Source organism: Rhinolophus ferrumequinum, chromosome 3 (genome assembly GCF_004115265.2).
Source record: "Rhinolophus ferrumequinum isolate MPI-CBG mRhiFer1 chromosome 3, mRhiFer1_v1.p, whole genome shotgun sequence".
Classification (NCBI taxonomy): Eukaryota; Metazoa; Chordata; class Mammalia; order Chiroptera; family Rhinolophidae; genus Rhinolophus; species Rhinolophus ferrumequinum.
In genome coordinates this window covers 80,021,147-80,093,235 of record NC_046286.1, presented here as the reverse complement: position 1 = coordinate 80,093,235, position 72,089 = coordinate 80,021,147, and positions in this window count along the sequence as shown.

The window sequence follows — 72,089 nt, the reverse complement described above, 5'->3', positions numbered from 1 at the left end:
AAGTTACTCTTCCCATCCATCTCCTTTTCACAGTGTACTCTTTGGAGAGAAGTCATTATGCACAGACCATACTTGAAGAGTGGGGAGTTACGCTCCCCCTCCTTGAGGGTGGAGAATCTACATAAGTTATTTGAAATGCTTCTACACAGGAGATTTGTCTCTTCTCTCGCATTTATTAATTTATTCAATTATTTATTTATATAAGTATGGATAATCATTGCATACTTTGGGTCATAACCAGTGTTACTTTATTACTCAAATTGTTCCACTTTGCCATTGGGAGCGCTTTCAGTTGGTTTCTATACTTCTTTGACATGCCTCCATCAGTGTATTTTATTTTGTTTTTGAGTAGTTCCTTCCTTTTTGGCATTACAAGATGCTCCAGGCTTACGTTGTATATTTCCTTCCCCAGCCCTATAGTCAGCCATTTCTCAAAGGAGCCCTGGTTCCTTTTATTGGGGAATGATATTAGAAACCACGATCTAGGCACTAGGTGTGATCTTTGATTCTGACATATTACTTCTAGGCTCTCTCAGCTGAGCAAAGCAATATGTGTATATATACTAACCCCTATAATACACAAATATCTATAACTATGTCTATATGTTACATTTTGTATCTATATAAAGCTAAATATGAGTTCATACTGATTGTCTCCAGTTCTAAACCATTACCACATGCAACACTCTAGCCTCTTTCCCTAGTTTAACTGTAGATTCCACTCAGAGATAAATCTGACTCCCATCATCAGCCACCCACTTACTTAAAATTTTAATTCTAATATACATGTATCAGCATCAGAATTGTTTACCTGTACCCCCATGAGAAGCAACTTTATTAACTAGAGTATAGTACTTATGTGCAGTTCCTTTTAAGTTCAGTCTTTTTTTTTTTTTAATTAAAATGTATTGGGGTGACAATGGTTAGTAAAGTTACATAGGTTTCAAGTGTACAATTCTGTAACACATCATCTATATATCACATTGTGTGTTTGGCACCCAGAGTCAGTTCTCCTTCCATCTCCATATATTTGATCCCTTTTACTCTCATCTCCCACCCCCTTCATCCCTTATGCTCTGGTAACCACTAAACTATTGTTTATGTCTATGAGTTTTTATTCCTTTATTTTTTTTCATCTTGTTCTTTTGTTGCTTTCAGTTTTTTATTCCCACATATCACTGAGATCATATGATTCTTGACTTTTTCTGTCTGACTTATTTCTCTTAGCATAATAATCTCAAGATCCATCCATGTTGTCACAAATGGCACTATTTCATCTTTTATTATGGCAGAAGAGTATTCCATTGTGTGTATATACCACATCTTCGTTACCCAATCATCTATTAAAGGACATTTTGGTTGTTTCCATGTCTTGGCCACAGTAAATAAAGCTGTACTGATCATAAGAGCACATATATCTTTACAGATAAATGTTTTCAGTTTTTGGTATAGATACCCAGGAGAGTGATTGCTGGGTCATATGGTCATTCTATTCTTACTTTTTTGAGGAGCCTCCACACTGCCTTCCATAGCGGCTGCATGTTTTACCTTTAGTCTTACAGACTCTGCTCATTTCCAAAGTTATCTAAGTCAGCATCTTTTACCTCATCTACGTCAGTGAGATTATTTCATACATAATATGAAATTATTTCATACAGATGAAATAATATAATATATGAGATATAATACGGATATATTGTCTTGCTACAATCTGCATTCCTTCTTCAGATCCCCCAACCTCCTAAATATTTTTTCATTTGCATACATTAAGTTTCACTCTTTGTGCCGTAAAGTGGTGTGGGTTTTGTTAAAGCATAATGTCATGTACCTACCATTACAGTATAGTTTTACTGCCCTAAAAATTCACTTTGTGTCACCTATTTATCCCTTTCCCTTTCCCCTGAACCCTTGTCAACCACTGATCATTTTGCTGTCTCTGTAGTTTTTGCTTTTTCCAGAATGTCATGTAGTTGAAATCATGCAATATATAGCCTTTTTAGGCTGGTTCATTTTATTTAGAAAAGAAACCTAAAGCAAGTAATTAGAATATAATTGATTTAGAAGTACAGAAAAAAGGAATATAAATATCTGGTGTGGATTAAAATGTATAAACACCAAATATGTAAAATACATAGTATTTGTAGCACTTGGAGGCATTAAGAAACACTCAGCAACCACCCTTCATAAAAAAAATCCTTAATTCCAAAGCCTGTAAATCAGTGCAGGAACTGTCAGCACGAGTGCACTGGCAGTCTAATTACTGGGGATGGCTGGTCTAAGGGGGAGAGGTACAGGAACTGGGATTTATCCACAGCTAGAATTCTAACCATTTCAGGGATATGGTTAGAAGAGTAATTTTACTCTAAATTTGTTTTTGCAATACCAGACCTTTTAAGAAACCATATTATGTTTGAAAACCAAATACCCATAGGTATGATATAGTCAAAAATATCCTCCACATGTCTTAATAGTGTACTATTTAAAGTGCAAAAATTATACCACACAGAAGCATGAAAGAGAAATGTAATGATCAAGCGGTGAAAGGATATGTCTTCTACGTCAGGACAAACAATTGTTTCTCGAAAAATGGCATTTCGACAAACTGCAAGTAAAAGTATATGTAAACCATTAAATATTTGTTGTTACTCCTAAATTAAAATCATTAGGAGGGAAAGTGTTATTTAAATCTGATGCTGTTGTAGAAATAGATAAAAATAAATCCTTATGAGTTATTCAGATAGAAGATGCAAATAGTATTTCTATTTTAGACTCCTAGGTATTGCTCATAATCCATTCTGAGTCAACTACTTGTAGTATTGTGGTGTCCTTGTTTCATGCCAAACTCAGGAAGTCCTGAACCAGAAATCTTTCAAGAAAGCCTATTCTTATGTGATATTTAATCTGATCTTTTGGCAAGTAAAACTAAGAATAATTTTGGATTGGGCTTCTGAATTTTTTGGCTGCTTATCTAAACTGAATAGAATGAAACTACTGAAGTCTTTTGTACTTTCCAAACACATTCTGTAATGAAAGAAGATCCTTATATTGTTTCTTTAAAAACCAAATCAAATAAGTATATAGATTTGAGTTACAATGCAAAACCTATATCCACAGTATCCTGGGAATGGGATATAACTTGAAACATCTGTGCTTCCATAAGTGTGCACGAAGCATGTGGACCTCACCTAGCACATACATAGCAGTTTCACGAAGCAATGCTTGTCTGTCCTATGTTTTCTTTCTTACCAGGAAGAGCAGATGAAAGTTACAAAACACTAGGAACTGAGGAATTGTTAAATCTTTGACATTGAATTTCCAGAAAATACCAATGCTTTTCTACAAAAAAAAAAAAAAGTGTGGGAGGTAGATAACCCCTGATTCGAATTGAGAAGCATAACTAATGAGAATAATGTACACTCTTTATAACTATTCTTAACCCAAAAAATGCAAACCTATCACTTATTAGAAAACTGAGAGGCAAATATGTTCTGTATCCCCACCTCAACAGCTTCCTTTTGTAACTCTGACTCCAGTGGAGGTTTTGAGTCCCTCCCTTCAGTTTCTTCCTGTTCTGTACTAATTGCGTGTGAGTCATGGTAAGACTGAAGAATCAGGGTTACCAGTGTGTGGCTGGCATATGTGGTCATTCTTGAAGTGCCACTGGGCATGATGTGCAGATCATTCCAGACTATTACTTGCCTTCACAACTTTCTGTAACAGGTGCAGCAAATGAACTTCTGCCCCTGCCTGCTTTCCTTAAATGCACACAAATAAAGCGTTACCATGTCCTGGATATGAAGTCATGCCTACTTCCATGAATCATAATTTGTGTTCATGACTCTGCAACTGGGAATTAGTCATTTTGACCTAATTAGTTTGTTCAAAATAGGAAATGTTTGCACCAATGATTTCATTTCCAGATATAACTTATGTAGTCAGACAACATCTAGAAATATGTCAATTAAGATTTTCAACCAACAACAAACATATATATATTTTTTGCACACTGCCATCAAAACCCCAAATGAACCCCAAGAATCATGTGTTGAAACTGGCTGCTCTCCTACACTTGTGCAGGGCAGTCATAATCAAGGGCAAACTTTCAGCAATGATGAACCCAACCAAGTGCTTGACAAGGCCCCATTCAAGGAAAATGCAACAACTAAATCTTGCTTCATGCACCTTTTAAAAATTGAATTTAAATTTGACAACTTTGTCGTTTTAGAAAACTACATGACAGACCTGCAGTTATTCAGATATTCAAATCACAGCTATTGAAAAAGCAAGCATGCTACCAAATATATAACTAAGTCTTTGAATCTGATACTTGTTCTTTCACAACAAACACATATACTCAATGTATAGAAATGTGCTCAGCCTTTAATTCTACTTCTGTATGCATTTAATATTCATGAAGACAAAATTAATGTGTGAACTGTCACGAAGATATTTTTAAAATTATTTGCAATCCTGCTAGAGAATAAGAATCTATTTTGTTAGGGATGAGCACAGCACATTTGTATTTCCAAGTCAATTGACAACACTTTCTGCATTTCTACTTTGGTTTAGGTATATATAACATCTCCAGAAGCGACTGGAGAATATTTTCTAGACAGAATTATTTGGTGCTAGTTTAATAAGCATTTCTTTAACATCCACTAATATGTTTTGTAATTTTCAGTGTAGATATTTTATATATCTTTCACTAAACATAAATAGTTAATTTTTGGTGCTAATATTAATGGAATTGTTTTATTTTGTAATTTCCCCATTGTTTATTGCTAGTAGGTTAAAATAATTGACTTTCATACATTTACCTAGTATCTAGCAACTTTGTTAAGTTTACTTATTAATTCTATTACATTATTTGCAGATACCTCTAGATTATATTTGCATCATTATGTTATCTACCTTTTCCTTCTTTTTCAATTATTTTAACTTTGTATTTCTTTTTTTTAATGTTACTGAACTAGTTAGGATCATGGAGGGATTCTGAAGACAAAAAAAAAAAACCCTGGTTGTATTAGCATTTTTAAAAGATATTCTGGTAAGGCTGTGTAATATCACTGAAATGAGAGAAGTTAGGTCTAAAGAAATCTAACCAAGGAAGCATACTAGTACATGGGAATTCAGAGAAAGACACACTTTCAAGAGATGTTTCAGAAATAGAATTGACCAAGGGATGGCCATGATTTAGAGACACTAAGATCTCTAGCCAGATTGGCTAGCCATTACATGAGATAAGGGACATTTAAAAGGAAAGAGAATTAACTAGAAGTAGGTTGAGAAAGAGTAATATAGATCAACACATTTTGAAAACCTTTGATATCCAACTAAAACCACATTTCCATCTTATAAAACTAAATAAAAAATTTTAACACCTGGATATATTAGGTATCTGCCTCACTCAAAAGAGGGAAGACAGATAGCTCTGGGTAATCATCTTTTGAATCCTGAGCCACAGCTCAAGGGTCTAAGTGTAGGATCCAAAGAAAGTTGATTTACAAGCTGACCAGTGGTCATGTGCAGAATAAATTAAAAAATAAATTTAAAAGTGCCTCAATAGGAATTAGTAACAGAAATTGGTCTGTTATAGCAATTAAAGCTATGAAATATGAAGGGATTCAGGTTGTAAGAAGCAGAAGCAAATCTAAAGAGAAGCCTAGAGAAAGTTTCTAGAAAGAGTAGACTCCATGAACAAATTATAGTTATGGATTAACCTCAGTATTAAGGTAACAGCTAAGAGGCATGATCTTGCAACAAAGAAAGATAGATAACAAGTAGTATTTAAATGAAAATTTAACAAATATTTGAGCACTTATATGTTCTAGGCACTTTTCTTGGAATACGACCATGAATAAAACAGACACACACAAAAATACTTGCCCTCATGAGAGGATTACATTTTAGTATGTGAAGACCAATACAATAAATGAGTGAAATATGTAGCATATCAGAAGGTGATATGTGCTATGGCAAAAATAAAGAAAGAGAAATAATGTATGTTGAAAAAATGAAGGAAACTATAAGTTGAAAATAGGGTCGTCAGGGAAAGCATCACTCAAATGAGAACATGTGCAAAGACCTTAAAGAGGTGACAGAAGCAACATTGCGTGTATCTGAGAGAAGTATGTGCCAGGCAAAGAAAGGGGCCCAGGACAGCCATGTAGGGGTGTGCCTTGAGAAAGGGACACTTTTTTCTAATCCACACAAAGGCAATCGTTAAGCTAATGGTGATCCTGAGAAGAGCCAGTGCAAATACCCTGAGTTGGCCGCACACTTGGGAAGTTCAGAGAACACTAAAAAAAACTGTGTGGTGGTAATGGACTAAGCCAAAAGGAGTGTAGGAGGAAAAGAAGTCATATCTAATAGAAGCCATGAAAATGCAATCTTCCCGTTGTGTGTGAGGGTGCATTATAAAGGAATCGACTATTGCCACATTTACAGTATCATTTCTAGACTGACATGACATATTCCCTTGATCTGCCCCACACATTAAATTAACCAACCTATGACGTTAGCATCTGCCAGACTCAAGTCCAAGTTCACTCTTATTGTTTTGTAACATATGCATTTATGTACTTGCTAGTCACTTTGGGGATCCAGTCCCTTTAGCCAAGTCAGTGTCTTCCTCCATTATCCCTTTTTAGACTCTATTCATCTACCACCCCAACCAGACTGTCGCTGAGGTTCTGGTATGAAACAGAAGTTCACCTCAGTTATGACAGTAGCACTATGGACTTTCTTGCTGTAGAGGTTATAAGTTTTGTAGAAACCCCTCTCAGGGTAGTACGCTCTTGTTTTTAAATAATATTCCCAGATGAGAAACTCACTTCCATTGAAAACACTCACAGGAGGTCAAAGGTTATTAGAAGTCCCTCCTGGCCTAAGAGCTTGCTTTGGGAAGTTGGTCAGCTCACCTTTCTTCAGGACTGCCATGGGAATTGGCAGAATTATAATGATGCTGTGGGTCTGGGTGAATTTGACGTGTGTGTGTGTGTGTGTGTGTGTGTGTGTGTGTGTGTGTGTGTGTGTTTGTGTGTGTGTGTGTGTGTGTGTGTGTTACTTTAGTCTATTTCTTGCAGTTTGTCTTTCTTTCCATTTGCTCTAGTCGTAGAACATCAACTCTACCTCTCTGATCAAACTACTCCTCTCAATCATACAATGATATAGAAAGCAGCATTTCTTAGGGATCTGATGCCCTGGTTTTTTTCCTTTGCATTATTCTTTTCTAGTTCCTTTGCATAAATGAAAAAATATGAGAAGCGGCTGTGTTCATCAGAACTCAGAAGTCGCAGTCCAAGGAAGTAGTCAGAAATAAAATATGCTGATGCATTTTAAGTTAAACCAACTCTCTTCTTTTTACTAATATAATAGACATCTCCCAAAGAAATGATAGCAGAATTACAGCTGGAAAACAAAAGTTGCAATGTAAACCAAGTTTAGAAAATGAGCAGCTGGAATACTCAAGTTTTCTTGCCTTCAGTAAACATTAAACTGTAATTTTAACAGAGTAAAAATATATTGCAGAAAACAAATATTTTAAAATTTGGAATGACCCTTTCTCTGCCCCTCCTCCAAAACTTTAACAGATCCACAATTTTCTAAGTGTCATAAAATTCAGAAAATATAAACAAGATTCTCTCAAAGTTTATAACATTTTTAAAGCTGAAAAGGAAATTATTAGTTCCACATAAAATTGGCCAAAATCAAAATATCTTAAAAAGTCTGTAAAGATTCAGAAAACTGAAATAATCTGTATTATTAAAGCCCAACTCTGCTTCTCTCTTTACTGACATTTAGGTGAGCGGTGGGGTAGATGACTATGGTGAATAAAAGCTATTCGACTTGTCTGGGTGTCCTTGCTTTGCAAAACTGACATCAAATGTTGGATGCCACAGTGAAATGGGTTCTGCACAAACAAGAGCAAGATATTGAGATGTTCAGAGGTTTCCAAAGACAGAGTAAGTTTGCCGGTCGAGCAGTGAATTTTCCATCTCTGGGTTTCAAGAACAGACGCCACGTGACCACTATTCTTCACAGATGGGTATAGAAAAGTATTTCCCAAACTTTAGTCATTTAAAATATATCATTAATTCACTGTATTTATGTATTGTCTTAATTTTTTATATTAAAATGATGACTTCTTGCTTAAACAATATTGTTGAAAACAATATCCGTCACATTAAAGGTTTGATGTCTCGTTGCTTTGTTTTTTTTTTTTCTAAAATACATTGAAATAAGCACATAACTTAAAAATGTCCACTGAGATATCATCTGAGGTCACTGCAGGTACCACCAGTGGGATACATTTCAACTTTAGGAAACCTGTGTGAAAGACACTTAAGACACATAGGGACCGTCACTGTCCTTTCCCCTGACACCTATGATTTTAAATAGAGGATGGTTGCTGAAGCCCGAGCTTTTTTTCCTATTGCTAAGCATGAAGAAGTCTACATAGTCACCACTACAATCTTCTATAAGTAGACTTATCATTTCAAAAATGCTTCTACTTTTATTATCTTATTTTACCCACTGAACTCTGCAAAGAAATAGTAGGGATGAGAAAAATGAAAGCTCATACAGTTGCATGAAGGTCAACAGCACACAGCTACTTCATGAGAGACTAAGTCTACCACTCAACTCTGAGACTGATGCTCTTCCTATTATTTTAAAGGCATCCTTGGTGAAGAGAATTATGTAGACCTTTATCTGTTTTATGCCCCTTTAAAAATTTGTCCAAATTAGTTGCCTTTCATTTTCCTTCATTTATTCAAATGGGCAAACCATAGCTCAAGTAGCAAACAAAACTTTGGGTAAATGTTTTCTCATATAACTTGTCTTTACACACTCATGTAAATGCAGTTCTGAATATAAAAGGTAATTTTACTTAAAATAATTATTGTAATGATATTTAAATGTCGGAAGGAGGGACTTGGATAATATTAATATCACAATTTTTATAATACTTTGTATTTTTCTTGATATTGTTTTAGTAGCATGCTGATATTCCAATAACTCAATTAATCAACCTATATTGTTTGAGGGGGACACTTGTGCTCAGTACTTGGATAGATGCTGTAGAAGTTTAGGTAGAAGTATAAATCAATGCATCAACAATAAGCTTACAATGTAATTAACAGAACAAATTTAATACAAATGAAAGAAATGGCAAATAGCTCATTTATGGAAAAACTATATTCTACTGGATTTCCTATGTCTTTGGATAAGACATTTATCCTCTCTGAGTTTTTTCATTTATAAAATAAGAAGCTTGATTTTGTTCTTTTCAATTTCTGAAATTGAAAGACGATAGCTTAGATCTTTGATAAGATTAAATAAAAGAAAAAAAATGACTGAAGAACTTGTATATTCTTTCCTTCCAAAGATAGAAAAAGAGATCAATTTAATAGTGATTAAATAAATTTTGCAAACACTGCTAAAGTGATACCAATATTTCAGACTTAAATCACACATAAAGATAGATAAAGTAGTAGTAAGTTAGTTAACAAATATTTCTTGAGCAACTATTCATGCCACGCACTGCTGTAATTACTGCTGATGACACAGGCAAGCGTTCCTGTCTATAATGGAGGTTACATTCTAGATTTGGGTGGGGTACACCAAAGAATAAACATTAAGGTCAAATATCATCATGATTTGGGATTGTATTGAAAACATTTAAGCAAGAATTGAGGTCATTTTTTAAAACTTTTGTCTTTCTTCCCATGTGCTCCAATCACAAGGCATCATCAACTCTGCCTCTCTAATCAAGATGCTCCTCCCAACTGGACAGTGAAAAAGGCAGAAAGTAGGATCTGACTCTCGCTACTAGGAACTTTCATCAGTTCTTGGGAGAACTATCCCTAAAAAACCACCGCACATCAATGGCTTCAGATCTCTCTTTCAAGTTCTATTATCAAGGGCAAATCCATCTGTACTTTGCTCAGTCTCTTGCTGCTTTTTCTTCCCGTAAGTATCCAGTGTCTTCCTTCTCGTAGTCTTCTTGTTAGAATCTTAACTAATCCCATGGCACTCTTTCCCACTTATGGTCCATAAAATAATCTCACACATCCTCTAGACTGAGAAACTTCAGGAGTGCAAATCTCAACAGTCAGCTCTCCTTGGCTCCACATCAAAGAAGCTAGTCCTTCCATTACCAACCTTTTAGATTTTTTTTAGGCAGAATTCAAATACTGACTAAATGCAGCTCTCAGAGTGGTCTCATTAAAGCCCTTTCTCTTGATTTGAGGTGAAAAAGAACTCAAAACATACCAACTCCTCCCTTCAACCATCCACTCCGATTTCTAACCCTTACTCTTTCTACTCTCTTTGTGAGTGAAGGGTTAAGAGGATTAGTTTGGGGCCATCTTCTTTGAAAATGTGGTATTATTCAAGCATTTAAACCTTATTGTCAGTTTACAGGAGAGCAGCAGAACTTATTAAATAGGAAAGTAATCAACAAAATCCAGAATATGGGAAACCATAGGACAAACATCCCTGTTTTTTCAACAAATAATTACAAGGGGAAAAAGTAAGGAGAAGGAAAAATGTATAAATTAAAACAGACTGAAGAGACACATCAACTAAACATGATTCATGGACTTTGTTTGGATCCTAATTCAAACATGTTATATCCATAAAAAAATAGTCACAAGGAATCAGGAAAATGTAAATATTAGTTGACAATATTAAGGAAATACAGTTAATTCTTTTAGAAGGATAGTAGTATTGTGGCTATGTTAAACATTGCAGAATCTTTATCTATTAGTGGTACCTACCAAGGTATTTATAGATGAAGTGATATGATGTCTGGAATTTGTTTCAAAATAATACACTAATAGAGGACGTGAGAATAGAGATGAAACAGCACTGGCCATATGTTGAAGCCAAGTGTTCAATACTAGGGATTCATTTTACACTTCTATTTACTTCTGTAAATGTTTAGAATTCTCCATGAAACTAAAAAGGGAAATGCTGCTTCATGGTCTTATAGCTCTATTTGAATTGTGACATCGATTGTCTTGATGCCTCATTTGAAGTATTCATTTAATATTTTTATATAAAGCGTTATAGATGTCAATATGTCCAACTCATTGGTTGTCTGATATCCAGCTCACTTTCTCCCATACTGTATTTTCCCTCCTTGAAAGTTCGACCTGGGCAACTGTTCCACTCTTTGACCCAATCACTTCAAAATGGTGTTGGATGTTCATAATATGCAGGATTGGCATGGTAAGAGAAGTAACTCACTAGATTTTTAAGTTTACAAGTCACTGATAGAACACTTCAAACTTTCTTCTACTATGGTAATTCTGAGATTAAACAAGTTCTATGATGAAGCTTTGTATGGCAGATAGCTAGATTTCTTATCAGTCTCAAGGGAGTGACTTAGTTTTAAAGCCAAGCACTTTAAATGACATGCATTGATGCCTCAATTTTTATAACCCTTCAACATAATATTTTAATGTAGATGATTTATGAAATATCAGTTGCCCCTCTGGAGTACATTGGAATTGAATGCCATTTAGAGTCTTTTCCTACGATGACATTATGCCATTCTAGATCCTTTCTCTGTAAAATCACTTCTCTTTTTAGTATCTGTTGTAAATTTCATGATTGATTGCAGATATTTGTCCACAGGGCCCAAAGCCCTTATACTTATTTCTTGTGTTGCATTCTTTATTAGGTCACCCAAAAATAACAGTGCCAAAAGCTGTTATGAAGACAGACATTTAGAGGAATTTTAGGGTAAAGCTCATGGAAAGCAAATAAAAAGAAGGAGCCACATAATATTCCCTGCTTAGTGTTTCACTTTCTCTAAACTCAAATATTCCTTTTTTTATAACATGGTTTATAAAAAAAAGAGAGGGCAAATTAAGCTTTCGCACTACTATTAAACATTGCAAGTTACAGATGTATTTCAACTAGGCATCATTAATATATCATAAATTATCTAAAGTCTCTTTCCCTTCTTAGGAATGGCAAGGAAATCTCAAACACACACACAGTCCCAGGATAATACTAAATTTATATTACTAAGTAGAAGTCCCCCATTTCCTCGTTTCATTTCCTTGCACACTAAAATAATGGGTTTGTAGACATGCGAAAATTAAAAAGCTATAATCTCATCAACTAGAATATTTAGATAACTATAACTTAATCTTTTAATAGCAATTAGAAAAAGACCAAAGGTTGGCACTGACATATTCTCCAGTTAAAGGAGAATGGACATGGAATAATCATTACCATTAAAATTATAGACAAAAGTTGGAAATATATTAAAACTCATCACCCAAAATCTATTTATGAGGATCAAAATCATCGGATTAAGTAAAATCTTAATATGATGAGTGAGACCAATAAACCAAATTAGCCTGATAATGTTCTTCATAGAACTGCAAATTTAACAAATCAGAAAAAGAAAATAAGTATGACGAGTTGATTCTGAAAGGCAATTATATAAGTACGCCCTATAAATGCATTGAAATAATTGAGATAATGTAGTTTTGTAAATGATGAAGGAGCATATACCTGAGAGGATGCCTGACCAAGGAAAACTGCTTGTGGTAGAATATCAGCCAGAAGGGGAGAAAAAGAGGAGCACATATGACAGATACAACTGAGCAAAAACACAGAAATTATCTTTAAAGAATTCTGTATTTTTATTGGTTGCTTGGATTTTTGATTGCTATTGCTACAACATTAAATGGATGGTTAGCTCACTGCATATGATTTATAATAATAGAAATTGTCCTAAGCACTGCATCAATCCTTGTAATTTTCATAAATATCCTATGAGAAAGTACTGTTATTATGCCTGGTTCTACTTGTGATAAATTGAGGCACTGAGAGGTTACATAACTTCCTACTACCTCTTTCCTTTGAAAAGACAAGACTAACTTACATTAAGTAATTAGAAAATAATTATAAATGTATTACAAAAGCTGTATGTGCATACTAAAGAAATGTAGAAAATGAAGATGCTCCTATTACAGACAGAGCATGGTCAAAGAATAAAAAAAAATTACAATATTTAATTGGGATAAAACCAAAATAAAATACTTTCACATCTTACATCACCTGATTCAAGGGAGAAATAAAAAATGATAAATAATCTGCACAAAGATGGTAAAGAACAGAGATATGATAGATCACAGTCTCAACCTGACTTAGCAAAATACATTAAAATAAATCCCAAAATAAAGAGGACCTGAAGAATGTCCTACCAACACAATCAGATTGTTCTTTGCCATCATACCATCTCAGGATATAGTATGTGGAGCTACAAAATACAGGTAAATATCATCCAAATAGCCAGTCAACTTATATTTCCTATTCTCTAGAAACTGTGCTTTATTAGTAGTATTATTGTTATTTTCATTATCATTATTAACTAATGAGAAAAAAAAATCGTTTTCCTTGTTGTGGTCCAAAATCAGTATCAAAGCAAATAAAGTAAACTCAGCAAGAATGACAAGGACAGACGTTAGATAATAAACACTGTGTTGAAACACAAAGACCAGAAAGCCTGTGGAGATAATCATAACTTTTACCAGGTTGATCCCATAGTGGAAAGTTGTGAAGAGATAGTGGATGGCTGATAGTAAAGACTTGCTTTTCTTTTCTTTTGTTTTTGTTTTTGTTTTATTTTAATGAAGAGCAGAATGAAATGCTGCTTTAAAAATGGTAGAATTTAGTTTAGACTTAGGAGAAATGTCTTGGCTGTAACAACCTACCATCATGACAGTGGAATAGCAAAGTAAATCATGAACTCTCCTTCTCCTAGTATTTTTATGACTGAGGGAGAGAGAGAGAGATTGCTGACCTGCCTGGAAACAGGGGGATGGACTAAATGACTTCAGGGATTCCGTCCTGCCAGTTAGTTTTGAGATAACTCCAGGGAAGAACAAAAACAGACTACTGTTATGTCTTTGGTTTACCGTCAAGTAATGAAATAGGTTTTAAAATGTCTGACTAAAAACATTAGAGTACATGAACTCATTATGATATCTTAAATACGCTTACATCAAAATCCTTGCGGATGTGAAAACATGTTCCTCCTGCCTTCTTGTATCTAGTATTTGCCGTCCTCGGCAAATTTAGCCCTGGTGTATCCCTAGCACTGAGGCAGGGGTTTTGAATTACTGATGAGGTCTTCTGCCTCTTTAAAGGTGGTATTAAGAGTACCAAGGAGTTCTGAGCAATATCATCCCTTTTTAGATCTGTCCATTCATCATGATCCCGTGCCAGAATTTGTTAGGTAAACATGATTGACAGACAGCCATCTTTATCCTTTATATGGCTGGAGGTCAGCCCTGGTGGAAAGTAATGCTTTTTTAATTAGCTGTTAGAGGATCCAGTTTCTTTTGTGTGGCTTGCATGCTGCTCTCTCTCTGAGCCAGTATCCAAAGTGGATATCTCTTATGCCTTTCGTGCTTAGTATAACTCAGATGACTGAAGAACAGTCATAAAAGATTCATATTGAAGCTGTTTTATAAAAATTTGCACAGCTGGCAAAAAATGGAGAGAGAAAACATACTTGAAATAGCAGAGTCTTCAGAAAGGAAAATGAGCAACATTTTTAAGGCTCTCTTGGCAAATAGTGACTGCAAAGAAAAAAAACTGTTTTGTCACAATACCTCTGCTGCAAAAATAAAATAAAATAAATATAATTTTAAGCTGTAATGTGCAAAATATAATTTCCCTCCAAGGAATTGGTCCTTCCATTTAAAGGTAAAATAAACCCCTGAAACACTTTTGGTTTGGCAGAGTTTGCAAGAAAAACAAAGCAAGCATTCGTGACTAATTCAATGGCACTGTACTTCTTCCGCATCTTTTGTGAGGCAGGATGATCACTTCAGAAAGAGCTGATGATTTTCATGCCCAAAACAATTAATTCAACAATACGTGAAACCAGTGTGAAATGAAGAATGAAAATGCTTATACATATTCAAAACACATGCTTTTTTATTTAAATGTAAAATTGTTGGACTACACAAGAAATGCTCTCAAGCTTATAAACTTCTAAGTAGTTTATAAATACAGTGACTAGATATGATGGTTTAGTAAAGGGTTAATTTATATTAAGATCTTAAAATATTTTTTTACTTTATGAATTAAAAATAAAATCAATTAGTTGAATACAATGCATATAGACCCAAATTCTCTTTTGTCTAATTTTTCATGAAAGCTGGTCTATTGATTTTCTCTATTGTTTTTTCCCCTATTTCATTGATTTCTGATATTTACTTTTAATTATTTTATTCTTCTTGGGTACACTATACTCTTTATTTCATTATACTCTTTTATTCCTAGTTTCTTAAAGTGAAAGCTTAGATAGTTCATTTGAGATTGTTCTTCTGAGAATTTTCTTCCATCATGAGTCTCTTTCTCTCTCTCTCTCTCTCTCTCTCTCTCTCTCTCTCTCTCCATTAAGAAGTAATATGATGTTTCAGAGCACAAGAACTAGAGCCAAACTGCTTGGCTTTGAACATGAGCTCTGCCACTTACTAGTTTGTGACCTTGAGAAAATTATTTAAGCCCTTGGGCCTCAGTTTTCTAATTTGTAAAATGGGAGTAAAAATATTTCTTGCCCATCAGATTGTTGCAAGGAATAAGCGACAAAAGATATGCAAAGAACTTTTGCAATATGTGCGATTTGAGTGCTATTTCATTGCAAATGGCATGCATTCATAAAATATGTAGAGCACACATCAAGAATACTCTATATTAAATACCCTAACTTCATTTACATAACACATCATCATTAGTAAAAAATTTCTTGGGGTTTTTTTTGTTTGTGCCTCATTTCTCACTGTATATATAAAATATTGGGTTGCATTTAGGAAATAGGTGGAAAATCCATTTTTGAAGTTGATGACGTCTTCCACCCAGTGAAGTTCCTGGGCAATTTCAACAGAGAGACTTGGAGAAGTTTCTGTTGCATGTCTTGTTTGTGACAAGAATGGACTGTCCTTATTAACTAATTAAGCTCCAGAAAATTAATTTATTACTAATCTATATTCTTTCTCTTTTGGGTGACTTGGTGGCTATATATTTAAGCAAACAACCAGCAATAGTTCATTTAAAGCAGTAGCTATATGGCCAGATGAAATGCATTATTTAAATAAAAAAAAAAAATCAACGATGAAATGGTTTTAGGAAACATCCCAAAATGTAGTTTTTGTTAGTTTCATGCTTGACATTAGACAGGCAAATGCTTTCTTCCTGCATCTAGCAACTTCAGACAGAAAAAATTGGTCTGTACAATCTGAAACATGGACCACATTTGAAGTCACTTGAATTTTTAGCTTGCTAAGGTTGAGTTTTTCCCACAAAAGGGTCATAATGGCTGTCAAAGAAATCCACACATAAAATTTGTTTACCACAGTTTAAGCAAGCCATTTAATCTGCAGCTGGTCTGGCTACATATGACAATGCAGAGGGTGCTGAGGAAAATACCAGCAATCACACTGTGTGGACAGCTGAGATTCGTGTTTTTACACTGTTTTTTGCTTTTGGTGTGTGGCTATGAAAGTGGTAGTGGGGTGAAGGTGGGAATTAAAATGAGGAGAGGATAATCTACTTTATTGAGCACTTATTATGTGCCAGGTACTGTGCTAAGTTAGTCCAATGCATATTATTATCTCATTTGATCAATTGAGTGAAAGCATAATTAGAAAAGCATTTCAAAACAAATGGTTATGTGAGATTGGAGGTTGCAAAGGAGCCGGTTTGGGATAGAAGTCAGTTGGAATAGAAGTCACTGAATAAGACTTCAAACTGCTCACTTGATCAGGGGTTTTGACTCATCTCTTTTCCTCTGTGTTATGTGATTATAGGGCCAAGATTCTTTATTCCTATCGGTGCACTCAAACCGGAGCATTAATGAACATACAAAGTTTAAAATACATTGCCTTCATTAAAAGAAACCTGTTTCAGGATGAGATTTTAGCTGCACATTTTTATTAATCTTAATTCCTCTTGTTGAGATCTAGTTTAGAAGGGAAAATGCTGCTGCTTTGGTGTTTCATCTCATAAAAGGAAAAGGGTTTGCAAAAAATTTATAAACAAATGCAGCATTATGGTTCGAATCAACTGGAAGAATACTTGTATAAATGGAGTCTGTCCGACACAATAAGCTGCCCTGCCTCCACTTACTTATATAATAATCCTGGCTTTCAGAAGACTAATCACTACACACCATCTACACAGCATCTAATTTCCTCATCAAATTTCTCTGCTGGGTTTAGCCATGCTTGTCAACTTCCCAGCTCCCTCTTCAATAACTGGGTTTATTCTTAGTGTCTCGCCAATAAACATTCCTATGAGCAAACCCATGAAAGAGTAAAGTCCAAATTTCTTTATCGCTCCCTCTTTCGAGAAGGGTTTTCTGCTCACACGCCTGGGAAAGGTCACAGGTAATTTTGGCTGGTCGCTTTAGGGTGGCAGGATTGCAGCGAGCACATTGGGCTCTTTTGTTTAAGTACCTCACTGACCACCAAAGGTGGCCACAAGCAGCAGGGAGACCATTTAGAAATGTGAACAGGCAATAATGTAAGCAAGTCTGCCCAACTCAGTCTCCCTTTAAGCACAAATTAAGTTGGTCATATTCAGTTTCAGGACAAATGCCGCTTTTCTGCAAGCAAACTTGTCTGTTTTATGACTTCGGTAGTAGACCTTGCTGAAGGCTCACAAAGAGTTTAAGGCTCACTGATTGTGGCAGACAATGGTGCCATGAGTGAATTGAAAGCTAAATCTGTTTCATATCAATTTTATCATTTTACAATAAAAGTTCATTTGAAACTTTCCGAATAGGTCTCTTCGAAACGTCTGCCTTTCTAGATCCTTAAAAGGAAAGTGGACATTCAGTACATTGTGGAAACGCATAACCACTGAACTGGCCATTTCTAAAACAGTATTGGCCTGTGTTGCTGTACAAGTTGAATTGTGTCCCCTGTTCCCCCACACCAAAAAAAGAAAAGATATATTGACATCCTAACACCCAGCGCTTCAGATGTGGCCTCGTTTGGAGACAGTCTAATCAAGAGGTAATCAAGTTAAAAGGACATCATTAAGATGAACTCTAATCCAACATGTCCTTATAATGGGGAAAATTGGACACAGAGACATAGAGAAAATACCACGTAACAAGGAAGGTAGGGATCAGGATGATGCTGCATAAACCAAAGACTGCCAGCAAACCCCCAGAAGCCAGGTAGGAGGCATAAAACAGATTCTCCTTCACGACCCTCAACCCTCAGAGAGAACTGACCCTGCTGACACCATGATCTTGGAGTGTTAGCCTCCAGAACTGTGAGACAATAAATTTCTATTGTTTGAGCCCCCCAGTGTGTAGTGCTTTGTTATGGCAGCTCTAGGAAACTCGTATAAATGCTAATGATAAGTTCCAGGATATTAAAAAAAAAAAAAATAGGTGGACCTGAAAATTCATTCTATACCTACAAATAATCAGTACCATGTTTACCCCAAAATAAGACCTAGCCAGACAATCAGCTCTAATGTGTCTTTTGGAGCAATAATTAATATAAGACCCAGTCAATATAATTAATAATTATATTAATTATTGCTCCAAAAGACACATTAGAGCTGATTGTCTGGCTAGGTCTTATTTTCGGGAAACACGGTAGTAGTTATAAACATATGGGCTAGATTCTGCTGTTGTGTAAGCTTCTTTTTGAGCAAATAAGACTTGCTCTCTACTTCTGCCTATGTGACTATCTGAGCTGGATAAGTTCTCTATTGCCCTCAAAAGCTAATAAAACCCCTAAGCTAGAATTTCTTAACCTTTGCACTATTAACATTTTAGGTGAGCTAATTCTTCACTATGGGCTGTCCTGTGCGTTGTAGGATGTGGAGTGTCATCCCTGGCCTCTAATCACTCTCCCCATTAGCACTCTCCCCTGGGGTTGTGACAATGTCTGCAGATATTTTCAAATATTCCCTGGGAGGCAAAATCACCCCCCAGTTGAGAACTACTGCTCTAAACAAACTTTTAGGGAGCAGTTGCAATCTTTTAATGCAAAAAAAAAAAAAAAGAATTATAATTGATATTCCCTAATCCCCAATTTTCATCGCCTTCAGAGACTTTTTTCCAAACCTTAGTAATAAAAGCCTGGTGTTATTCACAGGCAAACCAATCCTATTCAATCCTATTCTATTAGCATTTACTGAGGGCTTCTCATTGACATCCTAGGTTACCTAGAGACTCCTTGACATGTGATTCTTATTAAAGTAGACTTGGAAAGTTATCCCCCTTTGTAACCGGAAGTTCTTGCCTAAGAATTGTGTCAGTCTGGCAAGCATTATCTTCCTCTGTCCTGAGAGTGAAAAGAAAAGTTTATGTGAGTAAACATCATTCCATCTGGAGGAAAGGGTGGTCTTCCGTGGCCATGAGGTACCTAGCCACAGTAAGTACTGACGAAACATTTGTTGGATTAATGAATGGCTCTTGTTCCTCAAAGACAAGAAATAAAAATAAGAGGTTTCAGGTAAACCACACTGAAAAATTGTCTTCCTAAGTTCATGTTTCATTCACTCTTCTTAGTACTATATATTTTCAACCCCAAAATATGCATTTGGCCCAAAATAGAATGATTTTTTTTCTCTTCTAGTTGTCTTGTGTAGGATATACCAATATGTATCATCTTGATACATTATGATAGTGTGATATTTAGATTCTAGGCTCTGGATCTAGACAGACATGGATATATGGGTTTATCCCAGATGCAACAGGAAGCAACTGTCTTTTGACAGTTCTTTGTCCCAACTCAGCTTCAGTTTTTTTTTTACCTGTAAAATGGGAATAATAGGACCTGATAGAGTTATTATGGGATCAAATAGGGCAATGTTTGCAAAACACTTAGCTTGATTAATAAGAACACAGTTACTGTTAATTATTGTTTCCAGGGCTAGATATTGTTCAAATTGATGCATATAAACATTTCATTTTCCTAACTCTTCCTAAATAACCAAACTCTACTGCCATAGAAATGTTTTTCCCATAATAACTAATAAATAAGGGAAGTCTTTCTGAAATAGGTCTCAGCAAACTTTTTCTATGCAGGAATGAGGAGAACTACTTTAAGCTTTGTCGGACAGCCTCTGTTTCAACTACTTACCTCTCCCACTGTAGCACAAAACAAACAAACAAACAAAAAACCCATAAGCATTACCAAATGAACTCAGCCGTGTTCCAATGAAAGTTTATTTACCAAACCAGGGGAATGGCTGTGTTTGGCTCTCAGACTATAGTTTGCTAACACTTAATCTAAAAAAGAATGAGCAGCTTTCCCCTTTCCTATGTCCCTACCCAAGCTTTGTACGTAGGTGCTTTATTTAAAAAAATCACTTCAGATAGAAACCGGGCATTGTCCTTTTCCTTTAAAGCATTACATTTCTGTATATGATTCAGAATAGTAATAATTCGATTGGATTTGTACAAATCATGAGATAAAATCAAGGCTGAGGATATCAATGATTCACTGTAGTAAATAGAAAGTTGGGTGGTTCTTATGTTTCACTTCTGCTCAGACAAGTTGGGCGTGAATGAACTGCCGGCCTACTGCACCATTCTACCCATGGTATGGGTGGAGGAGCCTCTCTGCAAGTCTGCGTGTGTCTGAGTTTGCCCTTCTGCTGCTAACCTTACCAACACCAGAGGAAGATGGATCTCCTGGTGTGATCTCCTATGATAGCCGAAGCACTAAGGCACAACCTGCATCTTATGTTACAGTCGTCATAAGGACCCAGTCCCTGGAATATCATAAGCACTTAAGATGTGTGACCCATGTATGTTTACAAAGCTTTGATCCCAGTGGCCCAGACTTTACATGGTGTTAGAGTCCAAAGAACAGAGTCCAGTTCATGAAAGTCATTTAAAGAAACACTCAGTCATTTATTTTGATTTTTAATACCATGAAGGCGATTTGTAGAGCTGAGAATGCCTCTTCAAAATCCCACTTTTGCCTGCCATCTATGTCTTTATTTTTAAACAGTTATTAACACCTCCTACATGCCAGGTAATGCTCTTAGCAATGGGATATGGGATCCCTGCTTCCATGGTCAGGAAGGTCCCTGCCAGGACATATTCCCCCCAAACCAAATACCCAGCCCTGGCATTTGTGCTTCCTGTCATCTTTTCCTTTCCCTTTCCTTCTGATTCTTCATGACAAAACCCACAGATTAGTCTGGTGACAAGCCAGACTCCTCTTTAGAAGGGAGCACAGAGGAAAAGCTAGGAAACCTCATGAATAATTACTTAATCCCGTAACAAAAACATAATGCATCTTGATTATGATGTTGTGTTTTGAAGCCTTAAATCAGAATTCAAACAAACGCCTATCCCTTTTGATAAATGAAAGAGTAGCTACTAACCCCAAGGCAGAGAAGAAAATGAGATGTTTAACAAGAAGACTGTAACAACCACTGCCACCATTTATAATTTGATGTTCTTTATAACAGGTAATTTGTGGCATGCACAATGTGGGTACACTTTTCCCTTTCTTGAGAACGCCAGTCCTGCTGATATTCAAAGCCTAGATACAATTTGTACTGAACACAGTTTATTCCTTTACTATTGCTGTGCAACAAATTAGCACAACTTTCGTGGCTTAAAGTGATACCCATTTATCGTTTTTCAGCTTAACCAAATTCCCCGCGCATGGTCTCACCAGGCTGAAATCAAGGCTTCAGTCAGGGCTGCGATCCCATCTAAGGCTCAGGGTCCTCTTCTAAGCTCACATGGTTGTAACTCAATTCAGTTCCTTGCTATTGTAGGACTGAGGTCCCTGTTTTCTTTCTGGATGTCAGCTCGGGGCTTGTCTCAACACCTAGAAGTCTCGGTAGTTCCTGTCATGTGGCCCTCTCATGGACCCTCTCACAACATGGCAACTGCCTTCTTCAAAACCAGCAGGAGAATTTCTCTGACCTCAGAGAGGGCCCCAGTTTCTCTTTTAAAGGGCTCGCTTAACTGGGTCACACCACTCAGAATAATCTCCCTTTTAATTAATTCAAAGTAAATTGATTAGGGACCTGAATGACATCTCTGAAATTCCTTCATCTCTGCCATATAACACAAGGTAATCTCGGAAACAATATCACATTCACAGGTCTCACATTCAAGGAGAGATTATACAGGATGTGTACCCCAGGGGACAGGAATCCTGGGCGCCATTAGAATTCTGCCTACCACCATAGACGAAACCCCCATAAATGGAATCGGCAACAATTAATCCAAAACTACTACATATGAGTGTGTGCACATATGTACGTATGCACATATATGCATGTGTGTGTATGTGACATACTCGTGCCCTCAAGAACTCACTTCTGAGGATGGGCTCCCCAAAAGTATGAAGATCCACAACTATAGAGTGTTTATTGTTTATTTATGAAGACTTATCCACAAAGAGCACATGCATTTAACGCTTTCACTCCATAAGATGAAGTGAAATCTTGAGATAACTCTGAAGATAGGGATAGGAACCCAGATGTGCCTTTTAGCAATGACTTTCTCCTGCATGGAAAACTACAAAGTGAATTTGAAACCATGGAAAACACAGTGACAGTCACATAGATAAGATTAAAAAAAAAAAAAGAAAGAAAGAAAGGAAGGAAGGAAGGAAGGAAGGAAGGAAGGAAGGAAGGAAGGAAGGAAGGAAGGAAGGAAGGAAGGAAGACCAAAAACATTAGGAGTCTTTACGCTGTTTTCTAAATTCAGAATCAGCAGAATATTTATGTTGGCAGCAGGAGAACTCACAGCAGGAGAACTGACAGAATGCACTCTGTACATAACCCGTGTGAGCCCCAGATCAAGAGGAGAGTATTTGCATAAACAGAATCCTAGAGACCATGTCATCGCTATCTTTCTCTTCCTCCTTCCTCCCTTTCGACCCTACCAGCTAGGCGGATTGAGTTTCCCGGGCTACCTTCCATGACCATCAAGGAATGCAACAGAGATGAATGTTACATCGACACCAGGAGCGCCACCACAGAAAACTGTTTGTCTACTCTCTTCACTGCTCAGTACAAGCAAGCATCTAAAGACTTTGCACCTGTTCTAGTTAGCCCTGGCAAATGCAGTCTGTATTTATATTAATAGAATGATGTTTTCATAACAAAATGGATGTGCAGCCATCATGGCACTCACTTTGGATGCTCTCATAAGTGCACAGATGGGCGGGGGGGGGGCGTGTGCACACATTGGGGAGGGTGTAGCTCTTACATAAAGTCCCACGGCAAGGGTAAACAATGCACAAATCTCAAGCTGAATCATCAAGACAGTCTGAGAACTTTTTTAGGGAATGACCAGATTCAAGTATTGGAATTAAATTAGATACTAGCTTAAGAGGGAAAATGTGCTGCATAGAAACAGGCTATTCATGAGTAGTTCAGAGCGATAAATGCTTTTGTATTTCATCTCCTGTTTCTGTCATTTGTGTCTTATCTGCCCAAAGTCTAGCTGCGAACTAGTGAGATCATGCTTGGCTCAGTTTATGAAAGTTTGTTTTGAGTCACCCATGTAAATACTGCCCATCCAATCTGTACATTTGCACCAATTTACTGAAACCAGTTACCCAATTCCTTGGTCATATTTGGATCTGTTGATTAACCCTGACAGCTGTAACCTCGTTAGTCCAAGCTCTGGCCATAACAAAGCAGCTGTCAAATTAGGAGGAAGTGGACTCATTGAAGCCGCCTCTATGGACCAAGCATATTAAAATCGATAGGCCCTCTAAAAGGTTTCAGTTATGATTCTAATTCTAATTTATGGTGTGCAGTGGGCTTTTCACCCAGATTCATAATATGGGCCTAAAGTTGGTTGTTTATGGAGAAGGCGGAGGTTCTATCACAAAGCAGCAACATAGGTTTTACGTGAAGACTTTGGATCTGTATCAGTTAAAAATGGGTTTTTAGCATGCAATGTAATACAGACATTTTCATATATTTTAAAATATTAGTTCCTAATGTATTTTTTGGCAGGAGAGATTTTGTTAGTTTTGACAAGAGGCCAACAGGGTCCTGACAATAGAAACAAGAAAGATCCTGCAGCTGGTGCTCAATGGATAAAATAGAGATAAAAAGAATTAGAACACACTCCAATAGGTTAATTTTCCTAAGTAGTTTCTCTATGTGTTTTCCCTAAGTAGAACACAAAGTCCTCAAAGTGAATCCTCTTCTCTTCCATAAGAATCTCTAAGGAGGTAGTAAGGAGGCAAATTCTAAATATCTAGTCATTAAAATCTAGAGTTCATGGAAGGAGATGGTTTTCCAGCCACCAAAGTGTTGAAAAGGACAATGGAGCTAGGTCAAACACAATGTATGAACTGCCCTTGCAGCATTTTCACTGTGAAGAGATAGCATGGTGGAGTGGAAGAAATGAAAGAAAAGTCTGCAGACCTCAGTTCTGGTCCCAGTACTAGTCCCAGTTCTGCAACAATTCACCAGTAGAGTCTTTCGATAGACTTGTGTATAAAATAAGGAGATTTGCCAGATGATTGAAATGGTTCCGTCGATCTCTAGGTATTGAAGACCCTTTGCACGAACCTATTAACACAAGAAGACACTCCACCATGGCCTAAAGTTGATCCGAGTACTAATTTTATCGCTTTGGGTAATTCTCTTCTACTCTTTGTGTAGTGCCCTTTAGCCTATTATGCAAACAGGTGCTGTCCTTTGGCACCCCCTGGTGGTGTCTACAGCTGTTACGCTTCCGTCACCATGAGGCCCTTGAGGATAAGAATGGTATCCGTGGGAACCTGCGGGGTAGAGGCCACACTGCTATTTAAAAGGGAAAAAAAAGCAATCCAAACACTTATTGTTGTTGCATTATAGCTTTTAACATACTTCTTTTAGAGGCTTAAGTGAGCACGCTGATATCTTTCAAAAAGAGGCATTAATCAGATGCTTTAATTGGCATAAACACTATAAACTGCTAGCCTGTTTCAAGTTGAAGGATTTATGAAATGTCAAAGAGTTGTACTTTCATTATTGTGAGAAAATAGACTGATAAAATAGGAAGTATTTAGGTATTTAGTAGAAATATTTAGGTATTTAGAGGAAGTATTTAAGTATTTCTAGTAATTCTAAATTACATATACCCTGACTTTTCCTAACTATATGTCGAGGTGATAAGTAAACACTAAAAGTTTACTGAGCCTTTTTCCATACCCTTCCTTTAATTTTAAAATCATTTACAGAGAAAACTCTGAAAATCAAGTCAGTTAAGATGAAAAAATAAAGAAAATGATTTTTTTTTGTTACGAAATAACAGGTAAATGTATTTTTAAGTACTGTGAGTTATTAGAAATCAGATTCTGCCTTCAATCATAATAATTTGCATTTAAGATGGCAATTAGATTATATTTGCCCTAATCATGTCAATCCTACTACTTTTGTTTACAATTATATTCTGTTCCTTTCACTTTGAAACACTATTGTAACTTAGTAAAAAATTGTTTTTGATTTAGTGTAAAAAGCAGATACAACATTTTAAATTCAAATTCCAAAAATTATGACTATCCAAAAAAATTAAGCAAATACAATGTCAAGTGAAAGGGAAAACCTCACAAAACTTTAATTATTCTGTTATGTTAACTATGTCGACAACACCATGTGCTAAGTACTTACGGGGCTAATTCATTTCTCTGCATTTACTTTGATATGATTATAACAACTATAACTGTTTCCAGGTAGGGTTTTAAAACAAAAAAAGTACCAGTCACAGGAAAGAAAAAAGTCAATATTCCCTAAAGGACAAAACATTTCTTTGCCATGTTTACTTGACTCCTTCTGGCAAAGGCTGTTAGCAGTTGTACCACACAGTTCAACCAGAGCTTGTCTTCAGAAAAAAAATATAATTGCATCTCAGAGATTTGGTTTGGAAAATCTGCTTTTGTTTCCAGTGCCTTGTCTCTTTTCAACCACGTTTATAAGCATTTTCCAAGTCCTTTACGAGCATTTTGCCTGCCTCTCCACACTCCTAAATATCACCCTCTACTCCCTCTGGCCAGCCACATTTTCAGCCTTGGCCAAGGAATAAAATATTGGTTCACCTCAAAGGCTGCCATTAAATTTACCTCATTTATTGACCAGCAGGAGGTGCACCCACCCTACCAAGGTCAAGGTTAACTATAACACTGTGGAGCTCATTGGCGCCTCCGACTGCTACCCTGTTTAATGACTGTTGGGTCCCTTGAGCCAGGTAAATTCCACTGTTGACATATTGGTGGCAATGCCCTTGGAACACCTTTGATCCATTAGTATGCTCTCCCCATTCAGGGATGTGTTTTACTGTGTGTCGAATAAAAATAACCAGATATGGAGAAGTGAAGGAAACAAAGTAAGCTCCTACTGGAAGAATAAGCCATTGATACTTCTCTGCCATAGATACCAGAGCTCATTAGGACATCAAGTTTTAAAAAAATTAGGCCTTAAGAACGCCGCTGTCTGGCTAGAACCACCGTCGGGCCTCCGTTGTCCTTGAGGTGGTCAGCAGTGAACTGCCCATGAACCTGCCAGCTTGCTGAAAAGTATGCTTTCATTGGGGAATGACCTTTGGGCATGGATTTCTTTGCTTTTTCTCATCATCACTTTACCATTCTGTAAAAATGTGAGCTCTCTCAGCCCAGAGACTGCGTTTAAAACAACCTTGAATGCTTAGATACACTGTTATATAGTCATATGCCTGTAGTATCTTCTTATATCTTTCTAATTGCCTGACAAAAGATCATATTCAATATGGGGGAGGGTTCTTTTTCTTGATGAAATTAAGCACATAGAAATGTGCCAGGTGTGAAAGCCTAGAAATCCAAATGATCATTTTTTCCATAGACTGTCAAGTGCTCTCAGGCAAGGGCTCCTTCCATGTTCCCATTTTACCCTGCAAACACGCCTCTCTCGGCTCTGACCTGGAGTGACCAGGTTAGATGGTCAGGGCTCTCAAGTCTGAATGCTGATTCAGGCCTTCTCTCTTTGCTGCCAATAATAGTTTGTCTCAGCACCAAATTTAGTGGTGGTTTCCTATGATGTGGATACCTGTCCAGCGGAGGTTGGACTATGACCACAAGCCATTTTCCTTAAGCCACAGAATAACTGTCAGATGGTAACTGCTGATGGTTACTACTCGTCAGTCTCAGCTGCCTCGAAGTCAGAGACTTTCACATGCCATAGTAATTTCACTGAGCAGCCCGGTCCCACAATGAAGCAAATTTTGTCAGTATGTAGAAATTCCCTCGGGTAAGAGGTCAGTATTGGACCTTCAGTTCCTTAAAATAAACCAACAAAACAAACAGAACATTAAAAATATATATATATATCTTGCTCTTGTCTCCCCAGTAGATTGGTTCACCTTATATTAATGATTTTCTAATTTTTTGCCCTCACGTATTATACTGTAAGCTACATGGAATCCTTTTGGACATCAGTAGGCATATATATTTTTTTTTAATTACAAGTTATATTCGTGTATTTGCCTTTCCTCTGAGAACTAAGAATATTTTTGAAATGTTTTTCTTACAGCCTCTTTCTTTTGTAGGCAGAGTCCCCTTTTTCCTCTCATTTTATGGAAGAGGACTCTAGATACCTACTTTGGAGTAAGGCAATGCTAAACAGCAGGTCATACCAGTAGAACAGGATAGAGACAAGCAAACAAACAAAATCAAAAAGATAATTTATGGCTACTAATCATTTCATGACATGTCGAAACCTCTGTTTTTGAGTCTAGACATGGACAGACAGAAGTTTACTCTAGGTAATGCTGACTTCCTGGAATAAATTTCCTAGAAACTCTAGATTGTACCAATTTCCCATAAACTAATAGCATTTTCATACATGCTAGTACATGAAAAACATTATTCCTTAAACCATAAAGTAGTATTAAAAAGTTAGTAGTAAAAAAGTTTCAAATAATGAGCAAATATAAAATATGTAAATATAATTGCATGTCTATACAGAGGGTGCTAAAAAATGTATACACATTTTAAGAAAGAAAAAAACTGTATTAAAATTGTAATACTCAATATATACTGATAACAAAAGATGCATTCAAGTCATGTATACATTTTTTGGCACCCCCAGTAGTGTGTGCGCGCGTACGCGTGCGTGTGTGTGTGTGTGTGTGTGTGTATGTGTGTCGGTGCAAAGGAAAACAGTCAACTATGTTTGTAATTGGAGTGATTCTTCACATTTGGTCTCTGGGATTCTAAGCACATTCACTGGGGAAAGCAAATGAAGCTTCAAAGTGAAAATTAAAACAACTGATAGTTTTTGGGTGTGTTGTGTGCCTTTGAGTTGGCTCCAACTCCTGGAGACTCTGTGAATAAGTGACATTGCAGTATCCTGTCCTCACAGCCCTGCTCAGCTGCTGTGGACTCATGCCTAGGGCTTCTTTTATGGAGTCTGTCCACCTCATATGTGGTCTTCCTGTTTTCCTGCTGCTTTTTATCTGTCCCAGCATTATTGTCTTTTCCAAAGAACCCCGACTTCTTATGATATGACCAAAGTAGGACAGTTTCAGTTTTGCTATTTTTGCCTGCAGTTTTGTTTCAGGCTTAATTAACAATTTATAAGCTATTACATTTCTTTTGACTGAAATTAAAAGTCTTCCTTTCCTTAAATACGAAGTGTAAACATTTATTAGAATAAACTTGAAGCTCTATGATATTTTAGCTCTGAAGCAAAATATGCAATTGTAAATTTTTGTATGGAAAGCAACTTGACTTTCTGATTTTGTAGAAAATAAGACATTAGAATTATAGAACTGAGGCTCCCTGGGCTTCATGTGGTCTGACTCATTCATCATAGAAGAGACAGTGAGGCCCAGAGAGAGCAAGTGAACTCCCCAAGTCTGTGCAGCGTGAGTGAAGACCTTACAGGTGACACTGGACTTCAACCTCTCCACTCTTGCCTCAGCAGCTCACTATTTCAATTACATAGTAAATGCTTAGATATTGGTATTTCTCTGCCCTTCTATAATAACTACCTGGCCTCTTTTCCTGAATCTCCCTTGTAGAAAACCTAATTAAACAAAAAAAATGTGATCAAGTCCACTGGTTTCATAGACTCCCAAGTTTGTTCTCCAATTGGCCAACGACAATGTCTACTAGTTACTAAAACTGTCTTACAGGTAGACACCCGCAAAATTTCTTCAAAGTTCTAAGCCTAATAATATACATTTTACCTGCGAACATTGGAGAAATAACAGGGAAATAGATCAAGTTACCATTGACCAAACTAGAGAATAATCAAACATTTCTTATTTGTTTAAGGACTAAGAATAAGATCCAAATACCCTCTCTTGATCCTCTTCTAACTTATCAAAAGGGTCTTGGAAATAAGTGTGATTTAGAATGAAACACAACCAGTTCCTGATAATGATTTCGATTGCTGTGTTTCTTTGGACACATTTTCAAAGAACTTGAATGGAGCCCCACATGCAAATTATCTTCCTTGAAAAGAAAGCCTTAGCTGGCAAGTTAGCTGTTCAGTTTTTGTGGCAATGGCATAGAGACACAATGTATTTTTAACATTCTTGTTTTGTTCTTGTCTTAACTGACACTAGTAATTTGAGAAATGTTGAGGGCGTTACTGAATATAAATTTGAAGAAAAATAGCTCCTTCATACTATATTGTTAGAAGTAGGATGAATATTCAATCAAAGATAAATCAAAAAGTTTAGATTATGTATGTGGGCATATACCTTCCTGAAAACAGACTCTTCCCATGAGCCTTTTCTCATGATGTGGCATCCACAAGAATCACACTGCAATTTGCAACCAATTGTACTCTGAATGATAGAAATCTGCTCCACGCTCATTTGAAAACTCTTTTTATAGAATTATCAAATTTCAGAGCTAGAGATGATAGCTAACGATTTCATTTTTCAGAAGAGGAAGCAGGTCCTGAGACCAAAGTTATTTCCCTAAAATTATAGAATATGTTAAGGCTTTAATTACAAATCCAGATTCTGTATGCTTAGCTGAGAAATCACCTCTCCACTCTTAAAAATGGTTAGCACTATGTCTCATATTCAAGTTTTCTTCAATGTTTATATTTAGTTATCCATTCTTAATACACTTCTGCCCTTCCTTTCTTTCTTTCCTTCTTTCCTTCCTTCCTTTCATCCTTCCTTCCATCTTTTCTCTTTCCTTCCTTCTTTCCTTCCTTCCTCCTTCCTTCCTTCCTTCCTTCCTTCCTTCCTTCCTTCCTTCCTTCCTTCTTTCCTTCCTTCCTTCCTTCCTTTTCTGCCTTTCTTCAATAAAATGGAATACAGTCCATGACTCACAGAACATCTCATTAGTATGGAGCCAGGTGGGTACTAGACTTATGAGGGAAATCACTCTGTAAGTTGTATAAGTCGACCAGTATGCTGTATATCTGAAACCAATATAATATTGAATGTCAACTGTAATTGAAAAAATTACAAAAAGAAAAAAGAAGAGGAGGAGGAGGAAGAAAAGGAAGAAGTAAAAGAAGGAGGAGGAGGAGACGGAGAGGGAGGGTGAGGAGGAGGGGGAGGAACAGGAGGAAGAGGAAGAGGAGGAGGAGGAGAAGAAGGACTCATTAGTGGAGAAGACTGACATGGTAACCAACTGGTCCAAACTCTTTAAAATGGCTTACATGGATCTCTATTGTCTAACTCCTAACCCACCTCTCCAGCTACTCTCTCTCTTGTTCTCTAGACTCCACCTTACTAGATTCTTTGAGCTCACTGAATGGATTCCTCGCCTCCACAGATCCCATCATATGTCGGCTTCTGTGAACATTGCCTACCCTCCTCCTTTGACTGGCACCATGCTATTTTTCATGTTTCAGTCTAAATACAGATTCTCAGAGTTCTATCCTGAATGACAAGACTAGGTTATAGCTCCCTGTTAACTTGGAAACATTGCACAATGTCTCACTTCCTTTATTTACTAGTGAGTTCAATAAGGGCAGTGATAAGTAAGTGACATATTCATTCTTATATTCCCATTTACTTAGTTCCAGACTTCGCACCTAGTACAAATTCAATAAATATCTACTCAGTGAAAGAATTTGCTTAGCATACAATGCGAGCACAAGTGAGACAGTCGTCAGTTCTACTTGGAGAGGCAGCCAGTGGATTCCATCCATGTTTAATTCATTTGAAGGCCCAGGATGAACTTCATAAAATAAAGTGGATAAATATCATACCCAATTTCCCATTTTCTGTTCTGATAAAAAATAAAAACCAGTAAATAAGACTGACTTTGATCTCCACTATCTATGCATCAATTATTTTCTTAATATAGGCTGATAATTTCTTATCTACAATTCTTAAATCCAAAAGAAAATCTGAAAAGAGAAAGTTTTTCATAAGTATGGGTTGCATACCTGATCTTAACTAAAACGTTATAATCTTATCCCACTTTATATGCATATTCATATTTTGCTGCAGAAATATCAGTGTTATTAGTCTTTGTTTATCTCACTTTCTATGAATGCTTGTTCTGCTGCAGACACATTTGGTTACAAAGCTCCCTCAGGATGTCATATAATTCAAAATTAGAAAGATTGCTGGTGACAAAAATTTCTGAGAAAGGAATATGAATTTACATTAATTTACTAGCTTGCATTTCATTCAAATTATTCTATTAAAGTTATATCTCTTTTTCCAATTTTCTCCTTGATTAACCTTTTTCCCTAGTGAGAATAAAGGAAGTAAAATGTACAAAGTTTTAGAAACCTAAAGTCCCAGTAATAAGGCAGCAAAACACGAGCTATCACTGGAACCGATGTAGCCCAGAATCCTAAATGAAGGTCCAGAACCAAAATGTCTTCTTCAGGCTTCATTTTTAAAGTTTATAGGATTAATGAGGTGGCGTAATCTTTCCCGACTGCCTCATTTTATGGAGACGAAAATTGAGGCCCAGCAAGGCCAAGTAATTATCCTGGGCCACACAGTGGGTTCGTGGCTGAGCTATGCCTAGAATACAATCACTTGGCTCTTTGTTTAGTGTTTGTTTTGTTTTGTTTTTGCCCCTCAATTATACCATTCAAAGAACAAGGTGGAAATATAAAAAGTGGAACATAAATGACCAAGAAGCGAAGGAAATGCTAAGATAGCTTCACTGTTTGCATTTTTGCAGGAACACTCTCTTGCACCCTGAGACGACCCCAGATCTCAAATGACAGAAAACAACCAGAAGCACCACTCCTGTGGACCAACTGTGGACCGAGAAATTAGCAAGCAATGTTACAGTGACAGGAATTCAAAAGAAAGGGGTCACACATATATGATTCTAGACCCCGTGAGAGCCAAGAGTAGCAGGGTCTAGAAGGCATTTATAAAGATAGATTTCAAATATTTTGGAGATACCACTGTCATTATCTCAGCATGAGCCTTCGGAAGCTAAAATTAGTACAAAAAGGAACATATATACCTAAGAAGAATCCAGCCCAAGTCAGCTTTAACAATGAAAACAAAAGATGGGAAAAAAAACTTCAGCAGAGACAAATAATAAATACACTTGAAAAGTCGTCCTTTGAAAACTTGCAAAGAATAGTATTAAAAATCCCTATGTTTAAGAGAGAATTTTAGTCATTGCCAGAAAAAAAAGAAAAGATTATCAAAGAAGTCCATTTATCTGCTTGAGATAATGGTGAAATGTTGATGAAACACCAAGAGGAAGGAACTCTTCAACTCGGAAAACAAGAGTGATCTTGGAGCTAAAAGAGAGAATCGAACCAGGCAAAAAAGAATTGAAGCCCAACATGATAGAAACACCATCTAGTGTCTATAAATGAGTTCAAGGCCCTGGTGACATAGGATAAGAGGACAAGCCAAAGATTTTTCTGCCTAATAATGAACTAGCTGAGAACCGATGAGCGTTTAAGTATGAGTACCATACAGGAGTAATGACTTGAAAAGTGAATATGCTTACAGGGAATAAAGCATGCCTGTTAGGTTCATTTTTCACTTAGGGAAGTAACCCATAGACAAGGAAAATGATCTTATGAACAAGATAGATGGATTGTCCTGAGTGCTTTACAGTTAAATGGAAAAATCAGTGCTAACCAATAGCACCATGGAGGGAGGTCCAGGAGTATCTTACAGGGCTCTGTTCTCAGTGCTGCCATTTTCTACATTTTTTATTGGAGGATGAAAGGATGAAGGAAGCACATTTTTGTTTGCTACAAAGCAAGTCAAGTGACAGAGAATAAAATATTCTTGGCAATGAAGAAATATGGATCACAGCAAAATATAAAAGTATCTAGTGGTTTAATTGGTTTAAGTGGCTAGTAAGTTCAGCACTCCCCAAAAGGAGTTCATTCACAGAATTTGAATCCCCCAACGAGGGAATCATATCCTTCACTGCTCTACCCTGACCAGACATTCCTGGGCGTTGTACTCATTTCTGAGATCCAGGCTGTAAGAGAGACTAAATTCAGAGGACAGAGGACTGCAATTAAGAATAGAGACAGTACTCAAAATTACACTTTCTGAAGAAATTTAAAAGAATTGGAGATTTTTAAACTCAAAAGTAGACTTCAGTAGGATGTGATCACTGCCTTCAAATAAAGTTTGTCACATGAGAAAGGGATTAGACTCGCCCTATGGGAACCAAAGATTAAAACCTCAAGGAGACAGATTTTGGTTCAATATAAGCCAGTTATCCAAGATGCAGAGCCAGGCTGTTTCCTACTTCTATCTGAGAGCTGGTAGCTGATCAGATCATTGACCAACTGTTAAGGATTCTCAAACTAGTAGTAAGTCATGCTTTGAGCAAAGACTTAAGAAAGATGCCAGAGAATTGTATCTCAGTAAAACTATTTGCTGAAAAAAAAGGATGTTGGAAGAAAATATTTTGTCTTTTTCTCCCTTCAGTTTTTATCTACTTCATTGAGTTAATATAAAGAAATGAAACAAAAGCATTACTTAGAATGGGGGGGGGGGGAAGTGGGGGAAAACATTACTGAAAAGTGGAAAAAATACAAAACTATAGTTAACCGTTGAACAAGGTGGGGGTTATGTGTGCCAACCCCCGCTCTGTGCAGTCAAAAACCCACATATGACTTTGGACTCCACAAAAACTTAACAACTAATAGTCTACTCTTGACAGGAAGCCTTACTGATAACATGAATGGTAACACATTATTTTGTATTATATGTATTATATACTATATTTGTACAATAATGTAAGCTAGAAAAAAGAAAATGTTATTAAGAAAATCATAACAAAGAGAGAATATGACTACAGTATTTAATGAAAAAAAAAAGTCCACATATAAGTGGACCCATAAGTTCAAATCATCCTGTTAAGGGTCAACAATAGTCTGAAAAAAGTGTTTACACTTTTAGTCTCTCAGCTATCTAACCTCAACATGGAAACTGAAAAGTGAATTGAGGCCTAAACCACTCCATTGGAGAAGCACAGGATGATCAACGATCACATTTTTTGCCAATCCATTTCTACACCGCACAAAACCAAAGGTTTTAAACCATAAGAGTGTAAGTCCGATAAAGTCAAAGTTCTTGACATATAACTTTGAATCACCTACATTAAATCATATTCAGTTGTGGCAGGAAACATCTTAGAAGTAAAATAGTTTTTTTAAAGCACTGATTTTTCCATTAATCTCAAGGCATGAATGGAATTTTTTTTTTTAATGTCAGTCAAGTGTCCACAGTGGGAACTTCAGAGCAACCCACACGTTTCCTTTCAATGTATATGTTAAAAGGACTCTGAATAAATGCATAATCAAAAGAAGTTTAAAAGGGTGAATTAAAAAAAAAACTAAAATAAAAATACAGAGGAATGAAAACAACAAATAATGTGCTGTTTTTTAAAATTTCTGAGACAATAAAAATGCCACTTACTTAACATGCAACATCTATCAAATCAGTGCTAAGAAGGTTTGCCCAGGAAATAATTTCTGCATCCAAGTCAATTGCTAAAAGGAAAACAAAAGATCTACAATCTCCATTGTATCTTGACATGTTTTCTGATTGTGAAAGATAACTGAGGGAAAAGAGAGCAGTCCTACCACAGTTTGATAAAGGTCAAGAGAACTTAATAATTCTTGGTGGAAAACATTATGGAAAGTCCATTAGCAAAAGAAGAGATTACCACATTTCTGCTGCCTTGGGATAGGACAGCAGTAAACTGGCCATATTTTCCAGGAAGAGAGGAAAATAGCCAGGCAGAGCCTCCTCTCACAGCAGTGTTTTCAGATGTCCAGTGAAGTCTCTGGGGCTTTCTCATTGGCTGATGGCTGGGGTATTACAGTGCAGTATATGTAGCCATGGATCATTACAGATTGGCACACACCTACAGAGCAGAACTACCTCGAATCCCAGATATGCTAGGTTTACTCACGACGTGTTCTGTGGTATCCAAAAATTAAGGACGATAAAATTTATGGTCTAAATATGTGCTTTCTGGAATGACTAAATTTAAAATTTTCCATATATATTATAGAAGTTATGTAATATGTACCACTACTCTCCAAAGAAGAATATATAGGATTTTGAGTTTCTTTGTATGAATGATGTTGATTTTCCTTTTGTCTTCTTTTAGCATACTGAGCCAAAAATCACAAAAATGCAATGGATATCTCTTTACCTACGATAGTATTAATTGCAATAACAATAACACTCCAGGGGTGTATTAGTGAGATGCTGGTTCCCAAATACTAGTCCAGACTGGTGTAAGACCATGTTGAAATTTTTACCAGTTTATTACAAAATAAGAAAAGCAAGGAGAATATAATGGTTTGTTTAAAGAATGAAATCTATTCTATTTAAAAGTCTGTAATTCATTCTGATATGTCATTCCTATTCTCTCAGTATTAAAAAATAATCCTCCTAAGAATGGGAAGATAGTAATGGGGTGGGTAAGATGTGTTGTTGTTTTGTTGCCTGAGGTGACACATAGCCAGTAAATTGCAAACCTGGAAACGAATCTCAGGCAGTGCCACTCCAGAGTCCAGACTCTTAATCAATATGCCCCACTAGCTTTTTGTACCTCAGTGTCCCATTTGAAAAATGGAGACTAATGAAAGACTAACTCTCCTCAGGTTGTGAAAATTAGATGAATTCATATTTGCAAAGCTCTTAGAGAGTGCCTCACATATAGCAAGTTCCATATAAGTGATCACTTAAAAACAACAAACAAATTAGTGTTTTATCCAGTCACACAGCTAGTAAGTGGCAACATTGGGACTCCAATCCGTGGAGTTTAGCTCTAGTCTACCCCTTAACTGCCTTGGAATCATGCTGATTCACACCATTAAACACAAAATGAGTGTGATAGGCAACCACTAAGTTAAAGCATAACCAGTTTCAGAACTATCTGGGATAGAGGAAATCAACCATGGAAATGGGTAGCTGCCTTTTTAGCAACAACAACAAAACCCTAAAAATTTCATCTGGGGGAGAGGAAAAGAATGGAACCAGGTGTGTCGTATTCTCCAGGGGTCCCAGCATTCATGCAGCTGTTCTGTAGGCCTAAGAGGCTTAAAATAAAACTGAGCACAATTGCCTTCATGACCCAACCCTGCCTCAGACCCTGTAGGAAAGAAAATGTTTACAGAAAGGACATTTATTAATTACTTTTTAAAAATTTTAGAGTTAGCATTAGTCATTGGTTCACTTCTAAACGCTCAAAGTCTTGAGAGGAAGAAAGTTGCGCTTCTCAAAAGCAGACACACACACACACACACACACACACACATCATTTTTAGTCATCATTGAGACTCTGTTCATAATAAAAGAATACAAAGAATGTTCTTATAGATATGAAGGGAAGGAAAATGAGATTTTGAGTTTTTCCTCATCTCTTACTTAGGCAACATAGTGAAAGAAATGTGATGGAATTTTTACAGGTTCCTGTCTCTACATTTCTCTATGTTTTGTCTATTACTTGCATTTCATCAGCACAATGTAAACATCACTGTTCTTGCTGCTGCCAGGTTAGGGAAAACTTTTAGCCTTCCAGGAAATCACCAGCACTTTGTACTTATATCTTGATGAGTGAAAATTTGATGGGAGAATGAACCAGCAAGACTGAGCAAATGTTTTGGGACCCATTACATTTTGTTATTTATATAGTTGATCATGCTGGGGAACGATCTTACCAATTAGCACAGACTTTGCAAAGCATCCTACATCAGGAAAGTTGGCGAGTTAGCATCCTCTCTTGCAGCCTCAAACTCAAAATACGGCTCAGGCCTTTCATCACTTGTCATGATTTTGTAAATAACTCCAACCATATGAAAGGGTTTTCTTTCTTTTACTGGTAACCATGTTTACTGTATATGCACAACGTAAGTTATGACATTTTGTTTTGGACTTCTTTTTTAATTACTCTTTCTGACCAGGGACCCACTGTTGTTGAAACAGATGTGAGGCCCAATAATAGCTCTCAGCTGCCAAAGGCAAAATAGGAAACTGTGCCCAGACCACAGAGAACAAATGACTGTAATGAGGGGATGCTCGAGACCAAACAATAGAGCAAGTTGACATTTTATATATGTAGCCACTGATGTCTGAGCACAGACTGGACACGTCTAAATCACTCTACTTGTACTCTCCTATCTTGTATGAATAACTAGCCCAAAGGACAGGCAGGTACAAAGTAAGCTCCAAGCCTATCCCTCCTCAAGATAAGAACACAAATATGTAGACTCAGGAATTGCAGTGCAGCTAACTCAAAAATTGAAACTAAAGACCCTCCCTCCTATTTTCACCCAGTCTGTAAAATTAGACTCGGTGTAAACTAGCTCTATGTTTGGAATGACAACCAGATTTTTTTCTCGATCAGTGAACATAAAGTGCTAACGCAACCTAGAATTGCCAGAGTAGTATGCTAATAAATGTTTTAACAACAGTTTCTCCAGGGGGAAAATTCCTAATCTGTAGTATTTTCCAGTTTCCATAATGTAAATATTCCTGCCATGACTGATTTCAAGCTTTCAACATGACGTCACTGAATGCAGAGATGAGAAGCGATGAGTAGCAGTGCTTCCACAATAGACATTTAAAAAAAAAGTTAAGAGCATCAGTAATTGAGAAATGTAACAAAATAATTAGTGAGTCATGAATATTTATTGCTCTTATCTACAAATTGTAAATTTATATAATTGATATAACATTTATATAACAACATTTATATAACAACTGTGCTTAACAAGCAGTTCCCAGTATTCCTGAAAATTTAACAATTGGCTCTCACAAGCCATTAGAGGCTAGCTCCAGCCCATGGAGAGTCCACCACCACCACCGAGTAAATGGTCAATAAATACTTTTTCACTCTTGACCGTGGTTCCCATTCCAACAGCATTGGGCAGTACCTGATAGCTGGTTAGCCCCACACCCCATCTCCTCAGTCAGAATCTGCATTTAGCAAAATCCCCAGGTGGTTCTTGTTCTGGGGCACATGAAAGTTTGAGAAGCACTGAGCTAATAAATAACTTAAATGGATGCTAAATTAAGTGACTATGAATAATTATAGTGAATATATGTGTATATACATATGTGTGTATATATATGCATATATGTGTATGCATATATATGAATGTGTGTGTATATATATATGTATACCTACATACATGTGCGTATACATATACATATATATATATATATACACATATATATACACAGAGGGTGCCAAAAAAAGTATACACATTTTAAGAAAGGAAAAAGCTGTATTAAAATTTTAATATTCAATATATACCAAAAACAAAAGATGAATACAAGTTATGTGCATATATTTTTTTGGCACTCCTGGTATACACAAAGTGAATCAAAAGGATGTTTAGAGAAAACCTCCAATAATCAAGATGTTTCAAGGCAACTGCAAAAAAGTGCTTCAAAATCCATAACACCCCAAGATTTTGTTTGGGTAATTCTAGATAAAAGAATGTGTTGACATCGTTGTAGCATTGGGAGGCAGGGATTTGTAGCATTGAGTGCAAATCTTGCTTTCTGTCAAATTTGCCAGCAGAGGAACAGTGGGAAAATTATTTAACCTCAGTAAAATGGGATAATATTGATAGCAGTTACCTCATTGAGTGGTTGTAAGGAGCAGTGAGATTAAAGTGCTTATCCCAGTGCCTGGCATATAGTAAATGCTCAATAAACTTTAGAAATTATTATTTCTTAGAAGAAGAAAAAATTCCTTCTAAGGAATTATTCTCTGTGGATCAACCCTCATACATGATTAAAACTAAGAAAGAGGTATTTTCCTTGGTATGTCTTCTAAAAAATTTTATTTTGATCCAAAACTTGATCCAAAATATTATTTTGATCCAAAACTGAAAAGTTTTGATTATATTATATCAAAATATAAACCTTATTTTCAAGGGTTTATAAACAAATATAGAAATTAAAATTACTTCTAAAATATGTCCAAATTTAAGAATGATTAACTCCAACTTCAAAAGTCACCTGAAATACTTCTGAGAAAGAGTCTTGCATTCATGAAAAGAGACTGAAAAAAGAGAGGGCCTCTTCTGCCTGATTTTGTCTCATGGGCAGGTGCTGTCTTGAACTTTGTGACCTCAGGGGCATACAAAATGGCAGAGAAAAAAATACAAAGAACTCAACCTTAGGCATGCCACAAACTCCTGAATTCCAAACCTGGACAACTTGAAGCAGTTCCACGTAGGGACTTGTGTCATTTGTGATAACAAATAGTCCTTAATGTTTAAACTGGATACATTTACCGCTTTTTTATTCAGCGGGGGCATCTGAACTCATGCAAATCCCTTTAGGTTAAATTGAGGCTCAACACAGCCCTCAACACAGTCAAATGACTTGCCCAAAGCAGCAGTTTGTGACAGAGCCTGGCTTCATAGCACCCATGTATTTCAAAGTGTTTTTTTTCTTTTCCTTTCTTCTCCTCTCTTCTTCTTTACTTCCTTTTCTTAACTAAACTCACAGTTAATTTGACCCTTCAAATTTTTTCAGATGGCCATGACTACCCATTTTTGATGCAACATGTCCAATGGTATGGTGGAGGCCAGCATGTCCTCAGGAAGCTACTGACAGCCAATGGAGCATTCGATTCCCAATTCTGTGCTTTGAGCAGACGTTCTCTAAGTAACTAACTGTAGGGGAGACAGCAACTATGGGGTAAAATCATACTAACACAAATCCAAAAAATTACTCAATTATGAAAAAAATAAATCTATTAAATTATTTGGTATCATGTACAATAAAATAACCACTGATTTCCTTTTGAAAATTTATTCAATAATGAGTTACAAAAATAAGTTAGATCAGGAAAGATCTAATAAGGAAGAAAAAGTACTTTGAGTGACTTGTATCCAGGGAATTCATTACACAGGTGAAAGGAGAACCTGAGAAATCAAACTGGTGATACTGAGAAAACCCAGAGATTACCAACATAAAGTCATTGCCGCCACTAGGCCCGTTAGACAAAGGAAGAAGACGCTCTTGTATAAACCAGGGTTCAAGATTCCTCAGAAGAAGCTGGAGCAATGGCAAGCAAGTCTGGTGGGACCTGGAGCCAGGGAGGAAAAGCTGTCATTGCTAAAGATGCTACCAGAGGCAGAGAGATGGGCCAAGAAATACCGTGGCTTCTCTCTTTTCCTGCCCTCCAATCTCCCACCAGAGCCTCCCATTGGTCAAGCCCAGCCAGAAGGCGGACACCAGACCCTGGGAAATGTAGCCAGCTAGTATCAATATCAGGAGCAGAACACCTGCAGAGGGAGCCATGGGTCTGAGAACAACAGGCTAAGGATCCTCTCAAGGGTTTTAATGAACCTTTTTCAATTCCTTTTAAGAACACCTCTCAATCGGTTCCACTTATTATTGCATATTCTCTCCACTCAACTGAAAATGTTTCAGAAGAACAAGTAGGTCAAAGATCTCTGTTTTCTTCTATCTTAATAGGTCTCCAATCAACATACTTAAGAAATAATTAATGTCAAAGCTGATAGGGACTATTCTGACTTTACAAGGAAGCTTCAGCAATGAGACTATTATAATTCAGACACCAACCTCCAGGTGGGTTAGTGGGTATTGTCCCAGGCTTAAAGATTAAATAGGAGCAGACATGGGACAAAATTGAAAACATGTATATCAACTCTCCCACTCTCTCAACAAAACAAAAGAGGAAATGAGAGAGAAAAGGAAAAGGAAGAAAGACTGCATTCAAATCATATGCATTTTAACTACTACACAAATCAAAACATGGACATTAATAATGACCTTTTAGCCTTTATTTTTTTTTCCAGATGTCATGCCAAAGGATCAAAACATAACACTAGCCCTTTTCTGGAGAAACTCATAATATTTTATTCAAGATAAGTCATGAAAACCTTAAGCAAAACGCAATATATTATTCATTTGTCTTTTAGGTAAATGTATGTTTATTACCATTCTGAAATGTTTAGCCTTTGTTCTACTTAGTATTTTAATTTTTTACCTTGCATTTTGATCTCTACATCATATTATGTACTATTAAGAAAATATTTTTATTTTTTATTCCATTTTCTAAACATTTGGCATTTCTATTTGGCAGGTTTCTATGTTATTTACTATTGTACAAGTAATTATTTAACCTTTAATTCTCTAATAATTTACATATCATTCAGCATTTTGTTCCCTGAAAGAAGCCTATTTATTTTCCGTAGTCTAACAATATTTTTATTAGCTGAACTGAAGCAAGTGGCTGTAAATCATGTTACATATATCCAAAAGACATCACATCTCTTTCTTCTCCCACACATTTGTCTTAAAGTGTCATGATATATTTTCTGAAACTTTAGGGTTTTTATTCTAAACATAAAAACAGGAAGGACAGGAAGAACATTTTCCTGTCCTTCCAGGCAAGTTTGATGGCTCACAGCCCTTGCTGAGAAAGGAAGATTCCAGTCTTATCCTCAATTTCAGACTGTTTGGAGAAAGTCCTACTTTAATTGAAATTGAATTCTCACAATTAGGTTAGAAAAGCACTTTCTCGATGGATTCTTTGGAAGGTTATCTTTTTCTAAGTTGTATAACTAGGAAATGAAAGGGATCATCAAGAGAATTCCTTAAGTCTTTTGCATTACCCATCAAGGAAATGTTTAGTTCATATATCAATTCACTTTTCCTTTTTGTATTACATGATTTTTATCTACAAAACAAGACACCCAGGAAACTGAAAAATGACTTGTAAGTTGATATCAGGAGGTAGGAAAAAGAAGGAATTTTAAACAAGATGAGCATAAGAGATTGAATACAAATTACTTGAATAAGACACATTCTTTTTACCCTATAGAAAATCAACAATGTGTGTGTCAAAAAAAAAAAAAAATTCCATGTATTTAGTGAGTGCTTGGAAATGAAATGAGAATATTACACTTTATAAAGTGTTTGGTTGGTTGCATTAGATGGGTACCACTACCTCACGAGATGGATTGATGAAACACCTTTATTGCTGTCAGAACTCAATACAACAGTTCTCATCAAGCAAGAAACACTACAGAAGTATTGTTTGGCAAGAATTTAAAGTCATGTTTCATATCTGTAGAAGTTATGCCTAAGGGCTTGTGTGTGTCTGCGTAGACTATGTATTAACTTCAAAACATGTTATGGCTCTACCCTGAGAAGACACTAAAAACCAGGATATTGAAACATTTGAATGTTCATAAGAATATTAGTATGTGGATGACTCTCAACAAGAATGCAAAAAGGAATAATGTCCAGGTTTCTTGTAACATCCTGAGCACTTTTCTAGAACAGTGTATGCTACAATCTATTTATTCATGTCTCCTTTACTAAACTTTGAATTCTTCAAATTCCCACTTGAATCCTTTAATCTCTATCCTCAGTGCTAGCATACTCCAAGACACATTGAAAATTTTAATCATGGTTTTGAAATAATGAAATAACAAACGGAAACTATTATGTTTACTTGAATTAAAACCTTTCATAAATATAATTGGAAGGGAGTAATATCATGGAATCTAATCCTCAGATGTGGGCTGAAGCACTGGCCTTATAAGGCATTATCGGCATTTATTCTAATTTTTCAGTATTATTGACATTGGCCATGCAAATCAACCCCCTGGATAATTATACAAGACTTGATTTTGTTTTGTTCAAGCAAATAATTAAATATATAAATTTGGACAGTCGTTACCTAAATTTCTTATCTCAGTTTATGAATAAGTAAGATTTGTGACTTGTAATAAAATACCTAGGGACAGTAAATCACAGTAATTGCTCAGTTCAAATCATTGCCATTCAGAATTTATAAGAAATGCAAATTTTAAATGGGTACAACATGGACAAGTTAATATTGCTATAAATTTTTATTAAAGAAATTTGGACTAACCTACTTAAATTGTCATTTTAAATGCTATTTTTCTATCTTGTTTGATATTTAATTTTGTCAAGATTTACATATTACATTTCTTGAGGCAAAAATTATCATATTACACATGTTATGAAGAATTTCTAAATGGCTCTTATAAATGTACACCAGGGTCTGGGTATTTTGCACCTGGAGGTCAAATTTGCTAATGACATCTCATTATTTGAATGCCAAACTTTTTCTAAACTGAGCAAAATCAGTTTCTCTACTGAATATAGTTCTGTTGCCTCTTTTTTCTGGATTTCCACACTTACTAACAAAAAATTCTGATACGCATTTTCCCCCACCATCTCTTTAAATTGCTAAATAAATAGTCATAGAAAGTAAATACGATAGTCACTACATGATAGCTTTAAATCCAAATAGATAATCCCTGTCTGCGCACTGGAATACCCTTGTAAAGGAAATGGCCTCGCTCAGAACTGCTAGTTGAGGGACGGACCTGGGTAAACTGGGTATCATGAAATACCCTAACCAGCCCCAGGAACGGTATTGAGTGAACACCTGACCCAAGGACAGCCAAACCACAAGCCTGCCAATAACATTTGACATAGCCTAGAATGAAGAAAAGAAGAGATAGCATGTGTCAATCAGATACCTTTTCTCTGTGACTTAAAGTAAGAAATACCCAGCGACCAGTAAGACCACTTAGATAAATGCAGAAATGGCACCATGACAGCATGGGTCAAGATTAGCCAAAGCCATGTGCAAACCAAAGTAATGGCAGAGCAGGTCATATTAGCATTAAAAAGGAGAAGAGAGTAGTTGCCCAACAGGAATACGTATATTCTTCCAACAGTTTCCCAAATGGAAAACAGCTTTGCCGCTTTCCTGGTAGTCAGCATAGGACATCATAACTCAAAACAAAACAAAAAATAATTATGGTAATTATATTTAAATATTACAAAGACTTTTTAAAAAACTGTTGTAATACTAAAAATGTTTTGTTGAATAGCCACTAGACTTCTCTTTAGTCATATATTAGTATTCACATATGAGTTTTCATAGCTGGTTTGTCTCTTGGATTTTTTTAAATTAAATGTCATGGAAACACTTCCATTCTCATAAACACAGCTTTGTAGCATTACTTCTAATGGTTCATAATATTCCATTGTATCCATATACTATAATATCTAATAGAAATGCCTTCATGATAGACATTTATATTGATTCCAATTTTACTTCATAATAAGTAATGTGGCAATAAATCTACTCGAATATTCTAAAAATGTTGTATTTTATTTGTGTAATTATTTTCTTAACTTAAGATTTTTAGAATTCTTAGGAAAAATGATAACGTCTTTATTTTTTATTCAGTAATAGTATTAACAATTTATATTTCATAAGATACCCATTTTTCCCAAACCATTATTAACCAAAGCATCGATCTTCCCCTATCAGACAGGTAAAACAATGGTATTTGATTCATGTTTTAATTTGCTTCTCTTTGATTATTACTAATATTTTTGACCATTTCTATTTCTCCTCTTGTGAAGCACTTATTCATAAACTTTGCCCACTTTGATATTAAAGCAGCAATTATATTTATTTCTTATTGATTTAAAAAGTTCTTTATATATTAAGATCATTAGTACTTTTTTAGCAGATATGTTATGAATATTTTCCTAGTATGTTGTCTTTTAAATTATTTAACATATCTTTAGTAGCCAAAAGTTTAAAACATTTCTTAATCAAAGTTATCAACATTTTATTTTATGATCCTTGGTTTTCCTGTCATATTTCAAATGGCCTTCCCAAAAATATAAAATTATTCATCCTAATTTTCCTTTAGGATGTTTATGGATCTACTGTTTATATTCACATACTTGATTTATCTGGAATTTATTTTTCTATGATTAAATACTCAATTGAGTATTTCCCTGAATTTATGCAATTACCCCAGCACCTCTTACTGAATAATATATTGTTTTTCCATTGTCTGATTTAAAATGGTACTTTTATGTACTGAATTCAATGATACATTGGACAGACTGGACGTAATGGTAAAGCAGTTTGATGCTAGAATTAGGAAGACTTATTTTCATAATGATTAACTGTGTAACTTTGGACAAGTTACTAAATCTATCTGTCTAAACTCAGTTTCTTTTTCTAAAATGTAGAGATAATAATGCCTCCTAGGACCATGTGAGGATTAAGTGATAGAAAGTATACAGAACACTTAGCCAGGCATCTGTCATAATGGAAATTTCAGTAAAATTAGTTACTAGCTGTACTTGGGTTTATTACTGAATTTTCTTTGCAATCCTATCAATCTGTTCATTCCTGTGCCAATAATTTACTTTTAATGGTTATGTCTTTATAATATAGTTTCACATGTAGTAAGACAAGTGTCTTGCATTAATTTTTTTCTTAGAATTTTCTTGGCTTTTTTATATGACTATTCTTTAGAAAAGAGTTACCTCCCTTGAAGTAACTTGAGTGGGATAATTAAAACAACAATAATTATTTAATCTCTCTGAACTTCAATTTAAATTAAGTATAACCCTTGCTTCTTACAGTTTTTGTAAGAGTTGGATGTTGAAGTAAATAAATTGCCTTATACGGTGCCTGAAGCATAGAAGACATTCAATAGTTGGTAATATTGTGATTATTCTCATCTTGATTTATTCTCTAGCATGGTATTGAGACAAATTATTACCATAGTAACTTTATCTTTTAAAAGGTAGCAAGCAGAATTCTGTATTGATAATGATTATTGTACAATGATAAATTCCAATAGTAAACTTAAACTGAACTTGACAAAAGGATCCCTGAAGTGCATACATCTACAAATGTAGGCTTAGTATCACAGGGGCTGTCTTTTATGCAATAACTAGAAAAACATTATGGAGGAGAAGGAAAGGAGTGGGCACTTCAACTTCCATTACTCCACTGGGCCCAAGACAAAACAAAAACTTGGTGCTAAAATTGCAAATATTCAGGTTGTATTAGGTTGGTGCAAAAGTAATTGCTGTTTTTGCAATTATTTTTAACCTTTTAAACCACAATTATTTTTGCACCAACCTAATTTTTTATAGAACTTTATACAAGGATATGTATATAAGGTATAGATGAGGTATAACGTGGAGAGTATTTGTTACTTTTTAGGATACTATATCTAAAAGGTAAATAAAATTATGTACAGTTTTAAGGCTGCTAATGGACTCAAAATAGAAATGTCTCTGAGAAAACTGGTCAATGGACCATTTCCTGAGAGTAAGAAGACCTGTGATAAATAATGAAAATCACTGAGTTTTTTTCTTGCAATCCTACCTTCCATCCCTAACTTATCTATTTAACAACCAGGCCTCCTCTTACAACTCAGTATCTGTCATTAAAAAAAAAGAAAGTGTTTGCTGTTCTTCTTTACCTCTGAGAGAAGGGAAAGGAAAGAATTTCAGAACCCTACTCAAGATAAATATCAAATGTATTATTATTTTTAATGAGTCTTCCAGGGGAGGGGAGTTCCTCATCCAAACCACCCCCACAAAATACCTAAAGTACAATATCTTCTCACTATGATCATAAGTCTTCTAGTTAAGAAGTGAAAAAGCAGAAGGAACAAATACCAAACTACTTTTTTTCTTTTCTTTTTTTTTCCAGCAATGTTCTATTTTTGCAAATGCATCATAACCAACTGATATCAGATAGTAAGAGTTTAAATGCCCACAATACCCTGCATAATATGCCATCTGGGTAAATCTGAATGTTGCAGGCAGTCACCTTACTTTTTGGTTCTGAGGAGAACTGCAGTTGGTATCACATTGCACAAGCTCCCGGAGCTTGGGGGAGAATAATGACACAAATCAATAATGCTGTCTGGGAAATGGCTTAGAATAAAATATTACAGAAGGGCACGAACATCACCCACGGGGAGACTTCAGTGTTGATTAAATATGGCTGCCTCAGCTCTCTTCCATGCAGTGACAGATGGGGAAGAAGTGCTTACTTTGGCTTTTGCTGCATTTTTCTGAACAAAGGTTACTCAGGTAGCATGAAAACTGGGCAGTGCATGCCAGCTCCTTTAGCTTCGCTGCCCCCTGAAGGCCAAAACTGCACACACAGGCAAAGAATTTTCCCATCACACCTCAACAGAACCAATAGCTTACAATAAGTTTCAAACTCTCTGATTCTTTTCAAAGCATATCTTTGAAAAAGAAATTAATAAACAAAACCAGACAGGATAACATAGAGTTATCCTTTTCACCAATCCCCACACCCCAAAGGAAACAAAGAGATAGTTCACTTGTTCAAGCTAACAAAATAAATAGTAAATGAGGAACTAACGAAATACTGCAAATAAAAATTAGAGTCTAAAAACTATCTGGATAAATATCAACTTTAAATCACATTTGGATGCATGAGAAAAAAGAAAGAAACCATAAACATGCATTTGCATTGCCAGTGTCCATAAATTGTTCTTTCTTATTTTCTCCACGTGTAAACCACTAAGTTTTGAAAAGTTATCATGCCATGCCACAAAAAAGAAATATAGTGTTCTCCCTCCATTCCATCCAACTCTACTATGAACTTATCGTGGTACTAACACTAAAAACATTCAATATTGTTTATCCTACCAACACTTTATTTTGTCCTTTCAGAGAGCCTAAATTAAATATATATATATATATATATATATATATATATATATATATATATATATATATATATATATATATATTTTATCCCTGGAGCAGAAAGTGTGGGTGGCAGAGGCATTAGCCTTCAGCAGTCTGGGCCCTGATTTCCTCTGTGTGTGAATGCCTGTGTCTCTGGGTACTCTGTGCTTGGAGACACAGGTCCAGAAATGCTTGCTGCCTACTCAGCTCTGTTATAAATTTGATTGAAACCATTAGCTTGAATGTAATGAATTCCATGTGTCAGTCTTATTTGACATTTTTTTAAAGATAAGATTTTTAGAACACATAATTGTGATAAATCTACTCAAGATTATTTATGTTTTTCCTTTTTTTTAACTAGGATTTCTTCCACATGCATATTTTAAACAATCAAATGAATATTTACATATGAACTATTGGTTATGACCCCTGCTTTATAAATTTATTCTTTCAGCCACTTTTCCCAATATATTACTCCTTGGGAATTATTGAAACAGGAAAACAGATTAACTGTTTTAGGCTACTGACACCTAAAAACATTTTGTTGATAATCAGATATACTTGAAAATCTTCCTCAAATGTTGTATTCCTTAAAAATTCTATAATAGTTAAATATAAAGCATTTTGTGTTATCAACCTGATTCCCAAAAACTCAAGCTTAATAAATGTGTTCTTTTAACATTTTTATGTCTCTTTTAATTGATTACCTTTATTCAAAAATTTATTTTAGTCAGTGCTATAAATGAAAACTGAAGAATAATCTACCAGAACTTGGAAACACTAAAGGATCCTAAATCAACATTACATTGGCTACTCCCTAAAATTTCTAATTCAGATAATTAGGTAAAGATAATAAGTTACATCTTTTACTAAAAGGTTTTCTCCAAGGTTGCCATCACGCTCCTTTAAAATATGTACATATACAAATAAAAGGACATATGGATCTCTCCTGTTCAATACACATTGTAGATTCTCAAGAATCAGACATTATGAAAGAAAATAAGAACTGAAAGCCAATTTGCCATTATTTTAAATGGAAAAAATTTAAACGTGCTACCTAATAACCAACCAAATGGTGAAAACACGATGCTGCATACATGTAAGTAACAAACTAGTAAGTTAGAATATAAAATGCTGAAAACATCAATTCCTAATTACTGAAGAGGTCATTTTGTTCACACACAGTGCCTTTGTGTGGAGTAGGGTAGCCTTCTGGACGCCAGCAGCCTTTACAAACGATTCTGATACCCACTGCGTTTGGAATATAACACGAGTCTTTTCCCATACTGTAATGAGTTTAAAGGAACATTTTTTTGTTTCCTTTAAACACAGCATCTAAACAGTGTTACTGAGGAGGCATGTTTCGTTATTGAAAACCAGGAAGCTTTCTCCTGGGAAAGTGATAGCCAGGGAAGCCCTCAGCAGAGTGTGCCTCCACCTGGCCAGTGTGGCCCAGTAATTCAGTGGGCTGTCTCAGGAACAACTGATTTCTCTCTTAATGGAGAGCAACAATTTCAAGCTAGGTGACCTCGTGATGGTCATAATACACAGCCATTGCCATCTGTATGAGTTTCCGGGAGCTGCTGTAACAAATTACCACAAACTTGGTGACTGAGCAGAACTTTATTCTCACACAGTTCTGGAGGCCAGTGATCCAAAATCAAGATGTCAGTGGAGGGGTTCTTTCTGAGGCACTGCAGGAAAGTATGTTCTATGCCTCTCCACTAGCTTCTGGTGGCAGCCGGCAACTCTTGGCATTCTTTGTCTTGTAGACACTTGGCTCCAATGTGTGTCTCTGTCTTCACATTTCCTTCTCTCCTCTCTTCTCTTCTAAGGACATTTGTCATTGGATTTAGAGGGCACCCTAATCCATGATGAGCTCATCTCAAATTCCTTAACTTAATTACATCTGCAAAGATCCCTTTTCCAAATAAGCTCACATTCACAGATTCTGGGTGGACATATCTTTTTGGGAAGTGGGCACCATCCAGTGCACTGCATCTCTCTGAGCTTGCATTGGTCTGACGACATACCATCTCTACTCAGAAGCATTCCTTAATGCACAGCGGCAAGGCAGCCATTTGCCACACTTCTTCAACCCCTTCAGCTATTGCCCTTGTAATTATCATTTGCTGAATAAAACGAGGGACCAGAACTTTGTTTACATCTTCACTGGACATAATCTGATGGAACTAATTCTCTAGGATTTCTTTAAACTAGCACAGTCTATACATCTAAAAATGATCTGAAAAAATGAGGAGGAGCCAGGGGGCCTTCCTTGGAATGACCCTGTGACAGGTACCTCTGTGGAAACGTGTCAAGAATTCCTGTGGTTTTCCTGAATTCCTTGCCTAGAACGGCTGCTAATACACCTCCATTAACGTGGTCAAATAGAAATCATTCTGAGAACTAGCACGTGGAAAAAAAAGCAAGGAGTAATCCAAAAAAAAAAAAAAAAAGACATGTTTGATGGCTCACTAGATTTTATCGCTTGGAACTAAGATGAAAATTAGAGTACTTATACTATAGCCCACTGAGAAAATGAGCTAACAGGCTTCACCCAGTTTTATTCATGTGTAAAATAAAATTAATTCATGATGTTTACAGATTGGGTAGATGAAGAGTTTATACATTTTCATAAGCACATGTATTTATATACTGCCTGTGTATCATTTACAAACAAATATTCATGAATGTCTCTGTCAAAGCATTTTGTTCTTATCAATTGACTTTGCAGTTCTGAGGTTCCCCCACCCCTGCTCCTTTTTTTCCCCCTCTTTTTAATTTTTTTAAAATAAAGTTTTCTTTCAAGTCCTCTACTGTTACCATGTTTCGGCCATCAAAGTCCCCTCCTAGCCATTTTCATTTACCTTGTGACTCTGACCCTTTGTGAAGCTGAGCATTTTCAGAGTAAACCGATCTTGCGGGTCCCCAAGGATGTTATTCTCATTTATTCACTCAGCCCTTTGAATGGAACAGCCCTCACTTGGCAGCCGTTCAGCAGACCAAGATTCAAAGAGCACACAACTCTTTTTCTTCCAAGGGCCTTTCAAAACCTGGTCCAAGGTTTGTCGAGGAGCTTTAATGGATGTCAGTCATTTAGCATGTTACATTTCATTCATGGCTGCCAGGGAACGTGATGAGTAGAGAAGGAATAAAAGAAAACAGACAGACAATGGAGGGAAGGGATAATTTTCTGAGCCTTTTGTGACATGACATTATAGAGGGCATTTTTGAACTGCCATTACTCATGATGGGGGAGTTAAAATAGAGGAGTTAATGTGCTTGTATATAAAGCCCCACCAAAGCCTCCCAAACGACTTCAGAGCCAGGATTCAGGAAACCGGGGATCAATTTGAAACGTGGGTGCTCTGGATATAAGACAGCTGTTCAGTGGGGCCCTACTTTTCCCCCAGGTGGGTGATGGAGAGATGGAGTCCCTTTTTTGCCATCTGCATGGTCACCTCTGACAGCTGGCTCTCCTTTGCTGATCTTCAAAATGTTTGGGAACAGTCTCTGGGGACCAGCAGTAAGACAGGGAAGCTCAGTGACAGTCCCAGGAGGCAGGAAAGGGGGGACAGAGGTGAAGGCTCAGGGCTGTGTACCTCTATACCTGCCAACTGGTGTGTCACAGACGGGCTAAAATTACTGACTGGTCAATTATCTGATTAAAAAGAGCCTTTCATTTGAGGCTTTTTTTTTTTTTTTTTAATCCAGACTGAAATCTAAACCTTCTAGAAAGTTACCAAAACTTTTTTTTTTTTTTTTTTAACTTGGGCATAATCAACATTTGGATGGGGGTGGGAGGATGATAAAAAGGTACAGGGAGAAACACTTTGTTACTGGCTATAGGCCATAAATTGTTCTGGGATTTTCTTTTTTCTTTTTTTCTTTTTTTTTTCTTCTCATGGGTCCAACAGCAATGATATGGATTTACTTGAAACTACTGGCATCAGATTAAATCTTAGTTATCTTCATACACACACAGAGCTACGAAGCTGATTGTATTTTTAAATTAGTAGAATCAATTGGTGAAAAAAGGTACCAGTGTGCCCCAAAAGCAATTCATTTTTTATTAGTTTTAGAACTGCATTGAAATCCCTTTAAATTATGGAGTTCATGAATTATGCCTCTGTCAGGCAGCATCAGAACTATGTTTTTATGGCTCTTGGATTCCACAGAGGCTGTTGTGGTTTGAAAATAACAGAACAATGTGCTGCTGCTTCACCAGCCAGTTAATGACCCGCCCGTAGCAAAGGCCCCAAACCACATAGGACACGCTGGGCTGAGCCACCCGGCCAGGGCAGCCTGGCCGGAACCAGGCAACAATAAGGAAAACATGCTGCATCCATAATTCAATACATGCTCAATTGACTTCTTGAAATTTTATTAATCATTTCTCCATAGTTTATGCTGCCCTGTTTGTTTTACAAAAAGAAGACAAAAAGACATTGCAACCTTGTGGAGTCAGCAAATAGCAATGCACAGATAAAACTGAAATGCCAGAGTTAAACCAAAAATACATTCTTCATCTCTAGACTGAAGGCTGGGGATTGGGAGTGGAAAAGGACTCCAGAAAAAGTGTGCCCCTTTGTTAAAAGAAAAAGAGGAGAAGGAAGAGGAAGAAGAGACGGAAGAAGAGAAGGAGGAGGAAAGGGGAAAGAGACAAGCATCAAAGAGGGGTAAGACTCATCCCTACAGTGTCCATTTCTCCATTTATAAACCTGTGACCTGGTCCTCCAATTCAGAATGAAGGAAGGATTCACACTGAAGAATACAATAGCTGCTAATACACATGCGCAAAAAGCGTCAGGAAATTGTATTAGGATGGATGCTGACAATAGAACATTTTAGTGAGTTTTTTTTTTCCCCCATACAGAGTTTCTACCCTATAATCCCCAAGAAAATACACAGGTATCTGCAACTTTGTTTTCTTTTTTTGTTTGTTTGTTTTTGTTTTTGTAATTTAATGCAACACTTGCATGATTTTTGTTATGGAGAAAACATTATTAGTGTTTACCTCTTGCTGTGTCTGCAGTATACCTTTCCCCACACAAGGTGAAAGTCACCAGCCTAGGTCATATGCGCGCGCCGAGCTAGATCATGAACTATTGCAATTAGAGTCAGAAATAAACTTGAGGAAAAGATTTCTGCGTCAGTTGCTGGTTGTGTCTCTGATTTAGATGTATTCTACTGCTATTCATCTATTGCTCTTGTCCCCTTTTTCAAAAATTAAGTGATGGCAAAAGGAGGAAAGCTGTAAAATACAAGTGTGGCAGTGTGTGTGTGTGTGTGTGTGTGTGTGTGTGTGTGTGTGTGTGTGTTTTGGGGGAAGCCTCGGCTTTAGGGAACCATCTTCCCCAAAGGCATAAAAGTATCCTGAGTGGGTTATCATGGAAATGAAGTTGGGCCTTACTTACTAAAGCAGAAAGTTGTGCCTGAAACCCTGACTATGCTTCTTATAGGAAGTAATCAAAAGTATTGCCATTGATTCTACCTCACTCTCACAAGGGCTCTGCAGCCCTGAGTCTCTTCTCCTACCGCTCTGACAAGTGGGCACCCAGACCCTGCCCAACACTCCCAATGGCCAGCAGCTCCCCATTATTGAGTTAGCTTGTCTGTGACCATTTTAATTGTTAGAGAAGTATTTTCTTCTGTGAGTCCAAATTTACTACCTAGTGACCACCCCCATCCATTCTCAGTTCTGTTACTATGCAGAAAAAAATCTACCTTCATTTCCATAGAACAGCCTTTGAAATTTTTAACACAACTTGTCATTTTCTCAGGTTAAATGAACACATTCCTCCAGTTATTCCTTATATATGGTTTCCAGACCCTTCACCATCCTTTCTTTGAACATGTTCCAGTTTGCTGTCAACTCTTAAAAAAGTGGTGCCTAGGACTCAATACTGCACTTCCTGCGTGACCGGCAGCGAGTGAGGTTAGACTAATAATTCCCTTGATTGGACGCTGTATTGCAATTACTAGAGTACACTATTGAGTTAAGAGGTTAGCAACAGACCCACACTCCTGGGTTACAAGAACTTGCGTTAAAACCTATTTTTTACATTTACTACCAAATCAGTTTTTCACAATTCTCCACACAAGAAATTAATTATTTGAATCTAAATGTAAGACAGTTTCATTTTTCTGTTGAATTTAAACTTCTTTCTTCCAACCAATCTTCCTAGTTCATAAAATACTGAGAGTGAATTCTTTTTGTTTTCTAACTCATTCACTAATCCTCCTAGTTTTGTGTCATTTGTAATTTTGGTAAAACTTTGGTTTTTTTGTCTAAGGCATTGAACAGTAGAGAAAAGAGCAAATGCCTTTACGAATAAAGAATTCGGTGAAGTACCTGTCCCCTGGCACTCAAAAGATGTTAGTCATTATTATTACAGCTCTTCAGAGTTCTTCCTCTGATGAGGATCAATTCCTTCTCTCTTGACTATAACTTACAGAGATTTGGAAAAAAAACACCAGAAAACGGAAATTTTATAAAGGAAAGAGAGATACCATAACATGAAAATAAAGATGCACCCAATTCATTGCCCTTGAGAAAAGCACATTTCTGCTCTCAGGGCCCAGTTCCTAGGTGGTAGTCAGGAATCTGGCCCACCTCATGCCCTCAGAGTTCCCTCTGAGAGGTGCTCCCATCTGCTCCTGGTTCTCCATCACCACTATTATAATAAATAACAGCAAGAACTAGTAAAGAATTTAGAGTGTAAGTCTGAGTGTAAGTGAAGGTTTTGACTTTTACTTCAATAAACAATGTTCTGATCATATCTGTCTCAGTAAAATGGAAATCCAAAATGAGTGTTCATAAGAATTATTCAGGTATGCTTTAAGTAAATAACTGAGTATTTTTATTGTGGCATGACAGCAAACTACAGGATGTTTCCTACTTCTTAAGCAATTGAATCTTAAGCATTTACATCTTAAGCATTTACTTGAAGCAAATTCCCTTCCGTGCAATATCGCAAAGTTTAATACTATCCATTTTGAAAAATTTTATCAAAATAACTGAAAAAAACAGTCCTGAAATCTGGTAATGGCTGTAACTTTTTATTATTTTTTTTTCCTTCAATATATCTGCTTTTATTTTTTTATTTATACACAAAGTATATAAATTGCCTTTATAATGTGTCCTTCTGATATGTATTAAATAAATTCAAATAAATGTGGGTTTTAAAAAGCTACATAATCTGTCTTCCTCTGTCTATGTTCCCTGATTGCCTCTATATGTTATGGAGAAAGGCTACGATGATATTTATTTTCTGGAAAGTAGAATTTGTAATATATAAGGAATACAGATTTTATATTTATAAACTTTAGACCTTTTAAAAAGTCTTAAATTCCATAACAAAATAAATTTAATCAGGACCCTAGAAGCAAATTGAGCGGATGATATTTACATATCAAAAATGGATGTAAAATTTGCATTTATACCAGTTTCTTACATTTTTTCCTACTGTTTTGAGGTACTCAAGAACCTGATTTCTTGGAGACTGCCTGATTTTCAACCCATATCCATATTCCCCATATGAAAAATAATTTTCATCTTTTCTTATGGTAGAGTCGTATTCCATTGCTAACCATTGTCACCCCCATAAATTTTAAATAAAATAAAGAAAAAGAATTTTTTATATTAAAAATCAAAGTTCTAATTATGCAACATTTGAATTCATCAAAGTGACTTAGCTTTTGAGAAACATACACAGACATGCCTGTACACCATTGGGTACGATAGATTAACCGTAAAAATTAGTAAAAATACAGACAGGTGATATTTTTTAAGAGCCTCACAGCTGAGAGGTAGGATAGAATGGGGTCTTTATTACATCATGGTCCCATATCATCTATGTCATGGTGAAATGTCCTGTTTTTCAAACAAACTTAGGCAAACCATGTACCTATCCTCTGTGTACCTCTATAGTCCCACACGGACCAGGCTTCCCACTGTGACTGGAAGTTCATTAGTCCTGAACTCCTGTCTTGTTCCCCCACCCGGAGTCCTGTAGTTACTAACATTCAGTCAATGGGGGTGAATGGAGAACAGGAGTCTTTGCTGACCCAGGTTCCTCTCCTCCATGCTGACCACGTTCTGGCCCACCTTGGAGATAAAGCACAGGGTCCCTTAACTACACTGGCTTCTGCCCTCACTTACTAATGCTTTTTTGTCACTCTGGTTATTGATTTTTTTTAATGTTAGCTGACACTAGATGCTTTTAATATCTGCTCACAAGATGATGGCAGAGAAACCCAATAAGACAGAAAGATTCCCAAGTTAAGACACCTGACCAAAAATAAATAAATAAATAGTTTTAAGTGGATATCACTGAACCACAGGACCATTTTGATTTTGCAAACCTGTTTGAGGGAACACCTGCCTTTGTTAGCACCACTTCTGCTACAAATCCGCTTAAGCCTCACTGATAAGTTATTTTTTTCTGACTCCCATGTAAATACCTCTGTATATCTAAAAACATTTTCTGAAAAACGAATTATTTACGTGAAGATAAAAGGATTGGATTTGTTCATGACCTGATTTTTACTTAGTAATTTCTACACTCTATTTCTATACTCTAAACATTCTAGAATTCAAAAATCTCTTCTATAATCTTTATAAATGTTTTACATTTACTTTTTTTAACTTTTATTCATACGAATAGTCCCTTATTTTCATTTGACTAAAAAAAAAAAAAAAAATCCACCCTCACACCTCCAAAATACAGAACAAACAGGTTACTTTTCTGAGAGCTTATGGAGCACAAAACTAAATTCTCTCATTTGTTACTGACAGTAAGTCTACCACATGGATACTATTTTTATAGCAACATTGCAGAATAGGTTACTGCACTTGAGAGGGTTTAAATAACTTCCCTAAGATCTCGTAGATAAAAGTGATGGCACTACGAGAGCAAGTACAGTTCTGCTCATAGATTATAGTGCTGATTCCCACTAAGGCTCCCTTCCTCAAACCAGCTTCCCAAACTCCATCATGGGCCCATATTTAGTATCTGCCTTTCTTAGTGCCCACGGACATCATCCCCTACGTGAGAAAAGCCTGTACCTTCTCCTGATGTGCTTAGGTGTGTGTGTGTCGGGGGGAGGGGGTGTGGGGGGAGAGAGAGTGAGAGAGGGAGGGACATAGGAGAGGGAGAGGACTTGTTTTCATATCACTCAAGGGTATAGGCAGGGATGACTATTTACATTTTTAAAAAGCACAAAAAGAGACGGGAAAAGTAGTTTTACGTAATGCCAGAAGAAAACCAATTATCCGTGTTATCTTAAAACCTATGTGAACATTACAAAGTCAAACTCATCTTTACTTTTTTCTAATATGCGTCCCATTAGACCCTCTTAAAATTTGTTCTAACTACCACACTATACTTTTATGCATTATTGTGTATTTGAAATTAAGGGATTTACTACTTTGGCAATTATAGGGAGAATTTTAGCAAAAAACTAAAGCCTATTCCACAGAGGACACAAATTACAATAGTTGTACACTGATTTAATCTAGACCTCAAGAACAGCAATAGACCTTAAAATACCAATCTTTTATTTGCAGTCAGTTTCTAATCAGTGAGAACGATCAAATATGCACTGTATACAATAACATCTAAGGAGATGTCTCCATAATGTTAGCAAAATGTGGTTGTTATAGTGACAGGGTAAAGCTACTGTTTGAAAGAATAGGTTCTCTGAATGCTATTGTTTCTGTGCAGCTTGTCATCAGTTAGAGTATTAGTAAATGGTAAGAAAATGTAACCTTGCCATATAATAAGTTGCCATTCTGAATTTTTCTCATTGCTAGATTGAGTTCTTTAACACTGGATGACATTTAATAGCATCTCTTTGATCTATATGTCAGAAAACAGGGCCCTGAATAACATGTCCAAGAAAACGCAGATAACAAACGGCTGAGCCAGACCCCAAACCGGGACCTCTGCTTCCGAATCCAGTGTTCTTTCCCACTGCAGCAGACTCATGGAAAACTCCATAACACACATTTTAAACAGGATGTGCAATTTGGAAAATTTACTTTGAATTGTAACCCTGTGCCCTGATTATTTTACGTCAGTATTTATCTTTGTAAGTTTCTCTGTCCTGAGGGTTGTCTCTCTTGGATCACTGTTATCTGATTTTTCCGAACATTCCTATTTGTCTTTCACTTTATCGCCGTAATTGCTTTTGACTTTTAGGCTTTATCTCAATTTTTATTTTTATTCTGAGTACTTTTTTCCTTTTTGTATTTTCTGAAAGTATAAAATAACATGACTTCATTATCAAAAACTTGGATGTTACTTATATGTTTCAGACTTATAGCTATCTTTGAAATTGATTTCACCTTTACAATTTTTATCAAGTTACCTAAGCCCTATCATCCCTTTGCGTATCTGTTTTGAAATTTGCTTTGTCGGCTGTGAGAATTCTGTGGATGGAAAAAATACGAGATGAGTGTGGTTAAAGAACAAGACTCTGGTGTGTAATCAACATGATTCAGTGGATAAGTAGAATTTCCGGTTGTTATATCAGTTTTAAACCAAATTATGCATTGCTCAATTCAGGAAGCTTGATTCCTCCAACATGTCTGAACGATTCTTTGGCAGAGAATTCCATGCTTTGACAACAGAACAAAAACCAACAGAGTTTATGGTGTGGTCGAGTCCCACATCCTCAGAGATGCTGAGACACAAAGGCAGGCACATTAAAGGATTTGGTCCACAGGATATAGAAATGCTTATGAATGTGCTGATACCATGCTCAGCCAATGTTTAAGATGTTGCTAAATTTACATATAACGGAACTAGGGACTGGGAAGAATTTTGGAAGAGACAAACCTGAGTTCAAATTCTAAAGCCAACTAGCCTTGGGCCCTTGGAGCTATATTTATATTGCGGAGTCTCACTTGTAAGTACTGCATGGCTATTAGGACAGTTGAAATAACATAAACAAAGTACTGTCTCATAATAGGTTCCCAGTGTGATGATGATGATGGTGATGATGCTACCAAGATCTCTCAAGATCTCTCAGTGATCAAAGGAGGAGAAGAAAAGCAAGCTGTTGGGTAAATCCTAAGAGCAGATAACGGTTACAAAATAACTCCGAGAAAATTTTAAAAGGTAATAATTTAGAAATTAGATTTGTGATTCAATAAATAAATAAGTCTTCTAGAGGAAAAAAAAACAAAAATTGGACTTTAAAAGAAGTACAGTTTAAAATCTTTTAAAATCTTCTTTTGGGGCTTCTTAGAAGAAACTAATCTGAAAAATCTATAAATATTTACATTTGGCTTTGATATAATAATTTTAAAAAGCCATTTTATAGAACTTTATAGAAAATTATTAATATGTGACAATTGGTTTTCCTGAAGTCTTTCATTTTGCAGTATGTGATTAAATAAACAGAAAATCTTTTTCTAATTTACTATTGGAAGATATTTGTACATGTGAATAAAGCAGACAGTCCAAAATAAAGAAATATGCTTTTAAGTGTAGTTTCTAGAAGGTTATTTGTGAAGTTACATGCTACAATGTTATATTTGTTTCAAGGTTTTAAACAGCAGATGTTCCTGGGAGAATTTGGCCCTTAGTAAGGAAAGCCACACATTTGCTCTAGGTGTCATGGTCCACACGTAGAAATTCTTACACTTGGAGATAATTTTAGAATAAACAGAAATCAGACTAAGGCAAACAGGATTCCAAGCTTTTGTGGGAAAGCCAATTGGTGAATCTATCTGGCAACACAATTTCAGGTTTGGGTTATTAAAGCAAAGTTCTCAAATGTTGTAAAGAGTCCCTTATTTTGTTTATTTTGTTTAGCTCCAAGCCAGAGGTAACATGCCAACAGCTAATCATCTCCCTACATGTTCAACGCTTCTCTTCCTTTTTCAGGGAAAAAGGCCATCTGAAAAGGGAGTCCCTCTTGAACCCCTTTGTTGATTCAACTACAAGGGGTTCCCTCCCAATGGCTGATACTAAAAAAGAACAGCAGGTGATCTTTTCTGTTTGCTAAACCTAATGCCTTCATTCCTATTATCTTCTTTGTTTCTATGTTTAAAGTTTAAAAGAATGATTCGAATCAAACAACATATTCCTAAAAACAGAAGAAGTGGACATTTTCATACAGACTGCAGTAGAAGAGACTTTGTACCATAGCTCCCTCACATGGGTCGTCAGTGTTGAATAACAGCCTCCAAATAATTTCCTCTATCCCACACTCTTCTCTTTTTGGTGCGCTGCCCAGGTAGGCAGCCAGTACTAAGTATCTGATAACATGCCCTGTTGGGCCATGTAGAATAATATTTTGTTCCAAGCCCTGTAATCTTGTTCCTCCACAATCTAAGGCACCACGCCCAGCACATCTTGTCTCTTGGGAAAGCCACAGACTCTCAGTGGCCAATACTCATGCTATTTCTACTTTTTCCAAACCAAGACTAAGATTTGAGATTTCTGTTTGCTCTTGCCCACTGAATATATTCACACATTCCAAAAATTCTGAAGAAAATGCAAAGATGAAATTATTCGCTGAATTAGAATTCAAGTGTCTCCTCAAAGCTAATTTTATCAATTGATTATATTATATGCGTTTGTGAAAACTATATTATAGGAATTAATTTATGGTCACCTCTGCTATCAAATTCAGAAAGTATTATATTTCTTATATGGAAGAACACAGAACCTTAAATTTATTTGCACATTTTCTGCTAGGTATCATGATTTTACACATATGTTGAATTATCTTCTTTCTATTTAGCCAGGCATTCTTAGCTCTATTTTAGAAATTAAAAACTAAGGTCCAGAAAAATGTTACTCACAATAAAAATACAGCTTTGCTTTGATGCTAAGAATGATGCATTAAACGACGTCTCACCCTGAAACTTTTTTTTCTTTTTCTTAAATTGTCAGTGACTTCTAAGTAACGCATAGGTAAAAGTCATGTTTGCTTTATTGAGTTCTCAAGGGAAAGGTGGGGAGTGGAAAAATACTGTGAGTTGCTTTCTTCTTCATAAGCTAGCTACAAAGTGAAAATGGAGAAGTGAAAACTACCATTGTCTTGATATGCAAATCAGTATTTGACAATTTTATGGTTATAAAGTGCAGGCAGAATTGGAGGGAAACATAGCTTCTCACAAACCATTCCAATGAACTCAATACCTCCCCCAGTTTCGCCCTTCTTTACTTCTAATACTTTATCTGAGATCTACCTCAGGGTCCTCCCAAACAGACCTCTCTGCACATCACATTTGTGTAAACCCAATGACATTTATTATCCTGCGGCAAATATAGTTTAAAAGGGCTCACTGCTGTAATTAATCATTCCCTAATTTACAAACCTAATAAATCCAGATGTCGGTACAGCTGACTGTCTTCTGGTGCAGAAACAGGTGTATTTGCTTCCTGTGTTTGCTGCCAGGGCGCTCCAGTCCTCAAGAGAATAATCCAGGAGTCACAGAGAAGGCTCCTGAGAAACTGCACAACTCAAGAGAAGATTCTAAGGCAGAGAGAATGGATGAGCTAGAGCAGCTGGAAGCCTGAGGGTCAGGAAGAGAAGGGGAAAGAGTTCAATGTCGAAACTTGTAGGGAGTCCTGCAACTCTTCAGAAATGGTCTCCATCATAATCCATTTTGTTTGAGGAGAAATTTCTGAATCTCTCAGTTTTTTAAGCCACTGATGGATGAAATGATGCAGATAGATATTAAAAAAACTACAGGGAGAAATAACATTTAAACTTTCTCTCAATCATTGCAAATTTAGGATGTCCATAATTTGTTTTTGTCTCATACAAACATAAACGCCGTCTCTCCCAGATGACATATGCAAATCACATTCATTCTATCCCCAAATACTTATATAACAGGCCTCCAGTTTAACAGCCAATATTGAAATGGACCATAACAGGTGGGTTTTATTCTTCTCTTCCTCATGGAAGGAAGCCTGTGTGAAGCGATGGTACTCCTTATAACCTCTTTCAACTTATGGGAATGTATTAAGAATAATGTAGCAGAGATGACTTTTGTACGTTGAGCATCGGACCTTGGATGTTGCGAAGGCGGGGGCCTGTGGGGGAGACGTGAAAGTTGGTGAATGGCCCCCTCTCTTGCATTCTGTACACTAACTTTCAGGGAAAGGCCTAAGCAGTCAGTTTCCCAGGGTATTGCTTAATTCTTCTTCCCAGTTTAAACAGTTCTGGTTCACAGGACAGCAAATGACCTTCTCCGCATAAGGCAGGATTGAAAAATCACCTCCTGAGCAGCAGGCTCAGCAAGGTTCCACAGGCCATGGCCCTTCCGGAAAGCGGTGGGATACAGGAAGAGGGACAGAAAACACAAATTGCCCCACCCAGGCCACAAAGGCAAGACCACCTTGACTTCTGCATATCTTGAGAATCAGAAAGCTTCTGTAGTTTCCTATTTACCAGAGGAAAGATCAAGGTCGCCAGCAAAACAAATAACAATGTGCCTAATTTCAAGTTGTCTAAGGGAAACTAAGAACTTCCCATTTCCTAGACCAAAATATGTAAAATTGCACTTGATGTGCTACTTATGTGTTGCCCTGAAACTTTTTCATTCAGAAGCTCAACTTGTTTAAAATGATTTTAAGGCCAACAAAATACACCAGTTACAGCTCTCTGACATATTGTTTGTAACCAGAAAAAAAAATCAGCAAAGCCAGAAGCTTTCTGCTATGAGCACTTTTGTTTCTCTTCCTTTGTTTCATTAACCTCTCCACAGCTGGTGCAGTTGAAAACACTCTTTCATCACATGCTTAGCAGAAGTTCAAGTGTAACAGAGAGTGCTGCCAAGAATCTGTCTGCTGGATTCACTGTCAGAATGTCATGTTTCACTTCTAACCTAACTCCTATCTGATACAGCTTACGGAAACAGACAAAGAAAACCCGCAACAGGAAACGCTCTCCCTGGACCCTCTCAAACTGATTATTCCCGAGGAATTGAGGACAAGTCAAATCTCGCAGAGTAGTAACATTTTCACGTTCCTCTAAGAATTCAGGATTCACAGGGTTTTCTGCTTGCCCGATCTTTTTTTGATGTCGTAAATAAATAGTCTACAAGTCATGGGGCTGCTGGCTTACAAAGTAATAATGCACTTTCCTGATACTCTGTAGAATTTACAAAGCAAAAGCAGAATAAAAATTTACCAGATTTCTTCTTTCTTGCTTTATTTTAATGGAGCACTTTATCTTCCTAATCTTTGTACCTCAACATCTTTTTTTGTGATCTAAGGAATATTCATGACGACGGGTGGATATTTAGGTAAATACGTTTATTTATTATTGCAGCAAGGTGATTATATTGGCTGCCAGAATGTTTTCTAGAAAATGAGATGAGTATTCAAGTTACTTTTCTTGAAGAAAGGATACATTTTCAGCAGCCCTTCCCAAACTACATGGTCCAGGTGATAAATGTGCCTCTACAATAAGAGAAGTATGTTACCTTCCTCACTAATGGATTCATAATTTTTTAAATACTTCAGTTTTAGTGAATTATTGGTGGGATCATCTCCAACACTTCTTCTGCTGTGATATTCAGTTCATAAGTACAGTGATAGAAATGAAATATCTCCTAACACTTAAGAAACAGTAATTCTAAGGTGAGGAATTGTGAACACTCTGGCCTATGATGCATATTTGGTGCCTTCATTCAATCAAAAGATAAGTACTTATTAAAAGCTTACTATGCACCTAGTACTGTTTTTTAGGTGGTGTTGGAGATAGTGTAATGAACAAGAGATGTAAAGTTCCAGAGCTCTGCTTAATTTAAGTGGAGAGAATGAGACAGGAAATAAAAATACAAGCACAATATTTAGCAAGGAGTTCCACCCAAAGAATTAAAAGAGATAGAGAATGACCAGTAAAAATCCTTATTATTGAGGGAAGGGAGGTCAGAAAAGTTCATTCTGAAGAAATGTGATTGCAGCTCAATTCTCCCCATGATAAGAAGAAGGTAGCCATTGAGGATTTGGGGAGAAATAGTTCAAAGACTTTGAGTCAAAAAAATCCCCCAAACATCTGCAGGCTGAAAATGTTTGGGTTTTAAGTACAGCGTAGGGCATATAGTCAATAATATTGTAATAATGATGTCTAGGTCCAGGTGGGTACTAGACTAATTGGGGGGATCACTTTGTGAATTATAAATGTCTAACTACATGCTGTACCCCTGAGGCTAATATAAAGTAATGTTGAATGTCCACTCTAATTGAAAAATAAGTGTTAAAAAAAAAAGTTTGCGTTATTGTACGGGTAATGAGAAGATTCCAAAACAGGGAATAACACGATCTGATTATTATATTAAAACCATCACTCTAGAAATTAGGTGGACAGTGGAAACGAAGAAACCCTGAAAACAGCGATGGTACCTTAGACCATAGTTGCTGGTGGTATCTGTTACACACGGATAAAATCACACTATAATGTTCAGTTGTTAAAATACTGAACCACCATCCACCTTCCTGTCCGAGTCATCTTCTCCCTTAGGACCACAAATCTGCCTCATGATACAGTAACTGAAGGGCTAAGACCTGGCATAGCAGGGAACTTTCTAGACACCAGTATTCCTGTGGAGCGTCTAAGCTACTGCCATACATATTGTTAAACATTTTGAAGGTCACCACATGTGTAGGAATTGAAATATTCATTTTACAAATACTTATCAAGCATCTTTGACATATCATATACATACTGTTCTAGGTCCTAAGAATGTTAGCCCTAAAAGAAATAGACAGAACTCTGCAATGTAAAGAAGTTGGAAGATTCTGGTTATGTTTTAGAAATAAAGTTATCAGGATTTGCCAATGGATTTGATGTGGGAAGAGGGAAATTAGAGAAATCAAGAAACCTCCTACGTTTGTTACTACAAACAAATGGTAGGTGATGGTGCTGTTTATTTAGTTGGGGAAAGGTGGGAAGGAGAGGTTTGCAAAGAGAAACCTTTTCTCATGCTTCAGAGAAGACCTAAATTCACAGAAACATAGAGAGAGAGGCCAATGAGAAACTCCTGAGAAGAATATAGAGTCACTTGTCTTATTTGCCAATTCTTCATCTATAAACCTGGAACATACATCAGAGGGTGTGATAATGATCCAATGTGGTAGAAGATATGAAGTCTTTTGCTTTCTGTAGAGAACCATGGGTCACTCTCACTAAAATATCATTAAAAGCTTCATATAGATTTCTGGGAACCACCATTCTTGTTTATTCCAGGCTCTCCCCAGGGAATAATGCAGGAGGTGGAAGCTTCCAGGATGGGCATAGAAGAACTAGAACACTGGTGAATAAGAACAGTAATTAAAAGTTCCAAAAAGTGAAGAGACCATGTAGAGATGGCCTATATATCAATTTTTATCAGTTCAGGGATAGTTTCTCAATAAATCATTTTCTTAGCATTAATGAAAAACTGTACTGATTTTGACATCATTTTATATTAGATAAATAACATCAATTGCAATTAAGGTATCTTGCCTGCTATAATTATAAAAGCAAGATGAGGAGGAGAGGAAAAATGGAGTAAGTGATGTAATTCACATGCTTCATTCATGCTTTTTACATTTCGAGTCTGCATTTGTAAGACGGGGATCATATACACACGACTTACCTTCCGCTCCGGAAGGAATCAAATGAAATAGTGCCCGTGAGCATGGTCTTCAAATGTTTGTTGTTATTATACCAACAAGACTTATAGTATATAGTGGAAAAACTATTTGCAGGCTACAAAGAGTTGGTTATTTGTTTTATATCTTTTTAACTCACTCCATGGAAACCACAGCATCTTGTATTTATTCCAAAGCATTTACCATCCTTTACTGGATTAAATGAATTATTATTGAAGACAGCAGATGACAAGAATATCATGTGTCTAATTTACTGCACCTAGAGGCTTAAGTTCAAAGCGTTGGCATGATTCCTAAGGTACTTTGCACCCTCCACACCATGCCAAACAACCCTTAAAAATTTCAGTAGTTGAAATTCTCTGCCAATTTTTCTCAGCTGCTTCTTTTTCCCTCTCTTAAGGAATGAATAATTTACATTCTGAAGCTTAATAAAAATTAGACAATATGGTGTTTTGTTTAAAAACTCAAGAATTAGAGTCCGGCTACTTGGATTTAAAACCTAGTGATATGACTGACCTTGGAGAAGTTATTTAAGTAGTTTATGCCCATGCAAGACAGGGAAACTGATAATACCCATCTCTAGGATTGCCATGAGGAATAAATCAGTTACATGTAAAATGCTTACAGCAGTGCTTGGCGTATATACTATGAGTTCCATGAATGTTAGATATTATCATGTCCTCAGAATGTGATGTGACATCTACAACAGTGAAGAGAAAAGAAAAAGCAATTGGGGTGGGTATATTCATGTTGCTAGATCTTAATATTAGTGTGTAGAAAAGTACTGTAATGGATCTTTGTCTCTAAACCAATCAAGATTTAGAGCTTGATTAGAATGTTGACATAGAAAATTCATTGATTACACAAACATTTGTGAGAGGCATACCATGGGCCAGGGACTGTGACCATGACAGAAACAAGGAATATAAATGAAAACATGCAAACCCTGTCCTCAAGTAATTTACACTGCAGTGAGAAGAACCAATTAGAAGGGAGTGAGGACATCGTTTGTTTATGCCCACCCAGTTCCAAACATCTGTATATAGCACAGTGTGAAAGGTGCCAGAACAGAGAGAAGCACAGAGGACAGTTGTGGAACTGTGAACAGTCTGGGTAACTTGGGGAGACATTCACAGGGCCCTGGAAACAAGAGGCTTGAAACTGACCTGTGACAGCAGACAAAATGGATCAGAGATCATTTCTAAGAAGATCGGATCCTAGATCTAAGTCTTAAAAAATAAGAATCAGCTTCCCAGGTAGACAGAATTGGAGAGGAAGAGATGGACATTTTCTGGTGCATGAACAAGTCGACACATGGGAGCATGAAGATAGCACGGCCTAACTGAGGGTTCACGTAACTAAGTACAGCCAAACGAAGAGTGTGTCTGGAGGCATTGAAGGAGTTGAGAATGGAGAGTTTGCCAAGGGTCAAACCACACGCAGAGTCAAGTATGTCAGGCTGAGAAGAGTGATCTTGGTGCTGAAGGTAATGGGGCAGCTGTAAAGACTTTGAACAAGGACACATCAAAATCAGTTGTATGTTTTCAAAGTATCTGATTGACAACATTGCCGTCCCACTCCCAGCATTCCTTACCCCTCTTCTCCTGCTCTATTTTCCTCCATGGCACTTATCACCACCTGACGTATTATCTGATTTGCTGATTGTCAGTCTCCCCCTGCCAGGATGTAAGTTCCATAAGGGCAGATAGATAAGCATCTGTTTTGCATTAAACATTCATTAAATAAAGAAATAAATGGCATATGGAACAAACTTCATACAACTTCTCACCTTCAAACTCACCCATTTATTTGGTTTCCCTTCGCTGTGAGGCAAGCTATTTAGGGGTGGGGGTGGGGTTGTCAGCATCCTATAAACATGATGATTAAAATTTTAATCAAGATTCTCTTGGTGACGCGTTTCAATTGGCATTAAGGAAAGTCACTTAAACATCAATGATCCATTCTGACTTCTTTCTCAAAAAAAAAAAAAAAGACGAAGCGAAGCATGTAGCTTTATGTAAACAGATCTCAAAGACCAAGTGCTTTTATACACAGGTAGAAATAGCACGATAGAAGAGCTTTATTTGACAACACTTTATCTCCCCCCCCAAAAAAAAATAATACTTATGAAAGCTTATTATTTTTACAACTTTTTTTTTTTACTTTACTGCATTTAGGAAGAAATGGAATACCATGATAACTGAAGTAGTGCACCTCACTATAAGTGTTTTGATGGACTATAATTTTAATTGCTTAAATTGACATTAAATTCATTAAAATAGATAATGTTTGCATATTTAAATAGTTAATTATGTTTATTGAAATTTTAACAAGGACAATTCAGGAACCCAACTAAGATCCATCTGTTTTTCCAGAATTAGACATGCTGTCATCTATTTCATGACATTTCTTTACTAGTTGGGAAACAATTCGACTGGGTTTCACTGTGCAGAATGCATCATGGGTCCGGGTGCATTGGGATCTTTATTTACTTCCTGCCTTTGATCACGAGTCTTGTCCCCTGACTCATTTTGAGTAGGAAAGTTCCATCCTTGATTCTGTCAACCCACATCCTGCTGTCCTAAAAGCACAGGGTATAATTTTCCCTTGCCATCTCCAGAGTATTTGATGCTGCTTGTGTCTCTCTTACTCTTTGATGGAGTCCAAGACCGTCTCTTTGGTTGCATTCTTTGAAAGTAGCCAGCTGGGCCTTCCCTGGACCTGCCGTGTTGACTGACCCTGGTGTCTACTCTGCCTGTACCTACGAGGTTTCCTTTTACCTCGTCTATATTTGGTCAACCACAGAGAACTGCCCTCCATCGTCAGTTCAAAGCTCCCCTACTAATTATTGCTGTCATTTGCTTAATATTTAGGGAGGTGCTTGGACTTCTGTTCCATGGGAAATAGTTTAGCTGGAATGTGATATTCAAAGTTTAAAATTCAATCCATTGCTTGCTATGACTCAGAAGCAATTACTATTTCCACCCAGAAGAAAAGTCTTCTGAACTAACTGTACATAAAAAATAAAACATAAAAAAAATTAGGAAAAGTTGCCAAATATTTAAATACTATTACTAAAAGACTTTAAAACACAGTATGTGTCTTATATGTTAAATGAGATCATTGTTCAAATTCAATCCTGCAAATTAAAAATAATAAAACAAATGAAAGAAAAGAAAAATAAAGGAAAAGATTAGTCGCAAAAGTAGAATGCCAAGGAATAGATGAAAAGTGCTTTGCAATTTTAAATGATGTTAAACGGCTTGTGAAATGTCAGGAACAGTGAAAAGTCCCTGACATTTTTGTTTATTTTGAAGTTAACAATTAACTAGCCACAATTTCATAAACGCTGTCCAAAGACACAAGACTCCTGGGTCAGAGACAAAAGACTTTATTACTCACAGCACAGCAGTCACCATGAGTTTCGTATTTGTGTTAATTCCCTTTGCACCTCAAGTCCCATGGGATTTATGTAAGTCTAGGTGAATGCTGCATACGTAACAGGTCTGTATCACAGCTGAGGAATTCTGAGCTTAGGAAAATCCTGGTCTTATAAGGAGTTGCTAATATATCTTCCGAACCTTTTCCAGCAAGCACTATTATATCTATTACCCTAGTCGGGAAGAAAATCTGCCCTCTATTCCAGAAGGTTCTTTATCTTCCAAGTACCATGCCACATGCACAGAAAACAGCCTTGAAAAGATAGCATGGAACAAAAACTGTCATAAGACACGTAGAAATGTCATAGAGAACTGACCCAAACAATATCCATCCCTTGGTAAACATTTTAGAAATATAAAAATTTTGTTGAAATTTTATAAGAACTATCACTCAACTTTATAAGACATTGTTGCAGAGTTGAGCAACAAATATAACCACCATTAATTCAGCAAATATTTTTGTCTGCTTGTTTTATTTTTTAAATTTTTTTTGTGGTAAAATACACATAACATAAAATTTAACATCAGTAGCATTAAGTACATTCACATTATTGTACAACCATCACCGCCATCCCGCTCCAGAACCATTTTCTTCATGCAAAACAGAAACTCTATATCCTAAACAATAACTCCCCTTTCCCCCCCTGCTTCCAGCTCCTGGCAACCGCCATTCTGCTTTCTCTCTCTGTGAGCTTGACTACTCTAGGTAACTCATATAAATGGAATCATATTATTGGGCTTATCTCCCTGAGCACAACATTCTCAAGTTTCATCTATGTTGTAGTATGGGTCAGAATGCCCTTCCGTTTTGTTTTTAATTTATTTTTCAATTACAGTTCACATACAGTATTATATTAGTTTCATGTGTACAACATAGTGACTAGACATTTACATATCTTATGAAGTGTTCACCCCAGTAAGTCTAGTACCACCCATCTGAAACCATACATAGTTATTGCAATAGTATTGACTATATTCCCTATGCTGTACTTTACCTTCCTATTTTTTATTAAATTTAATGGGGCGACACTGGTTAATAAAATTATATAGGTTTTAAATGTACAATTCTATAATACATCATCTGTATGTTACATGTGTGTTCACAACCCAAAGTCAAATCTCCTTCCATCATCAAATATTTGACACCCTTTACCCTTTTCTACCTCCCTCTTCTCCACTTCCCTTTGAACCTCAAAACCAGCAATAAAATTTGACATATCAAGTACTGTTTGGCATGTGGCAAATATGTAAATTTAGTCCATGAAGACAGGATGTCTAGAATCGTCTATATGATCTTACATTAAGGTAAAAAAAATTCCTATGGATGAATATAAAGTAAATAAATAATAACAATAGTGAAAACTTTTTAAATTATGTAAATTTCTAGGGTTGGTTTAGTGTTTTTTATCTTTATGTAGGAAATTGAAAGAAAAAAACTATTCCATTAAAAATGTAAAATGGAATATATAATGACTATCTTACACCTTACCTTTTTCCTTATAACTCAGACACCACCTGCTTGCTCCTCCCTCCTAGTTAACGATTCTTTTATTCCACTAGGAAAAATAGAATCAATTCAAAGAAAATTATCTCATTTTCCACCACCAAATCTACCAACTTACCTACCCATGGCTATATTCTTTGTCTTCCCTCCTGTTAAACTGAACGAACTCTTCCTCTTCTCTTCTAAGACTATTCTTTACCCTGGAGCTCTTCCAACTTCTTTAGAGAGTTTTTGCTTAATCCTCTCTCTATCCTGCATCATTAGTACTTTTCTTGTTACTAGCTAATTTTTATTAGCATGTGAACATACTTCAAAAATTTCTTTAAAAAGACCTCCCTGGATCTCATGTTCTCCTTCAGTTGTCACCCTATTCCCCCACTTCCTCAAAAGGAGTCTCTAACAGTTCATTGTCTCTACTTCCTTACCTCTTTCCTGTCTCAACCAATCATCCTTCCCTCCTCACTACTCTGCTGAGACTGCTACTGTCTAGGTCAACATTTGTTAGTACCATATAGATAAAATTTCAACCTATGATTCTAGATTAATATTCAGTAGACAAAATTCTACTCAAAAACACAAAATCAGCTATCTAATTTATAAAATGTAAGTAATGTCTATCTTTTCTACCTCAGAGGGTTGTTGTGAATCAAATAACATAGTGCAAGTGCATATTTCTATAAGTCACAATGCATTACACATATGTAAGTATTATGCTTTTCCAGGACATAAATCAAAGGCATGGATTTTTTTTTTTGTAGTGCTTATCTAGCCCTCATATAACAGAAGGAAGTAGAACATAGTAGATTGTTCAGAGATATTAGTTGAACTAACAGTAAATGAGTGCACAAATGAATGAATGAAAATACTTGATTTGTCGGAGACTCTGGCTCGAAAAGAGTGGAAACACCCAACGGGAGTGGTGCTAAATAACAGAGCAGTGTCTAAAAAATACAAGCAGAAAAGTCATTCTTTCTATAGCAACATGCAGAACCCACCCCTCCAGAAAAAATTATCTAATGTTTTGCACAACTATTAAACCTTCCTTTTGTTTAAGAAATTATCTCAGCTTTCAAAGAATCTTTCTTGTCTAAGTTCCTATTTAATTGAGGTACTATCTCATATAGCTACACAGCAAATAAAGGTTTTATATATATATATGACATGCCTTTTCTGCTTAGCCAAAACTCAAACATCAAGACAAATTAACACCATCAACCAAAATGTAAAACATGACAAACTCCGTAAATACATATTTTTATCATCTGGTAAACCATTGCTTTAGGATACAATTTTAAAAAGCTAATGAAGATATGAAGACGCTGAGCTAGATAAACAACAGCTTATTTTGTAAAGTCACAATTAAATTATGATGACCTGTTCTCTTCTCTATAAAATATTAAAATTTTGGTGACTCATGTTGTGATGTTCTCCCAGACTTGGAATGCCTTTTCACAGTCTAACGAGGAACTTAGAGGTATGACTGGTCAGTATAAGATTGAAAATAAATGTGCTGCTTTCAG